Source organism: Scyliorhinus torazame, chromosome 11 (assembly GCF_047496885.1).
Source record: "Scyliorhinus torazame isolate Kashiwa2021f chromosome 11, sScyTor2.1, whole genome shotgun sequence".
Taxonomy (NCBI): domain Eukaryota; kingdom Metazoa; phylum Chordata; class Chondrichthyes; order Carcharhiniformes; family Scyliorhinidae; genus Scyliorhinus; species Scyliorhinus torazame.
The window spans coordinates 107,150,744-107,222,832 of record NC_092717.1 but is presented as its reverse complement, the minus strand read 5'-3'; the positions used below and the strand labels follow the sequence as shown (position 1 = coordinate 107,222,832).

The following is a 72,089-nucleotide window of genomic DNA, read 5'->3' as shown; positions in this document are numbered from 1 at the left end:
GCCCTATCTGCAATGGTGTTAAAGATACCACGCTGTCCTGGTCAATTTTTTGCCCTCAACTATACATTACTAAAACAAACAATCTGTTTTTAACCTCAATGCTGTTTGTGGCACCCTATGTGTAAATTGGCTGCCATTTATATTACATAGCAACAGTGACTACACTACAAAAGTACGCCATTGGCTGAAAGTACTTTGAGATGCCTTAAACTTGTGAAGGATGCTGTATAATTGTCACAAGTTTGAAGTTATTGTCACAAGTTTGAAGTTACTGTGAAAAGCCCCTAGTTGCCACATTCTGGCGCCTGTTCGAGTAAGCTGGTACGGGAATTGAACCCGCGCTGCTGGCCTTGTGCTGCATCACAAACCAGCTGTCTAGCCCACTGAGCTAAACCAGCCCTAAGTCTTTATTTTGAGACCAAGAAACAGAAATAGGTCAGGATTCTGGCTACAGGAAGTGCCTTTAAATGCTTTTGTTTCAGTGTACTCACTGTATATATTTTCATGGTTGATTTTATGCCTATGACAGCAAGTTGGAGACAAGAGCAGGATGTTAGTGGCTCTGAGCTTTACTGGGCCTATGGCTTCACCCTCCCCCAATCCTCTGATATTTTCATGCCTAATCACTTCCAGGACAGCCTTCTTAAATAAACTCAAAGATTTGTGGTGTCTGTAATTTTCTCAAGTTCTGGTCTGTTCCCTGTTATTATATGACATCTTCTTCTGCAAATAGAGGTTTTAGGCACTGCAAGTTTTGGGAGTGCATAGAGCGACATACACATGTCACAAGTATAGGCTGCTTTTCCTGACAGTGAATAAACACACATAATGCTGCTAGCTAGGTTTACAAGGATTTCCCACTTCAAACCTGTGTATTCTTCAATCTCACGACATTTCTGGTTCAAAGTTGATTATTTTATTTGTGCTGTGCAGAGAAAGCATTCAGCGGGCTGCTCATCTCCTGCCAGGGTCACATCGGATAAGTTGGTACAAATGTTTATGATAAGGTAGCTCAAAACAACTAGGAGACTATGAATGTATTCTTGGTGTTACACTTGGCATACAAAGCTTTCTTCAGATCGCCCATCTTCTTTCTCATCTGTATCCATGGCATTGGGTTGTGTGAACAACTTTAACTCCTTCTGCTGCGTGTTTCTTTTGGGACAGATGTATGTAAGGCAGTAGTACTTTCTCATATTCTTTGTGTCAACAACTCCAGTGCTATCTCATCAAAACAAGAAACTGCCATTTTTTTTTCTTTTTAAAGAGTAGCCAATTATTTTTCTTTTCCAATTAAGGGGCAATTTAGCATGGTCAATCCACCTAACCAGCGCATCTTTGGGTTGTGGGGGTGAAACCCACGCAGACACGGGGAGAATGTGCAAACTCCGCACAGACAGTGACCCAGGGCCAGGATTCGAACCCGGGTCCTCAGTGCCGCAGTCCCAGTGCTAACCACTGCACACATGTCGCCCCCGAAACTGCCATTTTTGAATAAGATTAAAACTTAACCCCTGTATTGCTTTATCTTGAGCAAATGCAGCAGCATAAATGACTGTGTGAGCTACTGAAATAGCACACAGCTGCTTAATGACACAGTGCAAGTATTCCACTGACATCCCACTGTGGGCAGGAGAGGCATAATTTAACCAATCTGCTTGAAAGAAACAGCAGTAATGGGGGTGGGTTAATTGTTAGCATTTTATAAGCTTCTTCCTTGTAGACAATCCCTCAGGATCATGGAAATGGCTTGCTTCCACTCTGATTCAATGGGTTTTGATATGCCTGATCAGTCCAATGAGCAATCTACAGACTGCCATATGTCTGCATGTGATGTATGAAGAGTTGGGTAGATGTTGGACTGTTTAGAGGGTCTTTTACACTCACTCCAATGGCCTCAACCTAGTCTCTGCATATTCCCGAAAAAGACTCTCGATGTGTCCAGACCTTTTCTGAATGAACCTTCTCTATTTTGGCTAGTCACAAGCCAGGGTCTCCCATGAGTCAACAGCCAATTTGACCTCTTCAGGGCTGCTTTGAGGACTTCCCTAAAAGATTTCTGCTGTCCTCCTGGGAATCTCCTGCTACGATTGAGTTCCGAGTAGAGCCATTGCTTTGGGAATCTGGTGTCAGGTATACAAGAGGCATGTTCTGTCCAGTGGCTGTAGCTTTGAGTGGTCAGCACCTCAATGCTGGACAAGTTGGTTTGGGAGAGGAAGCTGATGTTGGACCGCCTTTCTTACCACTGGATTTGGAGGTGTAATAATGCACGATTAGCCTCAAATTATCACAGCTACAGAGTTACCCAGACTCCAAAAGGAGGAAATTAAATGGAATAGTGACTTGATAAAAATAAGGAATATGAAATGGTTTCACGTTTAGAAGCCAGACTATTAATCTTGGTGTTTTCTTTCTAATTTAACAGCAAAGTGAGTTAATTCAATTCAATTTAATTTCACTTCCACCAACTCTGATCAGTGAGGATTCACCTACAATAATTAAGCGTAACAACCACTTATATATCTGGTCCAGTAAGATTCCAAGACATTTACAAAGTGTGGAATTGTAAGAAATTAACTGCAGCAGTGCAATTGTTCAAACCAATTGATTGGATTTTGGAAGAGTTACTTAAAGATTTGTCGACGCAAGTGTAAAAATATTTGCTTTAACTATGTGACCAAATTAAAAATAAAATTAAATTGAAATTCAATTTGAAGAATTGTATGTGCTGGCCTAGCGTGCAGATTTAATAGCAAATATTAAAATGTTCTGGTTTGTTTTAGAATTCTTTAGGCTCACAATGTGTTACCTTTCGGCCAAAACGTCAACTTGAATTGCCTTTTGCAATGGTTATTGTTGCCATCTGGTGGTGATTTTGATAATTTCCAAACTGGTGCTAATTTGAAAAGCCTGACATGCTGTTAATTAGGTGAGCAGCAGTGATTTCATCAATTATTCTGGCTATTCCACTGAAAAATATCAAGACAGTTACCCTGTCAGTCGTCAGAATTGAATGTTCAAAGATTACAAGGGTTGTGGTACAGTATTTCCAACAGGATCCCTGATGCCCGGCAAATGGAAGTTGTGTTACGGCACAGCAGACGGTAAGTGCTGAGCTGTCCAAATCCCAAGGGGAAACTTAAAACATTTTTGTAATTTGTGTATTATGTGGAGCTTTTCCCGACATCAGGAAGTAACTTCTCAGACCAATTGTGATGATTTTATATTCAAGTGAAACTTTAATTGGATTGGATTGGATTGGATTTGTTTATTGTCATGCGTACCGAGGTACAGTGAAAAGTATTTTTCTGCGAGCAGCTCAACAGATCATTAAGTACATGAGAAGAAAAGGGAATAAAAGAAAATACATAATAGGGCAACACAACATATACAATGTAACTACATCAGCACTGGCATCGGATGAAGCATACAGGGTGTAGTGTTAATGAAGTCAGTCCATAAGAGGGTCATTTAGGAGTCTGGTGACAGTGGGGAAGAAGCTATTTTTGAGTCTGGTCGTGTGTGTTCTCAGGCTTCTGTATCTCCTGCCCGATGGAAGAAGTTGGAAGAGTGAGTAAGCCGGGTGGGAGGGATCTTTGATTATACTGCCCGCTTTCCCCAGGCAGCGGGAGGTGTAGATGGAGTCAATGGATGGGAGGCAGGTTTGTGTGATGGACTGGGCGGTGGTCACGACTCTCTGAAGTTTCTTGCGGTCCTGGGCCGAGCAGTTGCCATACCAGGCTGTGATGCAGCCCGATAGGATGCTTTCTATGGTGCATCTGTAAAGGTTGGTAAGAGTCAATGTGGACATGCCGAATTTCCTTAGTTTCCTGAGGAAGTATAGGCGCAGTTGTGCTTTCTTGGTGGTAGCGTCGACGTGGGTGGACCAGGACAGATTTTTGGAGATGTGCACCCCTAGGAATTTGAAACTGCTAACCATCTCCACCTCGGCCCCGTTGATGCTGACAGGGGTGTGTACAGTACTTTGCTTCCTGAAGTCAATTACCAGCTCTTTAGTTTTGCTGGCATTGAGGGAGAGATTGTTGTTACTACACCACTCCACTAGGTTCTCTATCTCCCTCCTGTATTCGGACTCATCGTTATTCGAGATCTGGCCCACTATGGTCGTATCGTCAGCAAACTTGTAGATGGAGTTGGAACCACGTTTTGCCACACAGTCGTGTGTGTACAGGGAGTAGAGTAGGGGACTAAATACGCAGCCTTGCGGGGCCCCAGTATTGAGTTCTATTGTGGAGGAGGTGTTGTTGTTCATTCTTACTGATTGTGGTCTGTTGGTCAGAAAATCGAGGATCCAGTTGCAGAGTGGGGAGCCAAGTCCTAGGTTTTGGAGCTTTGATATGAGCTTGGCTGGGATTATGGTGTTGAAGGCGGAGCTGTAGTCAATAAATAGGAGTCTGATGTAGGAGTCCTTGTTTTCGAGATGCTCTAGGGATGAGTGTAGGGCCGGGGAAATGGTGTCTGATGTGGACCGGTTGCAGCGGTATGCGAATTGCAGTGGATCAAGGCGTTCTGGGAGTATGGAGGTGATGCGCTTCATGATCAACCTCTCGAAGCACTTCATTATGACTGAAGTCAGAGCCACTGGTCGGTAGTCATTGAGGCACGTTGCCTGGTTCTTCTTTGGTACCGGTATGATAGTGGTCTTCTTGAAGCAGGTGGGGACCTTGGAGTGGAGTAGGGACAGGTTAAAGATGTCCGTGAATACCTCTGCCAGCTGGTCCGCGCAGGCTCTGAGTGCCCGACCAGGGATCCCGTCTGGACCCTTCGCCTTCCGAGGGTTCACTTTCAGGAAGGCCAATCTGACTTCGGAAGCTGTGATGGTGGGTATGGGTGAATTATGGGCTGCTGGGGCACTCGCCAGCGGATTGTTGGTTACCTGCTCGAACTGAGCATAGAATGCATTGAGTTCATCGGGGAGGGGTGCGCTGCTGCCAGAGATACTGTTCGGCTTCGCTTTGTAGCCCGTTATGTTGTTTAGTCCTTGCCACAACCGCCGAGAGTCTGTCTGTGACTCTAGCTTGGTTTGATATTCTCTCTTGGCATTCCGGATGGCTTTGCGGAGGTCGTACCTGGATTTCTTGTATAGGTCAGGGTCGTCTGCCTTGAACGCCTCAGATCTGTCCTTCAGTAGGGAGTCAATCTCGCGATTGAGCCACGGTTTCCGGTTGGGGAACGTACGTACTGCTTTCTTTGGCACGCAGTCGTTCAATTCAAATAAATTCAAATAAAAAAGTCGTAATTCAAATAAAGAAATAAAAACAATTACACTTTAACACAAGAATACCTTGACACAGTCAACAATACTTTTTAAACCTTTCTGGACAGATTTTTGCTTAAATAATATAGAGCTAAACCACCCTTTTAAATGGCAACAGTCCTTATAGATGTTTTAATCCATAAAATTCCAGTAACTTTACACACAATGCCCTGCTGCTCTTAGGAAGTTCTTGGAGGGTGACAGTAAACTGGCTCTCCAGGTACTGCCTTGTCCACACTCTGTCCTTGTTGAGACCTTACCAGCCACCATAGACCGTCTTCAATGTTTCTTAAATATATTTTCTCCTTTGATTTTACCCTCTATTGACTCTTGCAATCCTTTACAAGTTCCTTTCCCCCTTTTTCTTACTTTGACTTCTATATTTTAAAAGTAGACCTGCACTATCTTTCCTCATCTATATGAAATCTTCCAATTATATGTTCCCTTTCAAAATAAAATCGCCATCTTGAACCTGTTTTTTCTTTGTTTAACATAAATCCTAATGCAAGTTCTCCTGGCAGTCTTGGTTCATCAACAGATCAAACCTCTTGCCTTCACCCCTTTCTTATTGAATGTTTGCTCTTTGCAGGTTTTCTGTCTCTAATCCCATTAAACCAGTTACAATCCCATAAGGTTGACTTCCAGTATATACAATGAGTGATAGTCCTAAAACAAGAAATAATAAAACTCCTCTTTCCTAATAGTTGTGAGAGTCAATTTAAAAAAAATATATTTTATTATTTTAATGAGATTTTTAATTTTTTTATTGCAAATATTAAAATGAACACAACAAGATGACTTTAGAACAACAGGCTTTACGAACTAGTGCCTCCAGTTTCAATACTGGATTAATCAGAAAACCTATTAGGAGGAGAAAAAGGATACAGCCATATAAATAAGATTGGACAACATTTCAAACTGCAGGCCTTTATGTATTGCGAGAACAAGGATTACAATACGGCTCAAGGGAAACCCAACAGGTGTACGTCAGTCGAGGCGGAGTCTATAAATTTAAGAGTGGGGTCCCAAACTTTGCGGAATGCATCAGACTTAGAATGAATCACGTACATCACAAATTCCATAGGGATAAATTCCATTTCTAATATATACCAGTTTTGAATCGAAGGATGCTTGTCGCTGATCCAGCAGAGAATATTTACACGAGCTGCAGAAGTTAAGGTGCTGTACAGCCTTTTTTCATTAACATCAGTAATTCTCTCATCTGAAAGACCCAGAATTAGGAACAAAGGATTAAGCTCTAAGTCTCTCAAATATCTTCTCAAGCTTCCCAACTACACTAGACCAATAAGAGTGAATCTTAACACAGGTCTATATGCAGTAAGACGTGCTTGTTAGGTGAATTGGACTTTCGGAATTCTCCCGAACAGGCACTGGAATGTGGCGACTCGGGGATTTTCACAGTAATTTCATTGCAGTCTACTTGTGACAATAATAAAGATTATTTCTTATTATTTCTTATAATCCTCAACTACAAGGCACGTAAGGCATATATATATAGCAGGATCAAGCTTGTGTCTTAGATTAGGCATGATATGCAAACGGTGCAGTATCTTAAAATTAGTCTTTTTCATTCTATTGCAAACCAAAGTTTTATTGACATAATCTCATATACTACCTCATGTCTCCTCATCAATATTAGTTGCCAAGTCTTGTTCCCAAGACTGCAAGGTACCCAATGTACTAACACGGGATCTAGAACAAAATATATAATGGAACTTGCTTATCACATGTTTAGGCTCCACAGAAATCAGGATTTTTTTCCACCGGGGAAATAGAGGAATTAAGACGCAGGGTTGTTTTGAGTCAATATCACTGTCTGCTTCCAGTCTTACATGTTAGTGGCTTGTCTCATTCTCTTACTCCCAGGCACAAATTTCCTCAGCAGAGCGATCACTCACCCTACTGCATTCTATACTCCCTAAAACCAGAATGGATCTTACCAGTTTATTTTTGTGATCATGCTCATAAACAAAACCTCAATTTCACAAATCTTGTCAAAGTGCCAGTGTATTAATGCAGTGGTCAAGGGACATACATGATTATACTACCTCGAAAAATTGAAAGCTTGTTGAGTCAATCCTACAGTCACGCAACTCTTCTTCACTGCTATAGTTGAGGGTGCAATCCTCTTTGGATGTCTCACCTGATACTGTAATATTGGGCAAGCAGACTGTGTAAGGATACAGAGATTATTGAACCACGTAGGGATATTTGATGAGATCTTTCTTGATGAAACCTGCTCTTGAAGTATTTTGACAAAAGTTACGAGCTTCACGAACATTGAGATTCACCACCTTGTTTCAATATTGCTGCTGGTTGCATTCAAAGAGCTACAATCCCTCAGATGCAGGGCTAGTCAGTTCCTGAACACATTTGTGCCCTTCCCGCTAAGAACATTGAACAGGAATATGATGAATGGATAAGGAAGAGCACTCAGGGCAGGACTCACAATCTTAATGCATTGAAATAGTTTTTAAAAATACATATTTAATTAACTTTAGATGTCTGTGATAGGCTAATTTTATTTATTTTATAGCTATTATTCATTTACATTGTTACAGATGGGGTCCTTCCCCAAAGTTGCCCCTGAGCAATGTATTTGTGTGGTGTGGGATGTGTATAACTTCTTACCTGTGGAATGAGAAATTCAATTTAAAATAAAGAGTGAAATATTTTTACTTAAAAGATAAAAGGTTTATTTCACTCCATTACTCTGGAAGTTACTTCAGAAAATATAAAGTTACTAACGCTTACACACAAAGATTAGTTACAAAGATAAAATGATACCGACCTACTCCTATACATTTCTGACCCATTAGGGGAGATGGGGGAGATTATGTGGATCTTAGGGGAATTTGGCCTGTTCTCGGGGTACAAATTGAACATGGGTAAAAGTGACAATTTTGTGATCCAGGCGAGGGGGCAGGAGAGGAGACTGGGGGAGCTGCCGTTTAAAGTGGTGGGAGGGAGCTTCCGTTATTTTGGAATTCAGGTAACACGGGGATGGGAGCAGTTACATAAATTAAATTTGACCCGGCTAGTTGAGCAAATGAAGGAGGACTTTCGGAGATGGGATATGCTCCCGCTGTCACTGGCAGGGAGGGTACAAACTATAAAAATGACGGTCCTCCTGAGGTTTCGGTTTGTTTTCCGGTGCCTCCCTATTTTCATACCAAAGGCCTTTTTTAAGCAGGTGAATAGGGTGATCTCTGGTTTTGTGAGGGTGGTTAAAACGCCACGTAAAGGAAGTGCTACTGGAGCGAAGCCGAGGGGAGGGTGGGCTGGCGCTGCCGAACTTCAGTAATTACTACTGGGTGACAAATATTTTTCTTTAATAAATTTATAGTACCCACTTCATTTTTTACAATTAAGGGGCAATTTAGCGAGGCCAATCCACCTAGCCTGCACATCTTTGGGTTGTGGGGGCGAAACCCACACAAACAGGGGGAGAATGTGCAAACTCCACACAGACAGTGACCCAGAGCCGGGATCGTACCTGGGACCTCGGCGCCGTGAGTCAACAGGGCTAACCCACTGCGCCACCATGCTGCTCCTGGGTGGCAAATATAGCCATGATCAGGAAGTGGGTAGTAGAAGGGGGAGGGGGGGGGGGGGGGGTCGGTATGGGAGTGAGTAGAGGCAGCATCGTGTAAGGGCAGAAGTCTGGGGGCGTTTGTAATGGCTCCTCTGCCGTTCTCGCCGGCCCAGTACTCCACCAGCCCAGTAGTGGTGGTGGACCTGAGAGTCTGGGGGCAGTGGCGGAAGGGATTGGAGGGAGCGTTGGTGTTCGCTCCAATTTGTGGCAATCACCGGTTTATCCCGGGAGACTGGATGGGGGGTTTCGGAGGTGGCAGAGGGCAGCGAATGAGAGGCTGGGATATCTATTTATTGATGGGAGCTTTCCATGTTTAGAGGAGTTGGAGGAGGAGTTTGAATTGCCGGGAGGTAATGAGTTTCGATATCTGTGTGATGTACGGTTACTGTACTACTGTACCCTTGTCATCATGTACGGTGATGTCACCTTTAAGACCGGGCTTGGAACCCTGGGAGACTCCGTCTCCGCCCACCTGGGAGCCGTATATAAGGGGCCACCTTGTGGGCGGCACCCAGTTAGCACCCGTCTCAGCACCAGGCTAGTTCTTAGCTTATTAAAGCCTTCTTTACCGTTTTACTCTCTAAGCGTCATTATTGAGGGTACAACAATCTGCTCCTGCCGCCACAGGGGATACAGGATAAGGTAGTTTCTAAAATGGGGTTGGGGGAGGGGGAAGGTTTCAGATATCTATAAAGAACTCATGGAGTGGGAGGAAACTCAGATAGGTGAGCTAAAGCGTAACTGGGAAGATGAGCTGGGAGAAGAGGTAGAGGCGAGTCTGTGGGAGAATGCTCTGAGCAGAGTCAACATGTCCTCATCCTGTGCCAGGCTCAGCCTGATACAATTCAAGGTGGTTCACTGGGCACACATGACGGTAGCCCGGATGAGCAAGTTTTGTGGGATAGAGGACAAGTGTGTGAGGTGTGCGGGAGGGCCAGTAAATCATGTCCATGTGTTTTGGGTATGGTTTGCGGATGCCATGTCCACGGTACTAAAAATATGGGTGGCGCCGAGTCCAGACGTGGCGATTTTCGGAGTGTCGGAAGATCCAGGAGTCCAGGGGGTGAGAGAGGCTGACATTTTGGCCTTTGCCTCCTTGGTAGCCCGGAGACGGATCTTATTAGCGTGGAGGGACTCGAAGCCCCCCAAAAGCAGGGGTATGGGTGAGTGACATGGTCGGGTTTCTCAGACTTGAGAAAATTAAGTTCGCCCCGAGAGGATCATAGTTAGGGTTCGTCCGGAGGTGGCAGCCATTTATCGACTTCTTCGGAGAAAATTTAACTGTCAGCAGATTCGATAAGAGGGAGAGTTAGGGGGTAGGGGGGAGCTAGGCTATTTTGTGTTTGAAGTAGGCTGGAACAAGGGGAGATGGAGGGATGTGTTACGCACTGAACTATGTGTACATTTGTATTGTTTATGGTTATAAAATCATAAATGCCTTAATAAAATGTTTTAAAAAAAAGATAAAATGATACTTATAAAAATTAGATCAGTTCAGTCCATATTTTTTGTATGGCCTGATACTTTTGCAGTCGAGATGTAGCTGTGTCTGAAGTGAAGATTATAAAGTTGTATGACTGTCTGTGCAGCTATGATGGCTCTCACTGTCGAATTGCTGGAGGTTGCTTTAACAGGTGATCTTAGAAGGTGAAATCAAGTTTACAGGGAGGCAAGAAGATTAATTTATTTGGTCCTGCAGGCTTGGCACTTTCAAACTGCCTACTTACAGCAGGAGTCGTGGATCTGTTCACTTTCTGCCCTTTCAGGTAACGCAAGATGCTTACAGGGGTTCTAGCACTGACCGGAAGATTTTAAGCCAATATATTGTTCTTCACTTACACAGGTAAATATGTAGGGCAGTCATCATACAGCAGAAAATATCATTGTACTACCTTTGAGAATCAGGGTGCATTCTTCATGGATTTTCTCTCAGAATAGCCCACAACAGTAAATTTGTAGAAAATAAATTTAGGGTATCAATTCTTTTTTCCAATTAAGGGGCAATTTAGAGTGGCCAATTTACCTACCCTGCACATCTTTGGGTTGTGGGGGGTGAGACCCACGCAGATACGGGGAGAATGTGCAAACTCCACACGGAAGTGACCCAGGGCCGGGATCAAACCCGGGTCCTCATCGCCGTGAGGCAGCAGTGCTAACCACTGTGCCGCCACAGTTCTATTTGGCTTGTTACTTTACACTAGAGATTCAATTAATGGCCAACGGACAAAATCATTTCTCAATTTCTCAGGTAAAATACACAATTTGGCCAGAATTGGTCATGAGAAGACCATCCTAATTCCTTTGGTGTACTGTCTCATTGAGCAGCTACCATCTATGTGAGGGAGTTCCAACATTTTGACCCAGTGACAGTGAAATCATTCTATGTCAGGATGGTGTGTTACTCAGGGCAGCATGGTGGTGCAGTGGTTAGTACTGTTGCCGACGGCGCGGAGGACCCAGGTTTGACCCTGGCCCTGGGTCACTGACCATGTGGAGTTTGCACATTTTCCCATCTGTGTGGGTGGACCCCGACATCCCAAAGATGTGCAGGTTAGGTGGATTGGCTCGGCTAAATTGCATCGCCCACAGTCCATACCAATCCTCTACCCCCACAAAGAACCGACTCACTTGCCACGGCATGAGCCCTCTGCACCACCTTAAACTAGATGAGGCTTAACCTTGCACACAAGGATGCGTTCACCGTCCGCAAGGCCTCTATCCACATCTCAGCCCCCACCTCCGCCCCCAGCCCCTCCTCCCATTTCCTCTTAATATCCCCCACCAGGGTTCCCTCCCACACCATCAACTCCTTATAAAAATCCACCACCTTCCCTTCCCCTATTTCATGCTTCGACAACATCTTGTCCTGCAACCCCAGGAACGGCAGCCTAGGAAAGGACGGCACCTCTCTCTTTACAAAGTCCCGAACCTGCAAGCACCTAAAGCCATTCCCCTGGCAATTCATACACTTCCTCCAGGTCCTCCAACCCTGCACCCTATGAATGGCAAGGTGGGACATTGGTTAGCACTGCTGCCTCGGGTGACTGTCTGTGTGGAGTTTGTACTTTCTCCCCGGCTGCTCTGGTTTCCTCCCACAGTCCAAAGATGTGCAGGTTGGGTGGATTGGCTATGCTAAATTGCCCCTTAGAGTCTAAAAGGTTAGGCTGGGTTACTGGGATAGCATGGACCTAAGTACAGTGCTCTTTCCAAAGGCTGGTGCACACTCGATGGGCCGAATGACATCCTTCTGCACTGTAAATGCTATGATTCCAAGTCGCCAAAGCACTCAATCTCTGCCTGCCACCACCCCCAAAACCTCGCATCCAGCCCCACCGGCGCAAAACTATGGCTATTACAGATCGGCACCCACACCAAGGCACCACCCAGCCCTAGATGCTGCCTCCACTGCCCCCACACCCTCAAAGCCAACACTAGCATTAGCTTCACGGAGTACCTGGCCGGCGAAAACAGTAAACGCAGCAACAACAAAGCTCTCAAACACGTACCCCTGCACGGTGCAACCGCCACCCACTCCCACGGCCCATTTCCTTACCAGAGCAATGTTTGCTGCCCAATAATAGTGAATCATGTTCGGCAGTGCCAACCAACCACCCCCCTCCAAGAAAGCTCGCCACACCAGCAGAGTCTTCCCCACCCACACAAACCCAGAAATCAACCCAATTACATTCCTAAAAAATGACTTGGGGAAAAGAGTGGGAGGTTCTGAAATACAAAGAGAAACCTAGGCAGCACCGTCATTTTCGCTGTCTGCACCCGCCCTGCCAGCGACAGCACATCCCATCTCTTAAAATCTGCCTTCATCTGTTTCACCAGCCAGGCCAAGTTCAATTTATGCAACTGAGCCCAGCCCCGCACCACCTGGATACTCAAATACCTGAACTCACCTCCACCACCCTAAACGGCAATGGCCCTAATCGCCTTTCCTGCCCTCAATCGGGAACCACCCACTTTTCTCCATGTTCAATCTGTATCCCGAAAACCAGCCAAATTACACCAGGATCTCCATGATGCCTCCGATACTGCCCGGTCATTTGCATACACCGAGACCCTGTGCTCGCCCGCCTGTGGCCTCCTCCTCAGCGCCGTGCACTCGGTCCACCTCCAGAGGCCGATCAAAGGTCCCACCCCTACCAATTTCTCCAGCATCGTTTCCACGTACACCACGGCTTCTGCACCGTCACTGCCTTCAGGCTTCCCGACAATCTAAGTTTTGCCTTCTGGATGCGATTCTCCAAATCCTCCACCTTCTCGCACCGCTTTTTCTGGCTCTGCCACATCACTCCCACCAAGGCCAACTGCTCCTCGTGCTCCCCCACTGCCTCCACTTTCTGAACCGCCCGGCCCTGGGACTCCAGCTTCTGTTCCACTCGCTCAATCCCAGTTCTCAGTGGATCCACCACCTTGGCTCGGTCTTCTAGGGCCTCTTTCCTGTGTTGACAAAACTTACTTAATCAGAAACTCTACCAACTGCTCTGTCGACCACTAGGCAGGCAGCGCGCCCTCCTTGTCCAGTGCCATCTTTTCCTGTGACACACCGTGAAGGCTCTCCAGCTCCTTTCTTCCTTGCACCACTCGTTGTCCGTAAATCCATCCACCAGCCACAAGGAGTAATACCTTCACCAGGCACGCCTGTACCTTTTGCCTTCAAATACCTTGCCCTTTGGGCGGGGAAAAGACCGAAAATGCCACCTTGAGCAGGAGCCACAAATGTGCGAGCACTCACTCCATTAGAAAGGCTGAAAGTCTTTAATTCCAGATTTTTTACTGGATTTAATTCCACCACCTGCTATAGTGGCATTTGAATCTGGTACCCTAGTCCAGCAACAATACCACAATGCCACCACCTCCCCTGAAATTGGGTGCAGAATAGTCAACACTGAGGAACACTACAATAAATTGCAGGAGGACATTAATAGACTTGCAGAATAGGTAAATATTTGACAACTGAAGGTCAACACTATATATGTGAGGAAGGACAATTTGGTAGAAAGGATAAAGGGGTCACTTATTACTTGGAAGGTGAACTTTAGGGTTGGTAGGGGCCCATTGGAATCTTGCAGGATAAATGCACCGATCGCTAAAAGATGTGCAAACCAAGCTGGTGGCTTTATTTCTAGGGGTCTAGAATTGAGAAGTAGGGAAGTTATAGTAAACTTGTATTGAAGCTCAGTGACAACGCACTTGGAATACTGTCACCATATTATAAAAAGGAGACAGTGGAGATGGCAGAGGTTTACAAAAGATGATCACAGAAATGTGTTTCTTATATTTGTGAGTTGATGCATGGTCACTTTGAGAGTTTAGTCCCTGACATTGGCTACTTCATGGGCTTTGAGACAGTCCAGGCCGAACCTTTGTATAGTTCACAACCATCCAATAAACCTCTTTTGATTACTGCATTCAAGCAATGTGCTTCAGCATTTCCATCCTTTCACTTTGCAAGTTCAATACACCACAATTTATACATTTCAGGAAAGGATGAATGTGTCTCCTTTTTCTTGAAAAAAGATGGAGGAATGACCTAATAGAAGTCTTTAAAATTCAGAAAAGTTTCCTCTTATTGGGGAGAGCATATCTATATGTCTTCAACCTAAGGAATCCAATCGGGAACCCCGGCTCTGGGTCACGGTCCGTGTGGAGTTTTCACATTCTCCCTGTGTTTGCATGGGTTTCGCCCCCACAATCCAAAGTTTGCAGGGCAGGCAGATTGGCCACGCTAAGTTGCCCCATAATTGGAAAAAATGAATCGGGTACTCTAAATTTATTTTTTTTAAATGGAGGGAAAATCAGTGATGAAGCAGCTAAAGATAGTTGAGCCAAGGACACCGCAACAACTATGAGCATCTTCCTTTGTTGTAGGTACGAGAATCCTCCCCCCACACACATTGCTGCCATTGATCTTTTTGCACTTGCTGCCATTGATCTTTTTGCACTTATCAGGAGAAACACAAGAACAAATTTCAAATGATCACAATTTATACCACAGGGAAAAAAAGTGTGTGATTGGTTGACGTGTCGATTCAGATTGGTCGAGGAGCTACATTGAGAAAGCACCAGAGAACTATCAGCTCCCCAAGCTCCTGAGTAATTAAAAAAAAAAAAGGCACAGGGCTGGAACATATTCCTTTTGTTTGCAGAGAATGGGTCCGTATGGATGTCACTTCTAAAAGCGCAAATGAGCCAACTGATCGGACATTGGCTGTTGCTGAACAATCTTGGAATTTGTGAATAGCTATGGTAAGTGCTGCCCAATTGTGGAATCATATTTAACAGATGTTTTGTTTTGGGCTTTAAATAAGGCAGCTATTTAAGCAGTCTGCCTATTACAAACATCCGAGAGTACAATAATGGGGCGGTAATTGGCTGGATTGGATTTGCCCTGCTTGTGCACAGGACATATCTGGGCCAATTTCCACACTGGATAGATGCCAGTGTTGTAATTGTACTGGAAATGCTTGGCGAAGGGCACAGGTGGTTTTGAAGCACAAGTCTTCAGTATTAAAGCCATACGCTGTCAGGGTTCATCACCTTTGCGGTATCCATTGTGTTCAGCCATTACTTGATACCATGTGACGTAAATCAAAATGGCCGAAGACTGTCAGTTGTAACAGTGGGGACCTCAGGAAGAGTTCAAGATGGATCAGCCACTCGTGCCATTGATTATCATCAAAATATTTACAACAAAAGCCAACTATTTCCAAGTTCTCTTTTTCTCCCCATTGTGTTTGCCTCCAAATACCTCACTAAGATCTAACTCTGTGTATTTTTGACAACACTCCACAGCAAGCGGAGTGTGATCAGAATGTAAGCAAAGTTGCACAGGTCATTATAATTCTCAGGTCAAAATATACAATATAATTTCTCTGGTTGTATAATATGACTGAAATTAGATTTTAACAAATCTAATAAATGATTAGATGTGCTGCAAGAAGTAAACAAATTCAGTCAAAGTAGGATAGACAGTTTTACTTCACATTTTCTCTGCAATGAATGCAGTTACAGTAAACCAGGCTGTTCATTCAGAACTGAAATGACAAGTTTTAGACATGTCTCCTGTATTATAATCAGAAACTTGATCTTAGTTCCACAAGACATAATGCATCTTAATGCAGTACTCAACAACAGATGCCAGTCAAAAAAATTACAATATTCCAGCAATTTTGACTGTCTAAATTAATCGGTACCAAGCAAACTTGAAGCTAAAGAAATAATTCCTGGATATTCCATTCAAAAATACAGCGCTGGACTTCTCATTTACTAGTTTATTTTGGCAGCAAGATGAACTTGTGTGCTCACTGATGTGAGGAAGGATAGTAGTTGTGACAAAAATACTTTGAACACCCAGCAATCAATCTCAGGTTTAGCAGTCAGGCACAATATAAAAGCTGCTCTTATTCGTTTTTTACTCTTGACCATGTGCCTCATCCCAACTCCCAGCCATTCCTTTAAAAAAAAATTGTACCCAATTACCTTTTTCAATTAAGGGCAATTTAGCGTGGCCAATCCACCTACTCTGCACATCTTTGGGTTGTGAGGGTGAGAGGCACGCAGTCACAGGGACTCCAGCCACTCTTGTGATTAGCCGGAGACTGTCACTTTAATGCAAATTATGGTTGATTTTGTGCTTTGGGCCATTAGCTGGGTACAACTACCCAAATTCACATTACATAGGAACCACAGCCAGAGAGGGAGCTTTGGCTCATTAGTCAAGTGTTCAGTTCAGAAGTGGAGAGACAGACCCCTTTGTATCACCCGGTCCCAGTGACCTTTGCAGCAGAGAGTGGTCATCTTATTGGGTCCAAGGATACATTGCAGATTATTCTCTACTTCCGGCCCCTCATTTGCACACAAAAATATATTCAGGATTGTATTTTCAAACACTCCAGAAGTATTTGAAGTGCCTCATCCAGGAACATTCCTCAATTTACAAAAAGAAAATGTATCGTAACAAGGCTCCACCAATCATTACCGAGGAATGACTTGAAGCTTAATGGTAACAAAGATCTTATTATGAAATTTTCATTTATATCTAAATTGTTTTATAAAATTAATAAACCTCTTTTGAAATCAGCAATTCTCAGGCAAAGAATGGTGTACAATAATTGTCCCCTTAATAACAGTCACATATTTATCTATCATTATGTCAGCCGTTCTGCCATACTAAGGCCTAGCATAAGTTTTATAAAACTGCTATTAAAATTTGGCAGCCCTTTTTGTGTCTTTTATTTAGAGTAAAAAAATAAAAAGCGTATTTCTTTTCTCTTATATGAAGCTCTACTGCAATTTCATTGTTGCATTGTTTTTTTAAAAAAAAACTTTATTGCAGTGGTCTCTTCACAGGCTGCCCCTGTTCAAAATCAACCTGAGAACATAAGAGTTTGGCTTTAAAGTTATAAAACTGAATAGTCTTGGCTTTCAAGTTATAAGACTGAATAGTCAAGAAGTTAAATGGAGAATACTGCAGTTCCAATTACAACAAATTAAGGCATAGAAAATTAATCTGCTATTATCAGCCAGTCATAAGAACTTGCATTTATTTTAACCCAGTAGCCTGGAAAATCTATTTAGCTTTCAAAATACACATACCTCCTAATTGATAACCTCCTAATTGATAATATCACTTTCAAAATTATTTCTCTTAAGTATCAATACCAACTTTGAACAATATTTAGATTCTTGGAGAATGCTTCTCAATTTATAGCATTTAAAATTTGAATTTAGGTGACGTGGAATTGTAATATAATTTGTAATTGGAAAAATAACACTTCCTTTGGGTTGGAATGGTTTCCAAAATATAGCCCAGCACACACCACAGGTGAAAACAAGTGGAATATTAAAAATAATAATTTGATTTTTCATATGGTGTCCTTGCCTGATTTCTACATCTGCAGTCCATCAGTTTAGCGTGATGTTTGCAAAATATTTCTTATTATTTTATTGGTAAGTGGCACCTGTCACTTGCTACTGTGGAACAGCTTCTGGCACTCTCAAATGGGCAGATCACAGCAACTTAGGGTCCTTTGCAATGTCTGTAGATGTGCCCCTCCTCATGGGGAGAGCCAGATTGCTGATCACCCATGTTAAGTTGATCAAAGTCTCAGAAGAGTTTTTTGTTTCAACACATTAGCACAATCATGTTGCTTACTAGCACAGAGATCCTTAGTTCTGCAAGCAGTCCTCCATGCTCAAAGCCATCAATCACACGGTCTCCTGAAGTTCAGTAGAAAAATAAATCAGGGAGTGTGGCTCTCCAATGAGTCACAATAGAGCTGTCCAAACATGAGAAACAATACAATAGGTTAGGAAAACTGAACCCTAGCTATCATGTGGTTTCTCAAGGATAGCAGCTCTGTGCCAGATCTCAGATCAGTTTTGAGTTGCTTCCCCTCCATATGTTCTATGGTGCTGCTCTAAGGCAAGATCTTACTAAAATGTCAAAAATAAAAGGATCTGTTCAAGCTACTATTTCTTTCTATAAAACAGGGGAATTATTTGAATAATGAGCTCCCAACCTCAGCTCTCTTTCCCTTCAGCCTTATTGGATTTTGAATGCACAGCATTATACAAGTACTTAGAAGTAAATGTTGCTTGCTGCAGCGAATTAAATAACAATTAAGGGGAATTGTTAAAGAAGAAACAAATGATGAAACTGGCAATTTATGCACCGATGTAGTCTAACTTTCAAGAAGATTTGACTTTTCTTGCACGTGGAGAGTCTCTGTCTTCAGAAGTGACGATCCCGTTTACTCCATTAGCTGTAAAACAAGAAGACCAGTTACAATTGTTTTTTTCCTGTGGTGATCAGCGATTGAAAAATGATATTTGCAATTTCAAACAATTACAGTTCTGGACTGCATCAGCTTGTACAATGGGGAATACAAATAGAAATCTGATCCAGTAGATAAAGTGGTAATGAAATACAGGCTAAACAACGCAGGGCAGGACTTTCGACTTCAATGGGAACAAATTGGCGGTATCAGATGGAATCAACATTAAGGTGTATAATGGGCAGCCGATCAGACATCGCTAGCTTACTCTTCAACTGAAGTTCTGCTACAAATTAGAATGGCTCAAATAAGAAACTGCAAGATGCAAGGGGAAAAAGAGATCTTAGAACACATTTCAGAAATAGCATGGTATCATTGGATAAGCAATTGGCTGAGTGACAGGAAACAGGAGTCGTGATAAATGGTTGATTTTCAGATTGGAGGAAGGTTTGCAGTGGAGTTCCCCAGGGGTCAGTGTGGGGACCCTAGCTCTTCCTGATATGTATTAATAACCTGGACTGTGTTGTTCAGGGCATGATTTCAATATTTGCAGATGATACGAAGTTTGGAAATGTTGTCAACTGTGGTGAAGAAAGTCTTGAACTTCAGAAGGATATAGACATGTTGATGGATTGGGCGGACAAAGTTCAATGCAGAGAAGTGTGAGGTGCTTCATTTTGGCAAGAAGAATATGGAGAGACAGTAGGAAACAAAGGAAGAAACTCTAGAGGTGGTGCAGGAACAAAGGGACCTAGATGTATATGCACACAAGTCATTGAAGATGGTGGGGCAGGTTGAGAGAGCAGTTAATAAGTATCTTAGGCTTATGGGGGCAGGTTCTTTCAAGGGAATTGGATTGCTACCTGGAAAAAAAGAATGTTCTAGATTACGGAAATAAAGCAGGATGAGGTAGAATGCTCTTTCAGAGAGCCAGTGCAGACTCAATGACCTCCTTCTGCACTGTAAAGATGTGGTGATTATTCTTAATAAAGTTGCAGTCAGAGTCAAGATGAGAATACAGTTGCCCAAAATAGAAGTACATATGGTGCCTAACTAGGAATAGACGAAAGAAAAGATAGGGCAGGACAGAGGCTAAAAAAAAACCTCAAAAGTGGTGCAGATCTGATATGAAAACATATAATTCTATAAATCTGCTGACCAGTCAGTGTCTGTAAGAGAAATAATAGATAAAGGAGCTCAAACCAAAACATACATCTATCTTTTCCCTTGCATATGCCAATTGATCGGCTATGAATTTCTATTTTCACCACAGTGAGAGAACCATTGTAACATGTTAGAGAGAACAAAATTCAACAGGTTGAACATTACATCATTTGCATTACTGCAGTGTGGTATCAAATGTAATATTTGCATTGTTTTAAATGAATGGACTAACCTTTATTTTCACCTTTTTTAGCTGCTTTGCTCTTTGTATTGGTAGCTTTCTTTTTTAGAGCCTGAATTTGTGCATGCTCTTTCCACCTCTTAAGCTGGAAATTAATGAACTTCCACATCATATATGCTTGTGTCAGGCAAATGGTAGCCAGGGCACTAATTCTGTAATCAATGGTAAAATTATATTTGTGGTTAAATTTCTTCAGCTTTAATTTTATGAGTTTCATAGAGTGGGCAGAACTCTCCCAAAAAAGTGACTAAGTGTTATTTTGGATGAGAAAAATCGGCGTGAATCGCACAGGCTGTTCTGATGAGATCTTCCTGCACTTAATTACTTTTGGGAGGGGGCGTGATTTGCATTAGCACTGAGGGGCGGGGCCTAAACACACCAGCAAGCCAAGCTTCAAAAGGCACCCTGATCTCAAAGTGACAGTAAAGCCCCCACCCACCTCCAACCTCAGATCACTGGCATCAGGTCCCTCCCAACCAGTCTTCATTCAGACCATCCACTCCTACCCCTGGCATCAGGCCACCCTCCCAAATGTCAGTACCAGTGGCCCCACCCCTCCAGGTGAGCAATGTGCTATGGGTTCGCCAATTTGCTTCCCCTTCATACCACACCCTCTTTCACACCCAGAGAGGGTGTGAAACAGGTTATATCAGCAGCAGTGGGCCGGTGAAAATCTCATTTAGGGGCATGTGCAGGGTCAGTGAATTGGCCACACTAAATTGCCTCTTAATTGGAAAAAAAATAATTGGGTACTCTTAAAATTTATTTTTAAAAAAAAAAAAATCCATTTAGGGTCTCTCCTGCTGTTCGCCCTACATTGTGGGATATGTGCTGGGCACAACATAATTAAAAAAAAATATAAATTTAGAGTACCCAATTATTTTTTCCAATTAAGGGCAATTTAGCGTGGCCAACACAACCCTGCACATCTTTGGGTTGTGGGGGTGAAACCCATGCAAACACGGGAGAATGTGCAAACTCCACAGAGACAGTGACCTGGAGCCTCAGCGCCATAAAGCAGCAGTGCTAACCACTGCACCACTGTGTTGCCCAGCTGCCCATGCGCAAGATAATAATCTTTTATTATTGGATTAAGTAGGCTTACATTAAACACTGCAATGAAGTTACTGTGCAATGAAGTTACTGTGAAAAGCCCCTAGTCGCCACATTCTGGTGCCTGCTCAGGTACAGGGGGAGAATTCAGAATATCCAATTCACCTAACAACACATCTTTTGGGACTTGTGGGAATAAACTGGAGCACCTGGAGGAAACCTACGCAGACACGGTGAGCAATGTGCAGACTCTGCATAGACAGGGACCCAAGCAGGAATAAAACCTGGGACCGTGATGCTGTGAAGTGAAAGTGCTAACTGTGCCATACCGAGATTCGCCCCCATTGTTTACTAAAAACAAGTCTAACTGACATACATGCGCATCAGTATATTCATTTACTGGTATACAATCTGTGACTCAAACAACTTTAGAAGTCACTAATTTTCTTCCCTCCTGCTCATAAAATCTGCTGTTCCTGCTGGAGCACAGTTCCATCGGTAAGCCAGTACTTATCTCTTCATGCCCGAGCTTGTTCTTCATGCCTGAGCCTGTTGAACTACAGAAGGCATCACAGTTGGTCCTATTTTGACGTGGTATACATACAAATCCACAGCCAAGGATGTGAACTCGGGTTGTTTTTTTTTTATAAAGAGAGCTGTGTCCAATTTTACAAGAGCAGCTCATCTAAAAATATATTGGCATAAGCTCCTAACATAGCTCTGGCTTTGGATTAGCAGGTAACTCAAAGAGAATTCAACACTTGGTTAGCAGTTAGAATGCATTCATAGGCAAGTGTTGTTTCAGCATTTGTAAAGGCTTAAAATGGACTTGAAATATGTCACTCTTTGCCAAGGCTCAAAAGTCGGTGTGTGGAAGCAGTATTGGGCACAAAAGGATTTGTTTATTGTCACGTGTACAGAGGTACAGTGAAAAGTATTTTTCTGCGAGCAGCTCAACAGATCATTAAGTACATGAAAATAAAATAAAATACATAATAGGAAAACACAAGGTACACAATGTAACTACATAGCAACGGAATTGGGTGAAGCATACAGGGGTGTAGTGTTAATCAGGTCAGTCCATAAGAGAGTTATTTAGGAGTCTGGTAACAGCAGGGTAGAAGCTGTTTTTGAGTCTGTTTGTGAGTGTTCTCAGACTTTTGTATCTCCTGCCCGATGGAAGAAGTTTGACAAAATGAAGTGACAAAAAGTTCTGTTTAAGTACAACACCGAATATGTTTTTAGATGAGCTGCTCTTGTAAAATTGGGACACAGCTCTCGTTAAAAAAAAACAACCAGAGTTCACGTCCTTGGCTGTGGATTTGTATGTATACCACATCAAAATAGGACCAACTGTGATGCCTTCTGTAGTTCACCGAGTCTATGGGTAAGTGACCATGTGGGGAAGCATCCTACCAAGTCTGATAGCTGGCAATGGAACTTGCTACACGAGGTGGATCAGAGGGGCCCAACCCCGTTTGGCAGTTCAAGACACACTCCTCAGTGCATACTGCCCGTTAGACAGCGAGCCAGATAGAAAGATCTGTACGATGTGTGTGTCAGCAATATGTACTCCCGGAATCCCAGCACTCGGGGAAATGTTCTGTAACTGTTGAAACGGATGCCTATTTTTCGAAGAGAAGGGGTAAATTGTATTGCCTCTTGAAAGGAGGCTTCCTTCACTTGCTTGATGCACCAGAGACAAAGACTGATTGATTGGAATAAGTCATCAGTTATAATTTGGAAGCTTCAGCTTGGAAGGATCTGCTGAATTAGAAATGTAATTCATTGTCCGATAGCACGCTCTTCCGGTGTTGGCTGCAGGTGGCTTCCAAGAGTCAGCATAATAGTACATCAAGTAAAGGCACTAAAAAAAGTCTCTCTCTTGTCCAGACTAGTAAACGTAGGTTATATATAAAACTAATGAAGCACTACCAACATTTCCTGTGTTCACCAATTAAGTATTATTTACTGTGAACATTTTCTGTAGGTTTCTCCCTACTTCAACGGGTACAAAACATTTCCAGAGTGCTGGGATTCCGGGAGTACACATTGTTGACCCACATATCGTTCCATCTGGCTCGCTGTCTTAACTTCTTTAAGAGGTACCAGTACTGGCTATAATAGTTATAATCACAGACCGAACTCCAGTACCCTGTGCAACTAGTAGTTTTTCTTGTACATGCTTACAAAGGGAGAGTTGGTTGGTTATTAATGCTGTACCAATTCCTGATTGGTGGACATCAGAATTGTAGTCTGATTCAATCCTCATCCAACATCCACACTTACATTTTGCAGTAGGGATCTGGATCATGATCAGGAGTCTCTTGCAGTAGGGATCTGGATCATGATCAGGAGTCTCTTGCAGTAGGGATCTGGATCATAATCAGGAGTCTCCTTCTTAGAGAAGGGATGGTGCAAGTGTCCAAGCACACTGACCAGGATCAGCTGGCTCAACACAGACCAATTGGACCGAGGATCCCTTTGACCACATGGCGTTTTGACACAGTTGTTGCTTCAGAGCGCCAGGGACCCAGGTTTGATTCCGGGCTTAGGTCACTGTCTGTGCAGAGTCTGCACGTTCTCCCAGCATCTGCATGGATTTCCTCCGGGTGCTCCGGTTTTCTCCCACAAGTCCCGAAAGTCGTGCTTGTTAGGTGAATTGGACATTCTGAATTCTCCCTCATGTCCCCAAAGAGGCACCGGAGTGTGGTGACTAGGGGCTTTTAACTTCATTGCACAGTAACTTCATTGCAGTGTAAATGTAAGCCTACTTGTGACACTAATAAAGATGAAGTCGTGAGGGAGCTATGGAGGAAGATAGCATTTCTGGCACAGTAGCACCAGCTTAACACTGAAACATTCTTCCATGTTAAATGACACCATCTAAATCTCTCTCACTGCCATTAACTGCATTGTTGAATTTGATACAAATGCCCACCACAGGCCCTTAACAGTGCCAGATACCAGAGACACACACACACACAAAAGTACCGTTGATTGTGGCACATAATCGACTTTTGAAGAATTGGAAAATCCTTGCAAAAACAGGGGTTGACTTATATGGCAAGTAGAAAATGTGAACCACAGGTGTTGGTGTCGGCAGTTTCCATTAAAAGAAATTTTAAAACAATTTTGAGGTATTTTAGGCATATAGAGAAAGTGACATTGTACAGTACAAAAAAAAAGTCAAGACACAAATTAAACGTAGAGCAAACCACGGCTCTGTTCACGCAAGGACCTGCCTCAATATCCCCCTACTCTACCCTAGCACCCCCCGCTGACACTCCTCTGCGAAGAAGTCAATAAATGGCTGCCACCTTTGGGCGAATCTCTCAAGGCGAACTTGACTTTCTCTAGGCCAAGAAAGCTCGCCATGTCCGATGGCCATACCTCAGCCCTCAGGGGCTTTGAGTCCCTCCATGCTAACAGCATTCGTCGCTGGGCTACCAAGGAAGCAAAAGCCAGAACGTTGACCTCTTTCTCTTGCTGGACACCCGGGTCCTCCGAAACCCCAAAGATTGTCACCTCAGGGCTCCCACCCCAGTTTTCAATACCCGGGGTATGACATCTGCGAATCCCTGCCAATACCCAGAGTTTAGGGCACGACCAGAACATGTGTACATGGTTAGCCGGCCCTCCGGCACACTTGTCCTCCAGCCCGAAGAATTTGCTCATCCAGGCCACCAGCCCGAAGAATTTGCTCATCCAGGCCACCAGCCCGAAGAATTTGCTCATCCGGGCCACCGTCATGTGGGACCGGTGCACAACCTTAAACGGGATCAGGGTGAGCCTGGCGCATGTTGACTCTGCTCAGGGCTTCTGCCCAGACACCGTCCTCCATCCCCCCCCCCCCCCCCCGAGCTCCTCTTCCCACTTAAGCTTCAGGTCCTCTGTCTGCGCACCCTCAGCTCCCATTAGTTCCTTGTAGATGTCTGAGACTCTACCCTCTCCCACCTCTCCCCTAGAAACTACCCTGTCCTGCCTCCCCTTCGGCGGGAGACGCAAGAAGGACGGCACCAGTCTGCGTGCAAAATCCCGCACCTGTAAGTATCGAAAGTCGTTCCCTCTCGCCAGCCCAAACTTCTCCTCCAGCGACCTCATGCTCAGAAAGCTCCATTCCAGGAACAGATCCCCCATCCTCACAATCCCCGCCCTCCTCCACAGTCGATACCCCCCGTCCATGTTCCCCGGGGCAAATCGGTGGTTGCCGCAGATTGGGGTCCACACCGATGCTCTTACCTCCCCCACATGCCTCCTGCACTGGCCCCAGATCCGAAGAGCCACCACCACTATCGGGCTGGTGGAGTACCGTGCCGGCGGAAGCGGCAGAGGTGCCGTGACTAGGGCTGCTAAGCTAGTGCCCCTGCACGAAACAGCCTCCATCGGCAGTTGCCATTTTAAAATGAAACAAAATGTAATGCTGGTAATTCAAATTAAATCAATGTGACATGGTTTTATTGAATTAATTAATTCAACAAGATACATTTATCCACAAAGAAAAATATTTATTGCATGGGATGCACCAGGGGAGCATTTGTTGCCCATCTCTAATTGCCCGTGAACGGAGTCGTTTGCTCGGGCATTTCAGAGAGCAATTAAAAGTCAATCACATTACTGTGGATCTGAAGACACATGTAGGCCAGACCAGTGAAGGACAGATTTCCTTTCCTGAAGGGCACGAGATGGGTTATTATTTATTTTATTTTTTAAATTTTATTAAAGGTTTTCATAAAATATCAATAACAAAATAAGAAAAAAAGAACCCAACAGGGTTAAGTACAAAACACAATCTAAAAAAGCAACCCCTCAAACCCCTCCCCCTCTGTACCTAAATAATAAATTAACATTAACACCCCGACTTAGGACAACAGGTGTATACACACCCTCAGACCCTTCAGTGTGAATAACATAAACAAAAATAAAGTAAACCCCCCCCTCCAGCTGCTGCTGCTATTGACCAATGTCTATCGTTCTGCCAGAAAGTCGAAGAACGGTTGCCACCGCCTAAAGAACCCTTGTACCGACCCTCTCAAGGCGAATTTCACCCTCTCCAATTTAATGAACCCTGCCACATCGCTGATCCAGGATTCAACGCTTGGGGGCCTCGCATCTTTCCACTGAAGGAGAATCCTTCGCCGGGCTACCAGGGACGCAAAGGTCAGAATTCCGGCCTCTTTCGCCTCCTGCACTCCCGGCTCCTCTGCCACCCCAAATATTGCGAGTCCCCAGCCCGGTCTGACCCTGGATCCTACCATCCTCGACACCGTCCTCGCTACGCCCTTCCAAAATTCCTCCAGCGCTGGGCATGCCCAGAACATATGGATGTGATTTGCTGGGCTCCCTGAGCACCTAACACACCTGTCCTCACCCCCAAAGAACCTGCTCATCCTTGTCCCGGTCATGTGTGCCCTGTGCAGCACCTTAAACTGTATGAGGCTGAGCCTCGCGCACGAAGAGGAAGAGTTCACCCTCCCTAGGGCATCTGCCCACGTCCCCTCTTCGATCTCCTCTCCCAACTCCTCCTCCCACTTACCTTTCAACTCCACCACCGAGGCCTCCTCCTCCTCCTGCATCATCTGGTAAGTTTCCGAGATCTTCCCCACTCCCCCCCCCCCCCCACCCCCGAGAGCACCCTGTCCTGTACTGTGTGTGGCAGTAGCCGTGGGAATATCACCACCTGCCGTCTGGCAAACGCCCTTACCTGTAAGTACCTGAAGGTGTTACCCGGGGGGAGCCCGTACTTCTCCTCCAGCTCACCCAAGCTCGCGAACTTCCCGTCCACAAACAGGTCCCCCAACTTTCGTATGCCTGCCCTGTGCCACCCCGAAAACCCTCCACCTGTTCTTCCTGGGGCGAACCGGTGGTTCCCCCGTAATGGGGTCCACGCCGAGGCCCTAACTGTGGAGGCTATGCCGTCTCCACTGCCCCCAAATTTTGAGGGCCGCCACCACCACCGGGCTCGTGGTATACCTCCTTGGAGGGAGCGGCAGCGGCGCCGTTGCCAGCGCCCCCAGGCTCGTACCCACATAGGACGCCGTCTCCAGCCTCTTCCATGCAGCCCCCTCCCCCTCCATCACCCACTTGTGCATCATTGTCGCATTGGCGGCCCAGTAGTACCCACAGAGGTTGGGCAGCGCCAGCCCCCCCCTATCTCTACTCCGCTCCAGGAACACACTTCTCACCCTTGGAGTCCCTTGCACCCACACAAACCCCATTATACTCCTGTTAACCGGCCTGAAAAAAAGCCTTCGGGATAAACACGGGGAGGCACTGGAACAGGAACAAAAACCTTGGGAGCACCGTCATTTTGATAGACTGCACCCTACCCGCCAGGGACAGCGGCAACGCGTCCCACCTCTTCAACTGCGAGATGGGTTTTTATGACAATTGATGATAGCAACACGAAACTGAGACTAGATTTATATTCTGGATGCGATTAACCAGCTGCCGTGGTGGAATTGGAACTAATGTCGCCAGAGCAATAGCCGGGGCCTCTGGATTACTGGTCCAGTGACATTACCAGCACGCCATGCCCCCAAAACTATCAAATTTATAATCTTTGACATGCAAAGAGTTCATCAAATGTATTCTGAGTCACTTTGGTTCTGGCAACATTATGAGAATTCCACTCTGCATCAGATTTGCCATTTTCAGTTTCAAAGTCACACAACTTGGTCATGGGAGGGGACTTTAATACGATCATTGAACCGGAATTGGATCGCTCAAAATCCAGGACATGGAAGAGGCCGGCGGCGGCAAGGGAGCTGAAGGGCTTTATGGAACAGATGGGGGGCGCAGACCCCTGGTGTTTACACGGCCGAGAGTAAAGGAGTTTTCCTTCTTCTCCCACATCCAGAATGGTCTTGGAACTTCCCACTGCACTTGGGCGTGGGCATTTTGACATTTTATCCATGCTGTCGATGTGGCACAATGGGAACCCATGTTTTTGATGCTGTCTGATGAAGAATCACTGGAAATGGTAATTTTGACATCAAATCTTTTGGTAGCCTCAGAGTTCTTGGTTTTCTACCAGAACACTAGATATTTATTTCCACGAAGAGGCCACACCAACTAGCTGTGGTTTTGAAATCTTGGCTGGTCTCAGAGTTTGATTTGGCCCTCTATGTGCGCATTGCATTTCTGGTGACAATGACATTTCTAGGAACATTTTGACAATTAGAGGACCCATTCCAATGCCAGCTTCTCAAGATCAGGTCAGTGGCTGGTCCCTGTTCTCATGATGCATTTGGTCTTGGGCTTCTTCTTCAGGGCAAATTCCTTCTTCCATTGCCCATAGTTTTTCACCAACACCAAACTCTCTCACCGCAGCAGCTACTTGACTTGTTAGCAAATGTTACTATTTTTAAGCTCAAAAGCAGCTTCATACTTAATCATTCCGAGGATTCATTTCTGTTCATCATTTGCCATGTGCAGTCTGTTGTGTGGATATTTTAAACCCCTATGCATCTTCTTGGCAACACAGCACACATCACCTGTTTGATCTCATACTCTGACTTATATGAGTGAAACATGCATTTTTAAGATGGAAAGTGGAGGTTGACTCCTTATGAGAGCCTAGCATGTCCTGGCAGGAAAGAAAGGGTGGGGGGGGGCAACTTTCGCACCAAGCATGGGCTAAGCTAAGCATGACTCTTTTGGCGCTGAAAAAAAAAAAGGGGGGCATTTTGAGCTTTGGGTCAACTTATACACTGCGAACAATGCTATTATATGGTGTATTTATTTCCCTCATTCAAAAAGTATTGTTTCCCCATGAAATTCAGACTGAGTGTTTGAAATATATAATAATAATGGAGGTGAATTGTGTGCATCTGGAAAGAACCCCACGGTAATGTTATAGACATACAACATATGGCCTCCTGCACTTCGGCCCATCGAGTTTGCACCGACCCACTTAAACCCTCACTTCCACTCTATCCCCGTAATCCAAAGCCCTTTGTAACCTTTTTGGACACAAAGGGCAATTTATCATGGCCAATACACCTAACCTGCACATCTTTGGACTGTGGGAGGAAACCAGAGCACCCGGGGTAAACCAATGAAGACATGGGGCGAACGTGCAGACTCCACACAGACAGTGACCTCGCGGGGAATCAAACCTGGGACCCTGGTGCTGTGAAGCCACAATGCTAGCCACTGTGCTATCATGCTGCCCTTAAAAAGAATATTAAGGCAACTTTCTTCTAAAAGATGTCAGTTTTATTTTCCATGTTCTATCTCTGATGGATCATGATTGTCTTTTCTTATTTATCTCCCTTGTTTGAAAAAATTCAGGTAAAAGGTTGAACAGTCAGTGAAATCAAACTAACACGCAAAGATCAGTTTTGGTGCATCTGTACTTAAAAATTATCCAAAAATGCCATGTCATTAATGACCTTAAAACCTATTCTTCTATTTAAAAAAAAATAATGTTTTATTAAAGTTGTTCCAAAGAGCGTTTTTACATAACAAAAATAGAAATACAGATAATAAAAAATATCAACACATCCCAAAGCTTACAGTGAAACTACTTACACAACAGAAAAGTTTTTCCTTTTTAAAAAAAAAACAGAACAAGGTGGGTTTTGTCTCCATGCTCAACACACATATCAACAGTACCCCCACCTGAATCCCCCCCCCCCTCCCCCCCCCCCCCCCCCCCGCCCCCTGAATCCCCCCCCAGGATGCTGCTGCTGACACTTACTGCTCCCCTAGACAGTCAAGGAAAGGTTGCCACCGCCAGGAGAACCCCATCAAGGACCCTCTCAAGGCGAACTTTATTCGCTCCAGGCTGAGGAACCCCACCATATCGCTAACCCAGGGGTTTTGAGTCCCTCCACATTAGCAAGATCCGTCTCTGGGCTACCAGGGAGGCACAGGCCAGTACCTCAGACTCTTTCGCTTCCTGCACTCCCGGATCCTCCGACACCCCAAATATCACTACTGCTGGACTCGCCTTCACTCGAGTGTCCAAAATCCTAGACATCACTCTCGCAAACCTTTGCCAGAATTCTTTAAGTGCCGGACATGCCCAAAACATATGGTCATGGTTCACCGGACTCCCTGCACATCTCGGGCACCTGTCCTCCACCCCAAAAAACTTACTAATTCTTGCTGTCGTTATATGCGCCCGATGCACCATTTTAAACTGAATTAAACTGAGCCTGGCACATGATGAGGAGGAGTTCACCCTGCCCAGGGCGTCAGCCCACAGGCCCTCATCCAGCTCCTCCTCCCACTTGCCCTTCAACTCCTCCACCTCCTGATATATGTCCGACACCTTCCCCTCCCCAGATGCCAGACACCATCCTGTCCTGGATCCTACGCGGGGGCAGCAGCGGAAATGTCCCCACCTATTTTCTAAGAAAGTCCCGAACCTGGAGGTACCTGAACGCATTCCCCGGGGCTAGGCCGAACCTCTCCTCCAGCGCCTGCATGCTAGGGAAAGTCCAGTCTATAAACAGGTCCCCCATCCTCCTAATACCTGCCCTATACCAGCCTTGGTATCCCCCATCCAACCTACCCGGAGCAAATCGGTGGTTATTCCGTATCAGGGTCCACACTGAGGCCCCCTCCTCTCCCGTGTCTCCTCCACTGCCCCGAGATCCTCAGTGTCGCCGTCACCACCAGACTAGTGGTGTATCGCGCCAGCGAGAACGGCAGCGGAGCCGTAACAAGTGCCCCGAGACTGGTGCCTCTACACGCCGCCGCCTCCAACCGCCCCACCCACCATCATCCATTTCCTGATCATGGCCACATTGGCCGCCCAGTAATAACCGCAGAGGTTCGGCTGAGCCAGTTTCCCCCTCCCCCCCACCCCACCCCTGGCTACGCTCCAAGAATACCCTTTTGACTCGCGGGGTTTTATTCGCCTACACAAATCCCGTAACAATCCTATTCACCCGCTTGAAAAAGGACTTGGGGATGAAAATGGGGAGGCACTGAAACACCAAGAGGAACGTGGGGAGAACCGTCATCTTCACAGTCTTGCACCCGTCCTGCCAAGGAAAGCGGGAGCATATCCCACCTTTTAAACTCTCCCTCCATCTGCTCCACTAGCCGGGTTAAGTTGAGCCTGTGCAGGGCATCCCAGTTCCTGGCCACTTGTATCCCCAAGTACCGAAAGCTCCTCTCCACTGTCCTGAGCGGGAGCTCCCTCAGTCTCTCCTCTTGGCCCCTACCGTGAACCACGAACAGCTCACTCTTCCCCACGTTCAACTTGTACCCCGAGAACCTCCCAAAGTCCCCCAGGATCCGCATGACCTCCCCCATCCCCTCCAACGGATCCGAAATATACAACAGCAGGTCATCCGCGTAGAGGGAGACCCGGTGCTCCTACCCTCCGCCCACCAGTCCCCCCCAATCCCCCGAAGTCCTGAGCGCAATGGCCAATGGCTCGACTGCCAGGGCAAACAGCAACGGAGACAGGGGACACCCCTGTCTCGTCCCCTGATGCAGCCTGAAATATTTCGACCTTAGCCGGTTTGTGGACACACTCGCTACAGGGGCCTGATACAGCAGCTTGACACACCCTATAAATCCCTTCCCAAATCCAAACCTGCCTAGCACCTCCCACAGATACTCCCACTCCACCCTGTCAAAGGCCTTCTCCGCGTCAATCACAGCCACCCCCCCCCCCCCCCCCCCCCCCCCCACACCGAGGGCATCATGATAATATTCAGGAGCCTCCTCACATTCGTGTTCAGCTGCCTGCCCTCAACAAAACCAGTCTGGTCCTCCCCAATCACTCCCGGGACACAGTCCTCTATTCTGGTGGCCAGAATTTTTGCCAACAGCTTGGCATCCACATTCAGGAGCGACATCGGCCTGTAGGACCCAAATTAAGAAGCAGATCCTTCTCCTTCTTCAGGATAAGAGACATCAATGCCTGCAACATTGTCAGAGGGAGGTTCCCTTTCTCCTTTACCTCATTGAAGGTTCTTATCAGGAGCGGGCTCAACAGCTCTGAGAATTTCTTATAGAATTCTACGGGGAAGCCGTCCAGGCCCGAGGCCCTGCCCGTCTGCATGCCTGCCAGCCCCCTGACGACCTCCTCCAACCCAATCGGGGCCCCCAGTCCCTGCACCCGCTCTGCCTATACCCTTGGGAACCTCAACCGGTCCATGAACCGCCTCATCCCTTCCCCCTCCCCGGGGGGGTACCGACTTGTATAACCTTCCGTAGAACTCCCTGAAGACTTCATTGACCCTCTCTGGGCTCAGCACCATGTTGCCTTCCCTATCCCGCACTCCCCCAATCTCTCTGGCCGCCTCCCTCCTGCGCAGCTGGAGCGCCAGTTTCCTACTCGTCTTCTCCCCATACTTAAACTGCCCCCTTCGCTTTCCTCAGTTGCGCCTCCGCCTTCCCAGTGGACAGAAGGTCAAACTCCGCCTGTAATTTCCAGCGCTCGTTCAACAGTCCACCCCTCTGGGGCCTCCGCGTACCTATCTACCCTGAGTATCTCTCCCACCAGTCTCTCCCTCTCCTTATTCTCTCTATGGGGCCTAATGGAGATTAACTCTCCCCAAATAACCGCCTTCAGAGCCTCCCAAACCACTGCCACCGTCACCTCTCCTGTGTCATTCGCTCCCACATAATTCTCTATACTCCTCCTTATCCGCCCGCACACCTCTTTGTCCGCCAGCAGCCCCACATTCAGTCGCCGGAGAGGGCGCTGACCCCGTTCCAGCCCCAGTCGCAGGTCCACCCAGTGGGGGCATGGTCCGAGACTGCAATGGCCGAGTATTATACCCCCTCCACCCTCGGGATTAACACCCTACTCAACACAAAGAAGTCTACTCGCGAATAGACTCTATGGACGTGGGAGAAAAAGGAAAACTCTCTAGTCCTCGGCCGCGTAAACCTCCAGGGGTCCACTCTCTCTTCTCCCCCCCCTCCCTCAAATCTGGCCCATGAACTCCCACAAGGCCCTGGCTGCCGCCGGCCTCTTTCCCGTTCTGGACTTGGAACGATTCAAACTTGGATCCAAGACCGTATTAAAGTCCCCTCCCATAATCAGGTGACTTATCTCCAAGTCCGGGATCCTACCCAACACGAGCCTCAAAGTGCACATCATCTCAGTTTGGGGCATATACATTCACTAACACCACCCGAGCCCCCTGCCGCTTGCCACTCACCATTATATACCTGGCCCCTTATCCACCACCATGCTCCTCACCTCAAACGTTTACGGACCAAAATAGCCACTCTGATCTTTGAGTCTAACCCCGAGTGAAACACCCGTCCCACCCATCCGTTTCCTTAGCCTTGTCTGGTCCGCAAGCTTTAAGTGCGTCTCTTGCAACATGGCCATGTCTGCCTTCAACCCCTTTAAACGCGAGAACACGCGGGACCGCTTGACCGGCCCATTCAGGCCCTTCACGTTCCACGTGATCAGCCTGGTTTGGGGGGGGGCACCTAGCCACCCCCCATCCCGCTGACTAGCCATCTCCCTTTTTCGGCCAACCGCGTGCCCCCGCCCCCCTTCTTCAGCTATCCCCCCGGCAGCCCCCTCACCCGAGTCTCCATCCATACCCCTCACCTGGCTCCCCTTCAGTCAGCAAAGCAGCAACCCCCCCCCAACCCCAGCCAAGCATCCACTTAGCTCTGGTTTCCCCCCCATTGTGCTTCCATGAGTCAGCTCACCCATGCTGACCCCAGACGCTCCCGCCTCTATATACCAACCCTTAACTTGTTGCCTTCTTCGGGCTGCCCTCCCCTGCAGGGTAGAGGGGCAAGTGCCATCTGTGACCTCCCCGCGTGCCGGACAGCCCGTCCTGGTATAGTGGTGCCTGTCCTGGTATGTTACCCATAGTCTCGCCAGGCGCAGGAGCCCAAACTTCACCCCTTTACCGTGGAGGACCGCCTTCGCCCTGTTAAAACCTGCACGCCTCCTCGCCAGCTCAGCTCCCAGGTCTTGGTAAATTCGGATCTCGACATTCTCCCACTTACTGTTCCGCTCTTTCTTCGCCCACCGCAGGACTCGCTCCCAGTCTGCCAAGCGCCGCAACCGTATCACCATCGCCCTCGGGGGCTCGTTTACCCTCGGCTTTCTGGCAAGAACCCGGTGCGCCTCATCCAGCTCCAAGGGCCGCGGGAAAGTCCCCGCGCCCATCAGCGTCCCCAACCTTGTGGCTACGTACGTGCTTGCGTCCGCCCCCTCTGCTCCTTCAGGAAGGCCCAGGAGCCGCAGATTGTGGCTCAGAGACCTGCACTCACCGTCATCCAGCCTCTCCTTCCATCTCTTATGAAGCGCCTCATGCGCCTCCACTTTCACCGCCAGGCCCAGGACCTCGTCCTCGGCCACCTTCCTCCTCACCTCCTTCATCTCCTTCTCCTGCGCCTTCTGGGTCACCACAATTCTCTCCATGGAGGCCAGTATCTCCGTTTTCAGCTCCATGAAGCAGTTTTTCAGGAGCTCCTGCTGTTCTCTGGCCCACAACTCCCGATCCTCTCCGGCCGCCATTTTGTCCTCCCGGACCTTCTTCCCCAGGGTCGTGCGTCTGCCGGCTCCGTTCCTGATCCTCTCCATCCACCAGCAGGGGGGGCGGTCTCCCACGTCTGTTCCCATGCTGGTCCCTCCTGTTAACTGCCGCCGCCGCTCCTTTCAGCAGCCCGAAACACCGATCCCGGCGGGAGCTGCCGTTCACGTGACCTAGCAGGTCATGGCCGCTACCGGAAGTCCTATTCTTCTATCTTGACCAACAAAAGTTCAAGGGAATAATATATTTTTCAATACAAATAGATGCAAAATGTTTACCTGACAGCCAGTATGTTAAAATTTCCTGAAGCTAAATCCAGACTTTGATTTTGAGCTCCGGCAAGGCCAAATCCAAAGGTGAGGACAGACAGGGAGAGCGTAAGCAGTCGTGCCACTACAAACAAGAAGGCCCAAAGGGTAAATCTAGAATTTAAAAAATAGATTAGTGTAAGATATTGAATTCAATATGCAGAACTGAGAAAAAAAAAGAGTAATGTCAGATGGCTGTAAAATTAATTTAAAAAGTCGTGAATTTTAACATGATCTTTAGAAAGAGTCTTCAACATCATTTTTTTTTGGCTCTTTTGCATTAAGTTTCCACCTCCCGCTCAGAGTTTAGAAATAATTTCTATTTATATGGCATCTTTAGTGATCTCAGGACATCCCAATGCATTTTACAATTAACAGTTTTTAAAAACGTTTATTCAAATTCACTCATAATAATAAACATAAACCAGAACAAAAGAGAATACAAATAAACACAAGCCAATATAAAAGAACACCAAAACCCACAATACAAACTCAATTTTTGATTAACTCAAAAACTAAAGTTAAACTCAACCCGCACAAAACTGATGGTGATTAACCCTTTAAAAAAGGAAATAAATGCCTGCCATCTCAGGTAGAATCTCTCCACCGACCCCCCTGATGGTGAATTTGACTTTCGTCAAGTGTAGGAATGACATTAAGTCACCCAACCAAGCAGAGGCACTGGGCGGAGTTGGTACTTCCAACCAAGCAATATTCATATCCAGGTACTTCCAACCAAGCAATATTCATATCCAGGCTATCAACGAGGCAAAGGCGACAACATCCACAGACTGACCACTGGAGAATCCAACACCCCAAATATGGCCAACAACGGACACTGGTCTAAATCCACATGGAGTTTCGCAGACATGGTGCTAAAGAATGAAGTCCAGAAGCCTACAGGTTTGGGGCTGGACCAGAACATATGCATGTGGTTAGCCGGGCCAAGAAAACAGCAATCAGACCTATCCTCAACATTTGGGAAAAACCCATTCATTCTTGGCCTAGTTAAGTGCATCCTGTGTAAGACCCTAAACTGAGGCTCATCTCAGCACATGAGGACATGGAGTTGACCCAGTGAAAGGCCACACTCCGGACCTCGCCAGTAAGAATGGGACCCAAACTCACTTTCCCACCTCGCCTTCACACCTCTTAACAGAGCAGAGTCCGATGAAAGAATATGGTCATATAGGTCCGAAATAGACCCCTCACAGGGACAGAATCCTACTCATCAAAGGAGGAAGTGCCAAACAAACGAAGGAAAAGCCTTTTGCGAGAACTTGAAAGTACCGGAATGAAAAATCTGCCAGCCCACACCTTGCACAACCCGTCTGATCCCTGACAAGCAAAAGGGTCTCCTGCAAAAATACATTGGAATTTAAGCTGGAGATGGCCAAATGCCCTCGACCTCTTCAGTGGGCCATTCAAACCCCTATCGTTCCAGGTGACCAAACAAATTGTAGGTCTTCCACCACCTCTTAATCTGGAGTCAGCCATTCCCACAAAGAGATCAACCAACCGACACTGAAAAGGTAAAGCAAAATGATCCACCTGTGGTGATCTTTGGGAGGTGACTTCAGCATGGAAAGCGTAGTGTTCACAAACTTGAAGCTATGTTCATTAACAAAGCTAAATTTATTTACACTTTAAGTTCAACACTTATTCCTATAGTAAACAAATAGATTATATTAAACTAACTTTATCTCTATAGTCTAACTATATTCAACCTCAAGCTCTACTATGCACTTCATTCCAGTCTCTCTATCTACGCTCTCCCCTAGAAGCCCAAGAGTCAATGCCTAAATTTTTAAAAAAATTCAGAGTATCCAATTCATTTCTACCAATTAAGGGGCAATTTAGCGTGGCCAATCCACCTACTCTGCACATCTTTGGGTTGTGGGGGCGAAACCCACGCAAACACGGGGAGAATGCGCAAACTCCCCCCGGACAGTGACCCAGAGCCGGGATCGAACCTGGGACCTCGGCGTGGAGGCAACAGGGCTAACCCACTGCGCCACCGTGCTGCCTCGGCTAATTGTAACATGACATTAACTCTTCACATGCTGTACATTTCTAGAATGTCACACCACCCAAGGTGGCCACCAAGCCAAATCAAAAGACTAGTCAAAGAAAAACCAAAAGATACCATCAGCAAACTACCTCCAACCCCCACCAAAAAATGCCAACACATTGAATGTGACCACACCTCAAAACAAATAAAAGCGAGTCAAACAAAGATTTATCCGAAAAGTAAAACCTGCCTTTAACAAAACAAAAACTCTCAAGCTCATTGTGTAAAAAACTATTATATTGAGCTGCAGCAAACTCTCCAAATCCACTCCCTTTAACGGACTCCTGAGTTAGCAGGGACACTCCTAACTAGAGAAAGAGAAAAATAAAGTTAAAAAAAAAAAAACCATTTAACTTGTGCACCCCACTAACGACTAAATGTTGCTCCGAACAACCAAGGTTGAAAAAAAGAAAGGAAACTATGTATTAATATAAAAGAACAAAACCCCATATAGTAGGGAACCTCAAATCAAATCCAAAGCAGTAAGAACACAATCCCAACAAGAACAACAAAAAATAAGAAATACGAACAATACAACATGCCCATCGACAGAGCCATTAACCAAATTACACTGCACACAACTTGTGCCTTTTAACAAAAGAGTCTGTATCTTCCAACATGTCGCATAAGTAGTCCTTTTCCTCAAAGGTGACCAAGACGAGCTGGATAGACCATCCCGAACCTGACTCGACTCAACAATGATTCAGACACCAAAAAGTGGTGGTTAGTCGGTCAAATGAAAACACTCTCCATTTAAAATCATTTTTCTGTAACTCAGATAATTGACTGTACAGCGAGTTTGTATCAGCACAGATTAAGGCTATCCCAAATGCAGAACCATCCAAATATAGTTTCCTTAATTTCCCCTTCACAGGAATGTTATGAACACTTTAATCACAGAAAATGTTTTGGTGTTGCATATTAGGTGGATTCTGGAATAAAAGACGACGCAACTGCAAGAAGGGTTGAAGTGTCATGAAACTAATCTCAAATTGTTTTGTGTTTTATGTAGATGAGGGAAATATCTGATTGGATTGATGTTGATGCTGCAAATGGGTCTCATTGCTCTACGTCAGATTCCTATTTATTGACTACTGCTCCCCCTTCAACACTAATTGAAACCAAGCTCATATCAAAACTCCAAAACCTAGGACTTGGCTCCTCCCTCTGCAACTGGATCCTCGACTTCTTGACCCATAGACCACAATCAGTAAGGGTAAACAACAGCACCTCCTCGATAGTTCTCAATACCCAGGCCCCGCAAGGCTGCTTACTTAGCCCCCTACTATACGCCCTATACACATACAACTGTGGGGCAACGTTTGCTGATGACATGGTGTAGTGGGTCGGATCTTGAACAATGATGAGTCAGAGTACAAGAAGGAAATAAAGAACCTAGTGGCGTGGTGCAACAACAATAATCTCTCCCTCAAATTCAGCAAAACTAAAGAGCTGCTCATTGACTTCAGGAAGCAAGGTATCGTACACACCCGACTGCTTCAATGGTGTTGAGGTGGAGATGGTTGGCAGCTTCAAATTCCTAGTTGTGCACATCACCAACAATTTGTCCTGGTCCGCCCACGTTGACGCTACGGCCAAGAAAGCACAACAGCACCTACACTTACTCAGGAAACTAAGGAAATGTAACATGCCCACATTGACTCTTACCAATTTTTACAGCATCTTATTTGGCTACATTACAGCCTGGTTAGCAACTGCTCGGCTCAAGACCAGAAGAAAGTACTGAGAGTTGTGAACACAGCCCAGTACATCACGTGAACCCGCCTCCCATTCATTGATTCCATCTACATCTCCCGCTGCCTTGGGAAAGTGGGCAGCATTTTCAAAGACCCCTCCCACCCGGGTTATTCTCTCTTCCAACTTCTTCCATCGGGCAGGAGATACAAAAGTTCGAGAACACGCACTAATAGTTTCAAAAACAGCTTCCTCCCTGCTGTTACCATACCTATAATGAGCCTCTTATGGACTGAAATGATCTCTCCACACATCTTCCCTACCGAGCAGTACTACACTCCGTATGCTTCACCCGATGCCTGTTCACATGTATTTACTCTGTGTATTTACGCATGTCCTGTGTTTTTTCGTGTATGGTACGATCGGTCTGGACTGTACGCAGAACAATACTTTTCACAGTACCTCAGTACACATGACAATAAATCAAATCAATCAATCATTGTCTCTGTGTCAAGAGTAAAAATAAGATCATCCAGGCCTCTCATTCTGGAGCAGTCCGGTCAACCCTGAAACAAAACTCATGTGTACAGCCAATTAGGTTTTGACACATATGGATTAGGGTAAGCTGTGATGCTCCCAAAATGCACTATTTTTGCTACCACCCGAGAGTGGTCATTCTGATAAAGTACTGGGGACCTGGAACCATAGTCCAATATAAATTACCTTATTAAAGGAGGGAATCGGGAGCAAAGGAAGACCCACAAATATTGTTCAGGGGTATGTGAAGATTCCAGAGATTTGTGACAACCAAACACTTTTTCTAACAATAAAGCTTCAGCAAGTACTAGTTAACTTGTATATGAACTTTTAATCCAAGACACAGAACTTTATGATGTTTTATTTTGAGTATTTGGATAACATTGGATAATTAGGATTTTAGTGTCAAAACTCGTGGTTGCTGAACCTATCCATTAACCATTGAGCAATTGAAAATACTAGATGTACTTACCCCCTTTCATTCTTTTCATCGTTGAAATAAAACAGACGAGAAATGTGAAACAAAAGCTCCACAAAATAATGCAGCACCAGAAGAACTAGGCCAAAACGGTTCAGGCTAGAAATAAACAAGGAAAAGTCATTCACTTAAAAAAAATAAAAAAAAAAATTTAGAGCACCCAATTAATCTTTTCCAATTAAGGGGCAATTTAGCATGGTCAATCCACCTACCCTGCACATCTTTGGGTTGTGGGGCCGAAACCTACGCAAATACAGGGAGAATGTGCAAACTCCACACAGAGTGGCCCAGAGCCAGGATCGAACCTGGGACCGTGGCGCCGTGAGGCAGCAGTGGTAACCACTGCGCCAGCGTGCTGGCCCAGGTAAAGTCAATTCACAGAAATGTTGGTTATGTTAGCAGGCAATGATGTTATCCTATTCACAGCAAAGGCTAAAAGATCAGCTTTGATGAGCCTGATTCTCAATAGTTAATCATAATATGTACAAGTGAAAACAGTCCAAAAGCATAAATATTGGTGTAGCAGTGCTCTCGCTCCAGATTAGGAAAACATTCAAACACAAATTTACAGTGCTATAAATTCCTAGTCTCAGCATCTGAAGCTCCTTTAAAAAGTATATGGATGGATAAAAATTTGACTGCTGTAAATAACATTCACGGAAGGATGCGAGAAATGAAAAAAAAAAAAAAAAACTAGATTTTTAAAAAGCACTTACTTTAGCAGATAAGCTCCAGCAATGTGAAAAACATACAAACTGGTATACACAAGCTGTCGAGGAATATCCTCCTGAAAACAGAAAAGTTTGCAAGTGATTAGAAACCAGGAACAGCACAATACAGTTCAAATGGTCATTTTACAATTCTTTGAATTCAAACGATCTTGCTGGAATGCATATAATCACTCCAAGGCACTGTTTAGCAATGTGTCTAATCAACAAACTGCAATAATTTAAACAGCCGGCTTATTATCAGGCCATATTACAGCATTCGTACACCAGCCATTTAGTTCTTTTAAATATCAATGACAACCTTGCAAACAGTCAGTAAGGGACCCGTGAGAAGCCAATCCCCCACAAAACTTTTACGAGCCCCTTCCCCAACTTCAACTAAGCCTCCGAGTGGCCTTGTTTTAGAGTTCCAATCCAACTCATCTTTACCTAGGGTGGCTCCAACAATAAAATTAATCTTCAGGCCTCCTGGAGTAGGCTAGAAATCCTGGTGGTGCTGCTGGCACTGGAGCGGTCAGCCTCTGGCTGGCCAGCACGAGTTGGGACACCCACCCAGCATCAAGAACTGCAGTAGAAAATTGCCCCCAAGGGAGCCAGGAACCGACGGAGGCCAACAGACAACCTAATTGGGAAACAATTCCGACAGGAACCAGAATTGGCTGCGTTGTTCCAGCTGCGTTGTTCCAGCTGGTGGACAGGCCCAGCGCCACAACCACTAAATTCCACCCCTTGCCTGAGAGAGCCATGGCATTGTAATTCAGGCTATTCTACAACTGGAGGAACTGGAGGTAGGGGAGAAATGTGGAAAGGTGGTATGAGAGCCAAGTGTGGCAATGTCCTCACCCAATGATCACACGCGCACCATTTTATTGAAATCAGAAGTCAAAACTCTGACAGCTTTTGTTCTCCTCCCTAGCCCAGAGGCTTTAAGACAAACTTCAGCTGCATGCTTGTTGCTGAGCTGCGAAAAGTGCAGAATCACAAAATAGTACTTAAACCAGAGGCTTCTTGTCTATATAACTTTGCCAAACAGTGACTTTGCTCTTTCAGCCACAAGGGAAACGCAACTGATATCACATAGGCGTAACTACTGGAGGTAATTTTGCAAAAGTCCATCATGGTGCTTTTTGTTAGTCATTAGTGTGGGTTGGAAAATCAGATCTACAACTGTTCTGTCACCAAGTTTCTGATCGCGACCCTCCACTGGGAGTGTCTTAATAATTTTATTAATTTTCCTTGTTAAAACATTCGTCCCTCCCACCTGATATTGCAAAGATATGCACAACCATCTTTCTGAAAACAGAGCATTCATGCTCACCTTCCGGGTTTTCTGAAAATAAAGTTCTGGCAAGGCATGAAGCCAATAAGCCAACTGTGCAATATAGAAAAACTTCACCTGAAATCTAAAAGGATAACAAAAACTATTAGAAAAAGTATACAAGAGAATGTGACAATTTAGAACAAAATAATGTGCTGTATAGTCCCAAACCAAAATCAAAAAATGCACACAAAACAATTAAAATATACACTGCTAAATCAGATATACATTGCTAAAATCAGCAGTACAATATTTTGAGAATCTCAACATTATTATAAGACATGGAACTCCAGGCATCCTGGTGATTCTACATTATTACCATCAAATAAAACCTCTGCTCCAGCTCTGAACTAAGTTATTGCTGACAGCAAATAGAGCAATTTTGTTCTCTTTGAGACGATCGCTTCTCTTTCCTACATTCATTCTGACAGGACAATTGTGATTGATAGTACCTTTTACCTGGGATAGCCGCAAGGTGCTCTATAATGGCAAACTAAGTAACTAAGAGTGATTAAATAGCATCATAGTTCACTTCTTGCAAAAATGTTACTACTGATCAGCATATGCAATGCTTTGGAAATTAACCTTCATTTTAATAATTGTTCTGAGCTTGTGAAATAGGATATTATAATTCTGACTCAAGATTCTGTAAATATAATGGAGCAAAAAGTGTAAAAATTTAAATTGGGATTACAGACATAATCTCACAGCACATGGAAAACTTGACATCATGTCCAGTATGTTTATCATTGATGCCCAGGTTGGAAGCTGGTTTGGCCCCTCTGTTTCCTCAAATCCTTTTCTGAAGGCATTCCACTCTAGTGCATCACACAAATTACATTTTTTTAAAAATGCAGTAGTCTGGATAAAGAGTGTCAGTGTGATATTAGATTATAGGATCAGTAATACCATGGTGTGGGGTATTAACTGGAAAAGGTTGAGGGCGTGGTTGGAGTGGAGAAAGACAATGCCCTCAATTGATAACTGCTTAAGTAAACTTAGTTATCAAGATAAGCTGGGAGAGCTCAGAAATGTTTACTTTGGAAAAGCATAGACTTTGAAGTAATTTCTTTTTAAACATTTAGAGTATCCAATTATTTTTTTTTTCCAATTAAGGGGCAATTTAGCATGGCCAATCCACCTAGCCTGCACATCTTTGGGGTTGTGGGGACGAAACCCACGCAGACACGGGGAGAACGTGCAAACTGCACACGGACAGTGACCCAGGGCCGGGATTCGAACCCGGGTCCTCAGCACCTTAATCCTTTGAAGAAATAATTATAGATAGCCTGGATGAGACAGGCTAAATGCACCAGTTGATTTTAAAAAAGTGTCCATGGGATGTGCATGTCACTGGCTAGGCTGATATTTACTGCCCATTCCTAATTGCCCATGAAGGTGGTGGTGAGCTGCCTTCTTGAACTGTTGCAGTCCATGTGGTGGAGATGCACTCAAGTGCTGCTAGGGATGAAATTCCAGGATTTTGACCCAGCAACAGTGAAGGAATGGCAATATATTTCGGAGTCAGGATGGTGAGTGGCTTGGAGGGCAAACTTCCAGGCGGTGATGTTTCCATGCATTTTATGCCCTTGCAGATGGTAGTGGTCGTGGATTTGGAAGGTGCTGACTAAGGAACCTTGGTGAGTTCCTGCAGTGTATCTTATGGATGGTACACACTGTTGCCACGGTGGTAGAGGGAGTGAATGTTGTGGAAGGGGTGCCAAGGGCAGCTTTGTCCCAGGTGGTATTGAGCTTCTGGATTGTTGTTGGAGCTGCAGTCATCCAGGCAAGTGGACTGTTCCATCACACTCCTGATTTGTGCCTGGGGGGGGGGGCAACGAACATCACCATGGTTAGGAAATGGGTAGTGGGGAAGGGGCCGGTGTGGGTGCGTATGGAGGTGGCTTCTTGTAGTGGAACGAGCTTAAGAACGTTGTTAACAGTGCCTCTGCAGTTTTCACTGGCCAGACACCGATGGGTGGCCACCGATTTGTGACTGTGATAACCATAGATTTGCATTGGGAGGGCTGGCTGCGAGGCTTCGGGGATTGCGGCAGGCAGGGACCAAATGATTTAGAGACCGGTTTATAGGGGCCGTTTCGTGAAATTGGAGGACCCGGAGGATGAGTAGCCCAGGGGAAACGGTTTCAGGTGCCCGCTGGTTCTGGATTTTGAGAATGGAGAGGTGCAGTCTTTTCCTGGTTTACCACCCTTGGGATTGCAGGATAAGGTACTATCGAAGGAGGAGTTAGGGGCAGGGAAGGTCTCCGAAGTCTGCAAGGAGCTAATGGATTGAGAGGGGGCCCCAGTGGTGGATACAAACGTAAGAGGAGGAGGAGCTGGGAGGGGAGGTGGATGCCGGCACATGGGCTGAGGCGCTGCGGAGGGTGAAAGAGTCACCTCGTGTCTAAGGTAATTCATAGAGCAAATATGACGGTAGCACGGATGAGTAGGTTTTTTTGAGGGGGTTCAGGACAGGTGTGGGTGGTCCCGCGGGGTGGCCCGCGAATCACGTCCACGTGTTTTGGGCATGTCAGAAGCTAGAGTGGTTCAGGCAGGATTTGTTGACGCAATGTCCCAGGTGCTGGGGATGAAGGTGGCTCAGAGTCCAGAGTTAGCGATATTCGGGGCATCGGAAGACTCGGGTGTCCGGGGGTGGGGAGGGCAGGAGGCGCCGATGCCTGGGCCTTTGCCTCCCTGATAGCATGGGAGACGGATCTTGCTTGGTGGAGGGTCTTGGAACCGCAGAAAGTGGGGGTGTGGGTGAGTGACCTGGCGGAATTCCGGAAGCTGGAGAAGGTCAAATTCGTCCTGAGGAGGTTGGTTGCTGGGTTCGTTCAGAGGTGGAAGCCGTTAATTGACTTCTTTAAGCAGAATGGAGGGGTCAGCAAAAAAAAAAAAAAAAGGGGGGGGGGTAAGGGGAAAGGCAGGATGTGAAAAGGGAATGATGATGGGGAGTGGGGGAGAAAGTGTGTGTTGGTTATTTATAATGTTGTACAATTTTGCTTCTGCTTCAGTTTGTTTTTCTGAAAATGCCCGAATAAAATATTTTAAAAATACTATAAACTATTCTTTTGGTTTACAACATAAAGAAAGATAGAATTATTTTACAACTGAACTTTTGTGTGGGAGCAATAGGTGTAGCATTTAAATTTTTGGGTTTAATGCATTAATAAATGATCCTCTTTATTTAAACCCAAATGCTGTTATTTTTAAATCGACCACACTTCTGGAGTCTAGAGCTACACCCATCTTCACCTCCAAAACCACACGATTACAGACAGTAAGGGAAGGGAATAAGGCATTTCAGTTTATTGCTTCTTCTTTGTAACACTGCAAAATGATCAGTTGATGAAAAAGAATAGCAGTCTCACCTCCCTTACTTGCCATCCAGTAATTCGTATTGAAAAGTGTTCATGCTAGGAAATGAGATAAATAGGAATCCAGCATGGCTGTAACACTTCTGGTGTTTAATAGACTGAAATGGTCACTGTGTAAACTCATATGTAAATAACTAGGCACTGGAATACAATTGGTCCCCATGAAACTACAGGGTTGATTCTATAGTCCTGAACACACAGCAAGGAGCTGCGCTGTACAGGGATTACAGGATAAAACGAAACATATAACATTGTAGTTCCAATTCTCTGAGCCATACTCCCTGCAAGCACACCTTTGTGAATGAACAATCACACCATATATGCCAGTATATCTGTCAGTGCTTCAGATAAGGATGAGAACAGTTAAAAAACCCCGAAAGGAAACTATCTTTCAAAAGACTTAATTTGGCACACTATGTGCTACTTTTACTTGCAGGAATTTTAAGAAGGACTCACGGCATCAGTGTGTGGGGATAGCTCTCCCATAAATTTGTTGGATTTGTTGCATAATTTTCCTATAAAATAAAGTAGTGTTTATTTAGGTCATGTGGTAACACACTATATTTAATGCAAATAATAACCATATAAAATAAATGTTATACTTACAGAGGATAGAATGCACATTCCCCAGATAAAAGACACCAGGTAAAAGACGCCGAGTTGTCCAGATTCATTGAATTTGCTGTGCTTTGTTTTTGAAAAGTGCATTCGCCTGTTGATTTTCTGAAATGAAAGTTCATGGTCATTTTATAGCTGGAGAAATGCATCACTTTAGAGATTCAAAAAATGTCACTATACTCACATCAAGCACGTACTCTTGCAAGATGGCATGGAGAATAATAGCAACCAACGTGTAAAAGAAAACTGTGGCCAAGTCTTCCCAACCATAATGGTAAAGAATAAATTGTTCAGTCTTTTCATCTAAGAAAATAAACAAATAATTCATCACTTATTGATACTCAAGGCTCAAATTTAATATATTAAATAAAAGCACAAACAGGTCTAATATAGGTGATTGTTTCTGGGAATAAACACCTGTAAATTGTGGAAGAAAATGGAAAAGGAAATTTACAGGCATCATAAGAGGTGTGATCCAACATTATATTTGGGGAGGTTTTTAAAATGATCATTTTAACAACTATATATAGCACTTTTCATGACGGCCAGATGTCTCAAAAAGCACTTTACAACAAATGAAGTAGTTTGAAATGTAGTCACTGTTGTAATGTAGGAAACATAACAGCCAATTTGCACACAGCAAGGTCCCACAAGCAGCATTGTGATAGTGACCAGATAATCTTTTTTGTAATGTTGCTTGCGGGATTAATATTGGTCAGGACATCAAGGATAACTCCCCGGCTCTTCTTTGAAATGATGTAATTGAATTGTCTGCAGATTGGGGTTTGGGGTGGGGGGGACGAAAGAGAGAGAGAGAGATAGAGAGAAGCAGAGTTAATCGGGCTTTAAGAGGGCTAGACCTCGTGGAATAATGAAATAGATCAGCTACACAAGTCAAATGTGAGTATCTTGAGAATAATGGCCACAATATGGTATGGTCTAAGATTCAACCATTAGGGGAAGATATCAGTACAAAAGCTGGAACACTAGATTGGATTAGAACAGAGTTCAGAAAGATCAGTTTCAAGCTGGCTGAGACCAGGTAGCACAGGAAATTGGCACACAATTGGTATATTCAATTAAATGGAAACAACAAAGAGGTTTAAGATGCCATGGATATGGTTAGAGATTAGAAACCAATTAAAATTGAAGAAAGCCTAGAAGAATTGTAAGAATAATAAACAAAAAACAAGAGCAAGACAAGGAAAGCTAAATACAATTTATATTTATGCAGCATAGTTAATGTAATAAAACGTCCCAAGGCATTAACATATATCGTAAACAGTTGCGGTCCCAGCTTTGAGGCCTGTGGAATCCCGCTGGTTACAGATCGCCAATTTGAAAAAGAACTCCTTATACTCGCTCGCTGGTTCCTTCCTATTAGCCAATTCACTATCCATGCCAATATACTATCTCCAACACCATGGACTCTATCTTATGACTTAACCTTTTGTGAGGTGCCTTGTTGAACACTTTCTGGAAGTCCAAATATAACACATCTACTGGTTCCCCTCTATCCACTCTCATTGAGGCTTCGTCAAAAAACTCTAATAAATTAGTCAGGCACGAGTTCCCTTTCATTAAAGCCATGCTGACTCTGCTTGATTAGATTATGATTTTCCAAATGTGCTGCTATTACTCCCTTGAAAATGGGTTCCAACATTTTTATCAACAATAAATGCTAGGCTAATCGGCTTATAGTTACCTGCCTTTTGCCTTCCCCTCTTTTTGAATAGATGTGTCACAACGGCAGTTTTCAACTCCTCCGGTACTTCTCCAGAATCCAAAGATTTTTGGAAAATTACAACCAATGCATCCACCATCTCTGTAGCTACTTCTTTTAGGGTCTTAGGATGCAAGCCATCAGGACCAGGGGACTTAGCTGCCTTTAGCCTCATTAGTTTGTCTAATATTATTTCTCCAGGTGATGGTGTTGTTATTTAATTCCTCCCCCGTATTCTTTATTATTAATGGGTTGTTCAAGTATCTTCCACCTTAAAGACGGATTCAAAATAACTGTTTAGCTCTTCTGCCATATTCTTGTACCCCATAACAATGGTTAGCACTGCTGCTTCAGTGCCAGGGACCGGGGTTCAATTCCGGCCATGGGTCCCTGCCTGTGTGGTGTTTGAACGTTCTCCTCTTGTCTGTATAGGTCTCCTCTGGGTGCTCCAGTTTCCTCCCACAGCCAAAAGATGTGCAAGTTAGGTGGATTGACCATGCTAAATTGCTCCTTAGTGTCCAGGGATGTGCAGGTTAGGTTATGGGGTTACGGGTAGGGGAATGGGGGAAGTGGGCATGGGTAGAGTGCTCATTTGAAGGGTCGACGCAGACTCGGTGGGCTGAATGGCCTCCTTATGCATTGCAGGGATTCTACAATTCTATAACTATCTCCCCAGATTAATTTTCTAAGGGGCCTACGTTCACTTTGACATCGCTCTTTCATTTTATGCATTTAAAGAAGCTCTTAATTTTTTATATTCCTTGCTAATTTGCCCTCAGATTATTTTCTCCCTCTTTATTACCTTTTTAGTCCTCTTTTGCGGGATTCTGAATTTATCTCAATCTTTGGGGTTATCAATCATTTTTGCCTCCTTATATGCTTTTTCTTTCAACTTAATGCTAGCCTTAACTTCTTGGATTAGCCATGGCTGGTTTATCCTTTTAGAATCTTCCATCCTTACTGGGATACATTTTTGCAGAGAGTTACAAATGACCTTCTGGAATGTCCATCACTGCTTGGTCTACTGTCTTTCCTGCTAATCTATCCACCCAGTTCATTTTAGCTAACTCTACCCTTATTTCATTGTAAGTCCCTTTATTTAAGTTAAACACAGTTGTTTCCGACCCAAGTTTCTCATTCTGAAACGGAATAATAAATTCTATCATGTTATGATCACTACTACCTGGGGGATCTTTTACTCTGAGGTCACTTATTAAACTTGCCTCATTACCCATTACCAGATTCAAGATAGCCTGTTCCCTGGTTGGCTCCATGACATATTGCTCGAGGAAACTATCACTAATGCACGCTATGGATTTGTTGTTGTAGCTACCCGTACCAACTTGATTAACCCAAACAACATGAAAATTAAATTCAGCCACAATTATTTCTCTATTAATTTTACATACACCTATTATTTGTTGATTTATACCTTTTCCGACAATGTGGCTACTGTTGGAGGGTCTATGCACTACTCCTATCAATGTCTTCTTTCCCTCGCTGCTTTTTACCTCCACCCAAATGAACTCTACATCATCTGAGACAAGATCCTGTCTCACAACTGTCCTCATTTCTTATTAAGATTGTTACCCCACCAACTTTTCCTCCCCCCTCCGGTCCTTCCGAAAAGGACAAATATCCCTTAAGTTCCCAGTTTTGATCTCCTTGATCACAACCATTTATCTCGATTTGTGTCAGTTCGGCTTATTCAGAATAATTCGTGCATTACAATGGCAAGCCTATTTTTTTACCATTTTTAATTATCTTAACTTCTCTTTGTACTGTGGCCCTATTTGCCTCTTGCCCTTGATTACCCTGCTACTGTTTTTGCATCTTATTGTTCTTTAGTTTATTACTGTCCTAGTTTCTTGTTCCCTTGTCACCCTGCTTAGGTTCCTATCCCCCTGCCATTCTAGAAACCACACAAGCAAACATTCCCTTCGGACATCAGTCCCAATCCTGCCATGGTGTAACCCGTCCAGTTTGTACTGGTCCCACCTCCTCCAGAATCTGTCCCAAGAATGTGAAACCCTCCCACTTGCACAATCTTTCCAGCCACATATTTATTCGATATATCCTATTTCCACTCTGACCAGCATGTGGCACTGGTAGTAATCCGGATATCACTACCTTGGGGTTCCTACTTTTCAACTTAACTCCCTATATTTGGCAGGAGCACTTCCCCCGGCCTTTCAAGGAAACCTGCCACAATTGCTCTCCTCCCTCATTTGCTGAACTTGTTCCCACTTCATATTTATCTTTCCGATGCCAAGCTTGCAATTTCCCCCCTCTCCCCCCCCACCTCTACACCCTGCATTCTGAGTCCCACAAGCCCCACTGATTGGCGTTCTTGATTGCTAGGGACTGTCCTGCTGCCCTTTCTCCATCCCTCAAAATGATTAAATCTGCTGTCACCAGCATATCATGCAGTGCATTCCAGATCATCATCATAACTCGCTGTGTACATACAAAAAGTAATCTTCATGTCACCTCTGGTTCTTTTGTCAATTATGTCAAATCAGTGTCTCTGCCCCTGGAAACAAATTTGTCCTTATTCACCCTCCATGATTTTGAACACTTCTATTAAATCGCCTCTGAAAGCTTCTTGGCGTCAAGGAGAACAATTGCTTTCTCTAATCTCTCCACATCAACTTGTCCTGCAACACTCAGACCATTCTAATAAACCTGCTTTGTTCCCCTCCAAGGCCTTGACAGGCTTTCTAAAATGTGGCACCCAGAATTGGGCCATCTCCATCTGGGGCCTAATCATTGACGTTTAAAATATCTTCCCTGCTCCTGTACTCTACATGTCTATCTGTAAAGCCCACTATCTTACCCAATTTACCCTGCATCCTTCAAGGCCCACATACATACACTCCCATGTCTCTCAGTTCTCCCAAGGTGTTAGACAGGGAGCAGCAGAACCTTTTCTGAAAAGGAGTTTATACAAAACATATATCATTCCCTTTATCCAATTTGTCACTTCTTCAAAACAAAACTATTACACGGTCAAATATCCCTGCCTTGAACTAATCTCTGCTGCCACGTTTAGGGTAAGAGAGGAGACAGTCAGCAAGGACACATGTTCTTGTTTACCATAAAGTGTCTTCTGCTCAATATCAAGTAACCAGTAGATATATCACTGGTAGATACCAGTAAGGACAGGATCGGTTTGGGTGTGCTACTTGCCACAATCAGTCAAGGCTCTCACAGGAAGAAATGTCACTCAAATGAAGCACTGGCAGTGTCTCAGAAAGCCAATGCCTTTGAGAGAGAAAAGCAATAGGAAGGGAGAACCAGACCTTCCAAATGATTGCTTTGCGATTAAAATTAAATACTACTGAACAATGATTTTGCAATTCTCCATTGGGAAGCCTCTATTAATATTAAAACTCTTAATAAATAATCACTAATCTACAACAAATGAACCATGGTATGGTGAAGACACAAACCTATACATCAATACTGTGCAATAATCAATCACATCCTTTTCTCTTCTTGCTAGGATCAGAAGGAAGAGGGATGGAAAATGCATTAAATGAAAAAGATAAACATTGGAACTTTGTTTCAATAGAAAATACCCTCAAAGTAAGTTTATTTAATTCTTAAAGTCGAGAGACATTTTGAAATAGTACTTGCCTCACTTTTGGGTAACTTAGCACCTTTGAGAAAAGTCAGAAAACGTTTTGTGTTGCATCCATAATATTTAAAAAGTAACCCAATGAACTGGTCAATATTAAAGCAATACTAAAGTTAGTCCAAGGTCTCTTAGGAAGAGGGGCAAATCAACCAACTCTCCAGTTCCTGATTGCTATCAATCCCTGCTGAAAATGTACATGGGGTTGACAAGATGAAGCTCAGCTGACTTACATCACTGCCTCTGTCCAGTCAAATAACATCGCCACCCACATTCATAAGCACAAAATACATGTAGGCAGTCAATGCCCACATTCAACCAAGGAAGCAATAGATTTAGAAGAGGATGCAAAAGGGAGAAAACTGGCAAGGAAATGCAACCATCATTAAAATGTACAACCCTGATATGAAGGCCAGTGGCCCACAGTAGCAATTCTTCTCATCAATGTCTTCTTTGCTTCTCAACGCACCTATTTCAAAGCTCTCAAAACCTTGCACCCTCCATAAATTTGAGGTCATCCAAAACTTTGCTGCATTATAAATTGATCCGAGATCCGAGCAGTTTTCATCCCTGTGCTCACCTGAGCCACACTGGCTCCCGGTCCGGCAATGCATCAACTTTAAAATGCTTGTTCATCGTTTCAAATCCCTCCTTAACACTGCCCCTCCCAGATGATGGTCCTCCCGAGGTTCTTATTTGTATTTCAATGTCTCCCTATACTAATCACCAAGACCTTTTTTAATAAAATAGACAGGAGCATCACGAGCTTCGTGTGGGCAGGGAAAGTTCCGAGAGTAAGGAGGGGGTTCCTTCAGCGTAGTAGGGACAGAGGAGGATTGGCACTACCGAACTTGGGCGATTACTATTGGGCCGCCAATGTGGCAATGATACGTAAATGGATGATGGAGGGTGAGGGAGCGGCGTGGAAAAGACTGGAGAGAAAGTCCTGTAAAGGGACGAGTTTAGAGGCGCTGGTGACGGCGCCGCTACCGATCTCACCTAAAATGTTTACCACGAACCCGGTGGTGGCGGCAACATTGAATATCTGGGGACAGTGGAGGCGACAGAGAGGGGTGCGGGGAGCCCTGGTGGGGTCCCCAATCAGGAACAACCATAGGTTCGCCCCAGGAAGAATGGATGGAGGATTTCAGAGCTGGTACCAGTTGGGAATTAGGAGGGTGGGAGATTTATTTATAGATGGGACTTTTGCGAGCTTGGGAGCATTGGAGGAAAAGTATAAGTTGCCCCGGGGAAATTTCTTGAGATATATGCAGGTGAGGGCGTTTACTAGACACAGGTGAGGGAATTTCCGTTGCTCCCGACACAGGGGGTACAGGACAGGGTGCTTTCAGGGGTGTGGGTCGGAGAGGGCAAGGTGTCAGAGATTTACCGAGAGATGAGGGAAGAGGGGGAGGAGTCGGTGGGCGAACTAAAAGGAAAGTGGGAAGAAGAACTAGGGGAGGAGGTAGAGGAGGGTATGTGGGCTGATGCCCTAAGCAGGGTAAATTCCTCTTCCTCATGCGCCAGGCTTAGCCTGATTCAATTTAAGGTGCTACATAGAGCACACATAACGGGAGCAAGATTGAGCAGGTTCTTTGGAGTGGAGGACAAATGTGGGAGGTGTGGCGGGAGCCCGGCAAACCACGCACATATGTTTTGGGCGTGCCCGGCACTGGAAGGGTATTGGAAGGGAGTGACGGGAGTGATTTCGCGGGTGGTGAAGGCCCGGGTCAAACCAGGCTGGGGGTTAGCTCTATTTGGAGTTGCGGAAGAGCCGGGAGTGCAGGAGGCGAAAGAGGCAGACGTTGTGGCCTTTGCGTCCCTAGTAGCCCGGCGCAGGATCCTACTCATGTGGAAGGAGGCGAAACCCCCCGGACTGGAGGCCTGGGTAAATGATATGGCGGTGTTCATTAAACTGGAGCAGATAAAGTTTGCACTGAGAGGATCGGCTCAAGGGTTCACCAGGCGGTGGCACCCATTTCTCGACTACCTAGGGGAACGTTAGAGGGAAGACAGATGACCAGCAGCAGCAACCCAGGGGGAAGGGGGTTTAGTTTAGTTTAGGTCAAAGATAAAGGGGTTTTGTTACTTGTGTATTGTTAAAAATTTCTGTATTATTGTTGCGTTTGCTTTGTAAGAGGGGAAAAATTGTTGTTTGGGAAAAAAATTTCAATAAAACATATTTAAAAAAAAAAAAACACTGCCCCTCCCAAACATTATAAACTCCCCCTCCCAAACATTATAAACTCCTCCAATTCTCCGAGATCTCTGCACAGCTTCAATTCTAGCCTTTTCTGCATTCTTCGTCTTAAGCGCTCCACCACTGACGGTCATACCTGCTCTTCCCTAATGCTCTGAAATTCCTTCCTAAACCTTTCCACCTCTTTATCTCGATTTCCTCCTTTAAGATGCTCTTTATAACCTACCTCCGCCTAATATCTCCTTATGCAACTCTGCCAAATTTTTCTTGCCAGCGTTTCTGTGAAACGCCTTGGGACATTTGATTCTGTTAAAGGCAGTATATAAATGCAAGTTATTTTTGTAAGAAATAATAAAAAAAGGTGAGAAAACATACCCGCTGCATGGAATGTAACGTTATATTGAAGAGTGACAAAAGAAACAGCCATCTTAGCGGTCATCTGCAAAACAGGAAAGTTGAGCATCAGCTCAGCTACTAGAAATAAGAAACAAGAACTTAACAATTAGAAAATGTACCCAATCTGCAAGCACCAAATAGAACATAAAATGCAACACCCGACCTCCACCTCCTTTGCAATGGCTATGAAGCAAGTCCAAGAAGATGAAAACAAAGCAGGTCTTGGGGTTCAGCTGCTATTCTGCTTTAACCTCTCCCTCCAGACTTTCCAATCAACAGTGCAGTAATTAAATTATTATGGATTACATGCACTACAATGGTTGCAAAACAATATTATTATTTTACATAAATGTGCTTGTGTATGAACAAAACTGTGTTTTGATCAGTAAGCCAGAATTGGGAGAAAGTACTTGTTATCATCTCAATCTGATCAGAGCAGCGCTTGAGGTACAATAATTCACCTAGGCCGCAAAAGAGCATTCACAGTCCACACTCTGATCACTATCTGCTCATGTGCATGTTTTGGCGAGGGGTGAAATGAGAATTAGACTCTGTAGTCAAATGTTGATTAGAACAGTTTGGACTTCCATGTGAATTAATGGGAACCATGGTGAACTAACAGGGCTGAAAGGGCATGTGGAATCATATGCAACACCTTCAAATTAATAGGGGAAAGGATTTTCAGGGACAAAACTTCAACTCTTTCAAACCCTCAAATGTATGCAGAGAAAAAAACCTCTTAAAAATCTAAGTTGGTACAACTTACATTACTACTGGAGTTATTAATAATCTTAATTGTCACAAGTAGGCTTACATTGCAATGAAGTTACTGTGAAAAGCTACTAGTCGCCACATTCCGGCACCTGTTCGGGTACACAGAGGGAGAATTCAGAATGTCCAAATCACCTAACAACTCGCCTTTGTCTTTCGGGACTAGTGGGAGGAAACCCACACAGACACGGGGAGAATGTGCAGACTCCGCAAAGACAGTGACCCAGCCGGGAATCGAACCCTTCAGCTGTGCTGGCATGCTGAAGGAACAACGACAATTTGTACCTATACAGCACCGTGAGCATTGGAAGATATCTCAAGGTAATTCATAGTGGCATAATCCCTTTAATGCGGGTTATGACCAACAGCTTGGTCAAAGAAGAGATCTGAATGAGAGGTGGAGAGGCACTGAAATTTAAGGACATAATGCCCTTATTAACCGAGAGACAGCTATGAACACTGGGGCAAAGGATGCACAAAACGTGGCAGAGACAGTGGAGCTTAGTGGAATTTGGGTTGTAGGATTGGAAAATGTGACTGAGACAGGAGGGGAAAGGGCATGAAGGGATTAAAATGTGCAGATGAGACTTTAAAAAAAAAAACATTTATTAAAGTTTTTAACACAATTTTTCTCCCTTACAAACAATAACCGCCCCCCCCCACCCCGTAACAAAAAAGAAACGAGAAATCGCGCGGAGCAAGAGATATACATGGCAAAATAGTATATTTACATAGCTTTGTACACTGGCTCTCTCCCGTACGTGCCAGTTTCCCCGATTCTTCATGTTATCTCTTGACCGACCGACCGACCCCCCCCCCCCCCCCCCCCGCCCAAAGGTTGCTGCTGCTGCTGACCGGCCTTCCTCTAGCGCTCCGCGAGATAGTCTAGGAACAGTTGCCACCGCCTGGAGAACCCCTGCGCAGACCCTCTCAAGGCTAACTTCATCCTATCCAACTTTATGAACCCAGCCACATCGTTTATCCAGGCCTCCACGCTGGGGGGCTTCGCCTCCTTCCACATTAGCAAGATCCTTCGCCGGGTGACTAGGGACAAAGGCCACAATACCGGCCTCTTTCGCCTCCTGCACTCCCGGTTCATCCACTACTCCGAATATTGCTAGCCCCCAGCTTGGCTTGACCCGGACTTTCACTCAGGTGAGATATTGCTCCCGCCACTCCTCTCCAGAACCCTTCCAGTGCCGGGCATGACCAAAACATATGGACATAGTTCGCCGGGCTCCCTGAGCACCTTCCACATCTGTCCTCTACCGCAAAGAACCTGCTCAACCTCGCCCCCGTCAAGTGAGCTCAGTGAACCACCTTAAGTTGTATCAGGCTGAGCCTGGCACACGAGGAGGAGGAATTAACCCTACCCAGGGCATCAGCCCACAGACCTTCCTCGATCTCCTCCCCCAGCTCCTCCTCCCATTTAGCCTTCAACTCTTCCACCAGCACTTATCCCTCTTCTTTCATCTCCTGGTGTATTGCCGACACCTTGCCCTCCCCGACCCATGCACCCGAGATCACCCTGTCTTGAATTTCTTGTGCCGGGAGCAACGGGAATTCCCTCACCTGTCGCCTCAAAAAAGCCCTCACCTGCACATATCTAAAGGCATTTCCCGGGGGTAGCTCAAACTTCTCCTCCAGTGCCCCTAGGCTCGCAAACGTCCCGTCAATGAACAGGTCCCCCATTCTTCTGATCCCCGCCCGATGCCAGCTCTGCAACCCCCCGTCCATCTTCCCCGGGACAAACCGATGGTTACCCCTGATCGGGGACCACACCGATGCTCCCATTGCACCCCGGTGCCGTCTCCACTGGCCCCAGACGCTTAGCGTTGCCGCCACCACCGGGCTAGCGGTGTACCTTGTCGGCGAGAGCGGCAGCGGTGCCGTCACCAACGCCCCAGGCTCGTTCCTTTGCAGGACGCCATCTCCATCCTCTTCCATGCTGCCCCCTCTCCCTCCATAACCCACTTGCGGATCATCAACACATTTGCTGCCCAGTAGTAGCTCCCCAGGTTTGGCAGCGCCAACCCTCCTTGGTCCCTACTGCGTTCCAGGAACCCTCTCCTTACCCTCGGGGTCTTATTCGCCCACACAAACCCCATAATACTCCTGCCTACTCTCTTAAAAAAGGCTTTAGTGATCACGATGGGAAGGCACTGAAACACAAACAAAAACCTCGGAAGGACCACCATTTTGACCGATTGCACTCTACCCGCCAGCGAGAGCGGTAGCATGTCCCATCTTTTAAAATCCTCCTCCATTTGGTCCACCAACCTCGTCAGCTTCAATTTATGGAGGGCCCCCCAACTCCTGGCTATCTGGGTCCCCAGATACCGAAAGCTCCCCTCCGCCCTCCTCAGCGGTAGGTCCCCTATCCCTCTTTCTTGGTCCCCCGCCTGTAATACAAAGAGTTCACTCTTCCCTACATTGAGCTTATAGCCCGAAAACTCCCCAAACTCCCGAAGAGTCTGCATGACCTCCACCATCCCCTCCATTGGATCCGCCACGTACAGCAACAGGTCATCCGCATATAGCGACACCCGATGCTCTTCTCCCCCTCGGACCACCCCCCTCCATTTATTAGACTCCCTCAATGACATGGCCAATGGTTCGATCGCCAAAGGGAACGGGGGGACGGGGACAGGGGGCACCCCTGCCTCGTCCCTCGGTACAGCCGAAAGTACTCCGACCTCCGCCGGTTCGTCACTACACTCGCCACCGGGGCTCTGTAAAGGAGCTTAACCCAACTGATAAATCATCCCCCGAACCCAAACCTATGCAGCACCTCCCAGAGATACTCCCACTCTACTCGGTCAAAGGCCTTCACCGCGTCCATAGCTGCCACTATCTCCGCTTCTCCCTCCACCGATGGCATCATTATCACGTTTAAGAGCCGCCGCACGTTGGTGTTTAGCTGCCTACCCTTTACAAATCCTGTCTGGTCCTCGTGAATCACCCCCGGGACACAGTCCTCGAGGCCAGCACTTTTGCCAGCAACTTTGCCTCCACATTGAGGAGCGTGATCGGCCTCTACGATCGGAGGTAGGGTCCCCTCCTCTCTTGCCTCATTAAAGGTCCTCACTAATAGCGGGGCCAACAGGTCTACGTACTTCCTGTAGAAGGTCTACGTACTTCCTGTAGAACTCCACCAGGAACCTGTCCGGTCCCGGGGCCTTCCCCGCCTGCATGCTCCCCAAACCCATTCTCAGCTCCTCCAACCCAATTGGTGCCCCCAGACCAGCCACCTCTTGCTCCTCCACCCTCGGGAATCTCAGCTGGTCTAGGAATCGTCTCATACGCTCTTCCCCCGTTGGGGGCTGGGATCTGTACAGCTCTTCATAGAAGGCCTTAAATACCTCGTTTATTTTCGTCGCACTCCGAACTGTGGCTCCCCTTTCATCTTCGACTCCCCCTATTTCCCTCGCTGCCATCCTTTTACGGAGCTGGTGTGCCAGCATCCGACTAGCCTTTTCCCCATACTCATAGGTCGCCCCCTGCGCTTTCCTCCACTGTGTCTCCGCCTTCCCTGTGGTCAACAGGTCAAACTCCGGACTTCCGGATGCGGCGATGACCAGCTAAGTCGCACGTTTCGGCAGCTCCCGGTGGAACGGACTTTTGGGCTCTTAATAAGAGCCCCAACGGCAATTTTAACGGCTAGAAGCACTGTGCCGTAAACCAGAAGGGAATCCCCCCTGGAAACGGATGGAAAAAGGAGAGGGAAGTGGCCCGATTGCAGTGGATCCTTTGGAGCAGCGGCAAGGAAGGCAAGCAAGAACCAAGATGGCGACGGAAGGTGGCAGTTTAACATGGGGCCCTGAACAACAAGAGTTTTTGAAATGTTGCGTGGAAGAACTTAAAAAGGAAATGAAGAAGGAGCTGTTGGCCCCAATATTACAGGCGATCGAAGGGCTAAAGGATGAGCAAAAGACCCAGGAGCGGGAGCTTCGGGTCGTGAAGGCAAAGGCTGCCGAGAACGAGGACGATATACAGGGCCTGGTGGTGAAGACGGAGATGCACGAGGCACACCATAAACGATGTGTGGAAAGACTGGAGGTGCTGGAGAATAACACGAGGAGGAATAATTTAAGGATTCTTGGTCTTCCTGAAGGTGCAGAAGGAGCAGACGTCGGGGCATATGTGAGCACGATGCTGCACTCGTTAATGGGAGCGGAGGCCCCGGCGGATCCGCTGGAGGGAGCATACAGAGTGATGGCGCGAGGACCGAGAGCAGGAGAAATTCCTAGAGCCATAGTGGTGAGATTCCTCCGTTTTAAGGACAGAGAGATGGTCCTTAGATGGGCAAAGAAAACTCGGAGCAGTAGGTGGGAGAACGCGGTGATCCGCGTATATCAAGACTGGAGTGCAGAGGTGGCGAGAAGGAGGGCGAGCTTTAATCGGGCCAAGGCGGTGCTTCACAAAAAGATGATAAAATTTGGAATGCTGCAACCGGCAAGACTGTGGGTCACATATCAAGGGAGGCACCACTACTTTGAGTCGGCGGATGAGGCGTGGACTTTTATTGTGGAAGAAAAACTGGAATAAGTGGGTTATTAAAAAAGAACGTTTGAAACAAAGTGGTGGGGCGAGTGTGGGGGGCAAAGAGGGGGGAAAAAATGAGTTTAATGTTATTAATCCTGCGATGCGGCAACTTTTCTCTCTTCCACAGGTGGTGGTGGAGGGAGGAAGGGAGGTGGAGGAGATGGGGCGTTGGCCATTGGGGGCGGGGCCAAAAGGGAAGCGCGGGCTTTGTTCCCGCGCTATGATAATCATGGCGGGAATAGGGAAGCAAGAAGGAGGGGGCGTCGCACGGTGCGAGCCGAGGTCACGGGGGGAAGCCAAGGTCGGCCAGAGTTTGCTGACTTCTGGGAGCAACATGGGGGGTGTAACTACGCTAGTGGGGGATCTAGCGGGGGGGGGGGGGGGGTGGGAGGGGGGAGTTACTGGGTTGCTGCTGCTGGGGAGAGGGGGGAGCCGGAATGGGGTGGGGTGGGCGGGGGGGGGGCACCGCCTGGGGGGGGACACAGCTGCGTGGGAACCGGGTGAGGAGCTGGAAAAAGGGGATGGCTAATCGACAAGGGGGGGGGGGGTAAAAAGCCCCCCAACCCGGTTGATCACGTGGAATGTGAGAGGGCTGAACAGGCCGATAAAGAGGGCATGAGTACTCGCACACCTTAAGAAACTTAAGGCAGACGTGGTTATGTTACAAGAGACGCACTTGAAACTTATAGACCAGGTTAGACTACGCAAAGGATGGGTGGGGCAGGTGTTTCATTCGGGGCTAGATGCGAAAAACAGGGGGGTGGCTATACTAGTGGGGAAGCGGGTTATGTTTGAGGCAAAGACCATAGTGGCGGATAGCGGGGGCAGATACGTGATGGTGAGTGGCAAATTACAGGGGGAGGCGGTGGTCTTGGTAAACGTATATGCCCCGAACTGGGATGATGCCAATTTTATGAGGCGCATGCTAGGACGCATCCCGGACCTAGAGGTGGGAAAGTTGGTAATGGGGGGAGATTTTAATACGGTGCTGGAGCCAGGGCTGGACAGGTCGAGATCCAGGACTGGAAGGAGGCCGGCTGCAGCCAAGGTGCTTAAAGGTTTTATGGAGCAGATGGGAGGAGTAGACCCGTGGAGATTTAGTAGACCTAGGAGTAAGGAGTTTTCGTTTTTCTCCTATGTCCACAAAGTTTATTCGCGAATAGACTTTTTTGTTTTGGGAAGGGCGTTGATCCCGAAGGTGAGGGGGACGGAGTATACGGCTATAGCCATTTCGGATCACGCTCCACATTGGGTAGACTTGGAGATAGGGGAGGAAACAGAAGGGCGTCCACCCTGGAGAATGGACATGGGACTAATGGCAGATGAAGGGGTGTGTCTAAGGGTGAGGGGGTGCATTGAAAAATACTTGGAACTCAATGATAACGGGGAGGTCCAGGTGGGAGTGGTCTGGGAGGCGCTGAAGGCAGTGGTTAGAGGGGAGCTGATATCAATAAGGGCACATAAAGGAAAGCAGGAGAGTAGGGAACGGGAGCGGTTGCTTCAAGAACTTCTGAGGGCGGACAGGCAATATGCGGAGGCATATATATGCGGGCTGTACAGGGAAAGGCAAAGGTTACACGTAGAATTTGACTCGCTGACAACGGGTACTGCAGAAGCACAGTGGAGGAAGGCACAGGGTGTACAGTATGAGTATGGGGAGAAGGCGAGCAGGTTGCTGGCCCATCAATTGAGGAAAAGGGGAGCAGCGAGGGAAATAGGGGGAGTGAGGGATGAGGAAGGAGAGATAGAGCGGGGAGCGGAGAGAGTGAATGGAGTGTTCAAGGCATTCTATAAAAGATTATACGAAGCTCAGCCCCCGGATGGGAAGGAGAGAATGATGTGCTTCCTGGACCGGCTGGAATTTCCTAAGGTGGAGGAGCAGGAGAGGGTGGGACTGGGATCACAGATTGAGATAGAGGAAGTAGTGAAAGAATTAGGAGTATGCAGGCGGGGAAGGCTCCGGGACCGGATAGATTTCCAGTCAAATTTTGTAGGAAATATGTGGATTTGCTTGCCCCGATACTGAAGAGAACCTTTAATGAGGCGAAGGAAAGGGGACAGCTGCCCCCGAATATGTCAGAGGCAACGATATCGCTTCTCCTAAAGAAGGAAAAAGACCCGCTGCAATGCGGGTCCTATAGAACTATTCTGGCCAAGGTAATGGCAATGAGGATAGAGGATTGTGTCCCGGGGGTAGTCCATGAGGACCAAACTGGGGTTGTGAAGGGGAGACAGCTGAATACGAATATACGGAGGCTGCTAGGGGTAATGATGATGCCCCCACCAGAGGGGGAAGCGGAGATAGTGGTGGCGATGGATGCCGAGAAAGCATTTGATAGAGTGGAGTGGGATTATTTGTGGGAGGTGTTGAGGAGATTTAGCTTTGGAGATGAGTATATTAGATGGGTACAGCTGCTGTATAGGGCCCCGATGGCGAGCGTGGTCACGAATGGACGCGGGTCTGCGTATTTTCGGCTCCATAGAGGGACGAGGCCCTCTGTCCCCATTATTGTTTGCACTGGCGATTGAGCCCCTGGCAATAGCATTGAGGGGTTCCAGGAAGTGGAGGGGAGTACTCAGGGGAGGAGAGGAACACCGGGTATCTCTTTACGCGGACGATTTATTGGTGTATGTGGCGGACCCGGCGGAGGGGATGCCAGAGATAATGCGAATACTTGGGGAGTTTGGAGAATATTCAGGATATAAGCTGATCATGGGGAAAAGTGAGCTGTTTGTGGTGCATCCAGGGGAGCAGAGCAGAGAAATAGAGGACTTACCGCTGAGGAAGGTAACAAGGGACTTTCGCTACTTGGGGATCCAGATAGCCAAGAATTGGGGTACATTGCATAGGTTAAACTTAACGCGGTTGGTGGAACAGAGGGAGGAGGTCTTCAAGAGATGGGACATGGTATCCCTGTCACTGGCAGGGAGGGTACAAGCGGTTAAAATGGTGGTCCTCCCGAGATTCCTCTTTGTGTTTCAGTGCCTCCCGGTGGTGATCACGAAGGCTTTTTTCAAAAGGATCGAGAAGAGTATTATGAGTTTTGTGTGGGCCGGGAAGACCCCGAGAGTGAGGAAGGGATTTTTGCAGCGTAGTAGGGATAGGGGGGGGAGCTGGCGCTACCGAACCTGAGTGAGTACTACTGGGCCGCCAACATCTCAATGGTATGTAAGTGGATGGGAGAAGAGGGAGCGGCGTGGAAGAGATTGGCGAAGGTGTCCTGTAGGGGGACTTGCCTACAAGCCATGGTGACGGCGCCGTTGCCGTTCTCACCGAAGAAATACACCACAAGCCCGGTGGTGGTGGCTGAAAATTTGGGGGCAATGGAGACGGCATAGGGGAAAGACGGGAGCCTTGGTGTGGTCCCCGATAAGAAATAATCATAGGTTTGCTCCGGGGAGAATGGATGGGGGATTTGGAACATGGCAAAGAGCAGGAGTAACACAATTGAGAGATCTGTTTGTAGATGGGACGTTTGCAAGTCTGGGAGCACTGACCGAAAAATATGGGTTGCCCCAAGGGAATGCATTCCGGTATATGCAACTGAGGGCTTTTACGAGGCAACAGGTGAGGGAATTCCCGCAGCTCCCGACACAAGAGGTGCAGGACAGAGTAATCTCAAAGACATGGGTGGGGGACGGTAAGGTGTCAGACATATATAGGGAGATGAGAGACGAGGGGGAGATTATGGTAGACGAGCTGAAAGGGAAATGGGAAGAAGAGCTGGGGGAGGAGATTGAGGAGGGGCTGTGGGCTGATGCCCTAAGTAGGGTAAACTCATAGTCCTCGTGTGCCAGGCTAAGCCGGATTCAGTTTAAGGTGTTACACAGGGCGCATATGACTGGAACACGGCTTAGCAAATTTTTTGGAGTAGAGGATAGGTGTGCGAGATGCTCGAAAAGCCCAGCGAATCACACCCACATGTTCTGGTCATGTCCGGCACTACAGGGGTTTCGGGTGGGGGTGACAAAGGTGCTTTCGAAGGTAGTCCAGGTCGAACCAAGCTGGGTGTTGGCTATATTTGGGGTTGCAGAAGAGCCGGGAGTGCAGGAGGCAAGAGAGGCCGATGTTTTGGCCTTTGCGTCCCTAGTAGCCCGGCGCAGGATACTGTTGATGTGGAAGGAAGCCAAGCCCCCGTGTGTGGAGACCCGGATAAATGACATGGCAGGGTTTATAAAGCTGGAACGGATTAAGTTCGTCCTAAGGGGATCGGCTGAAGGGTTCACCAGGCGGTGGCAATCGTTCGTCGAATACCTCACAGAGAGATAGAGGGAATGGAAAAGAAGAAGACAGCAGCAGCAGCCCGGGGGGGGGAAGGAACTAGAGGGATTCTCAGGGATGTTAATATACAAGTATAATATGTATAGGTTGTTGTTATAGATAATTGTATATTGGGCTGTTAAAACATATTTTTGGAGAATATTTATCTGGGACAAGACAGTTGCCATTTAGTTTTGTTTTTGTTTATATATTATTTATAAAACTGGCCATTGTTATTTATATTGTTATATTACTGTGTAAAGGATACACAATGTACTGTGATGGTTGGCCAAAAATTTCTCAATAAAATATTCAAAAAAAAAAAAACAGGTCAAACTCCGCCTGAAGCCGCCGTCTTTCCCCAAGTAATCTTTCCTCCGGGGCCTCTGCGTATCTCCTGTCCACTCAAAATCTCCCCCACTAACCTCCCCCTTTCCATGCCCTCTGTCGTCTCCCTATGAGCCCCAATGGAGATTAGCTGTCCATTTACCACCCCGTTCAACACCTCCCATACCACCCCTACCTGCACCACCCCGTTGTCGTTGGCCTCCAAGCACCTTTCGATACACCCCCTCACCTTCCCACACACCACCTCGTCTGCCAGCAGTCCCACATCCAGCCGCCACAGCGGGCGTTGGTCCCTCTCCTCTCCCAGCTCCAGTTCCACCCAGTGCGGAGCATGGTCCGAAACAGCTATGGCCGAATACTCCGTCCCCTCCACCCTCGGGATGAGCGCCCTGCCCAGAACAAAAAGAATCTAGGCTTTGTGTACATGGGAAAAGAAAGAAAATTCCCTGGCCTGCGGCCTTGCAAACCGCCATGGGTCCACTCCCCCCCCCATCTGATCCATAAACCCCCTAAGTACCTTGGCCGCCTCCGGCCTCTTTCCAGTCCTTGATTTGGAGCGGTCCAGTGCTGGGTGCAACACTGTATTGAAGTCCCCTCCCATGATCAGGCCTCCTTTCTCCAGGTCTGGAATGCGCCCCAACATGTGCTTCATGAATCTTGCATCATCCCAGTTCGGGGCGTATACGTTTACCAACACCACCCACGTCCCCTGCAGCCTACCGCTCACCATTACATATCGCCCTCCATTGTCCACCTCAATAGTCTTGGCCTCAAATGACACCCGCTTTCCCACTAATATTGCCACCCCTCTATTCTTCGCGTCGTCCAGAGTGGAATACCTGTCCTACCCATCCCTTTCTTAACCTGACCTGGTCCGCCACCTTCAGGTGAGTCTCTTGGAGCATGACCACGTCAGCCTTCAGTCCCTTTAAGTGCGCGAACACTCGAGCCCTCTTCACCGGCCCATTCAGCCCCCTCGCGTTCCACGTTATCAGCCGGACTGTAGGGGCTCTCACTCACACCCCCTCCCCTGCCGACTAGCCATCTCCTTTTCTGGGCCAGTCCCGTGTCCATGCCTCCCTCACCCTCCAGACGGGGGACCCCCGTCCCGACCACCTCTTCTATGTCCCATTCCCTTTCGGCCAGTGCAGCAACAACCCTTTTCTTCCCTCCTCCCCCCCCGCCCGCTAGACCCCGGTCTAACTTTTTTGCTCCCCCCATGTCACTCCCGTAAGTCAGCTGACACCGGCTACTCCCGCTATCCCATTGACCTCCCCGTGTGGGAGTTCCCCCTCCCACCTTTCTTCCCGTGGGAAAAACTAAACCCTGCACTTTCCAAAGCCCGCTCCGCCCCCTCTGGCGCAGCTCCCATCGCAGCATTGTCTCTCTCCCCCAGCCCTTGTAACATTTCCTGCGCGTGATTGTGATTGACCCCCTATATACAACAACCATCACACATCAAACCTCAAACATCCCCCCCACCCTCACAAACCCTCAGTTTGTACAAATGTCCACACCTCTTCAGGAGTTTCAAAATAGTAGTGTTGGCCCTTGTACGTGACCCACAGTCGCGCCGGCTGCAGCATTCCGAATTTCACTTCTTTCCGTTGCAACACCGCTTTGGCCCGGCTGAAACCCGCTCTCCGCTTTGCAACCTCCGTGCTCCAGTCCGGGTATATTCGGATCTCTGCATTGTCCCACTTGCTGCTCCACTCCTTCTTGGCCCATTTCAGGCCCCACTCTCTGTCCGTGAACCGGTGGAACCTCACCATCATCGCTCTTGGCGGCTCATTTGCCCGGGGCCTCCTCGTCAGCACCCGGTGTGCCCCGTCCAACTCCAGCGGCCTCGAAGGGGCCTCCTTGCCCATCATCGCCCGAGCATCATGCTCGCGTATGCCCCGGCATCAGCCACCTCCGCTCCTTCAGGGAGACCCAAGATCCGCAGATTCTTTCTCCTCGACCTGTTCTCCAGGCCTTCGAGTCTTCCCGCCCACCTCCAGTGTAGCGCCTCGTTCTGCTCCACTCTCACCACCAGGCCAGAGATCTCGTCCTCGTTCTGACCAACTCTTTTTTGTATCTCCTGGATCTGACCCTCGTGGGCCTTCTGGGTGATCCCTAGTCCTTCGATTGCCGAAAGCATAGGCGCCAGCATTTCCTTATGCATCGCCTCGCGATGCTCCTCGAAGCAGTGCTTAATAAACTCCTGCAGCTCCACTTTGTCTCTGGCCGCCGCCATTTTATCTTTTTTCCCGGTTTTTCCCGTTGCTCCAGCTCCTGCAGCTCCCCTTTGTCTCTGGCCGCCACCATTTTGTCCCTTTCCCCGTTGCTCCAATGCCACATTTGTGGCCGTTACGCTTCGAGTCCGTTTCATACAAGTTGGAGGGGGACCTCCCTCTTACCTTCCCCACGGGTTAGTTTCGAAAAAAGTTCCGTTGGGGCTCTTCTAGCGAGCCCGAAAGTCCGTGGTAGCGGGAGCTGCCGATTTGTGCGGCTCAGCTCCGCATTGCCGCACCCAGAAGTCGTGCAGATGAGACTTTAAGTCACTACAGGAGAGTGACCAGATCTAGATCAGCATGTATAGGGTGAATGGAATGGGACTTGGAATTGGATAGAGTGTGGACAGCAGAATTTTTAACGTTCTGTAGCCGTCGGAAAGTGGAAGGCAGCTAGGAGTGAATTCAATTTATTTATTTTTTTTTAAAAAAAGAGCACCCAATTCATTTTTTCCAATTAAGGGGTAATTTTAGCGTGGCCAATCCACCTATCCTGCACGTCTTTGGGTTGTGGGGACGAACCCCACGCAAACACGGGGAGAATGTGCAAACTCCACACGGACATTGATTGACCCAGAGCGGGATCGAACCTGGGACCTTGACGCCATGAAGCAGCAGTGCTAGCCACTGTGCTGCCCTGAGAATTTAAATAGTTGATTGTGGAATTTACAAAAAGCAAGGATGAGGATTTCAGTAAGAGAAAGGCTGAGGAAGGAGCTGAGTTTGGTGATGTTATGTAGCTGGATGTAGGAAGAATGCTTGATAGGTAAAATATAGAACTGGAATTTGAGCTCAAGGTTACAGAGGATGCTAGAATTGCATTATGCCTGATGAAACATGAGACAATGGAACAAAATTCCCAATGTTTAATCAGAGGAAATTGTAGCTTATTCAAGGCTGATTTGGTCAAGTAGGAAGACAATGGGCAGCACGATGGCGCAGTGGTTAACATTGCTACCTCACGGCGCCGAGGTCCCAGGTTCGACCCCGGCTCTGGGTCACTGTCCGTGTGGAGTTTGCACATTCGCCCCGTGTTTGCGTGGGTTTCGCCCCCACAAGCCAAAGATGTGCAGGTTAGGTGGATTGGTCACACTAAATTGCCCCTTAATTGAAAAAAATGAATTGGGTACTCTAAATTATTAAAAAAAGTAGGAAGGCAACACAGAGGCAGAGCAGAAGGTACGTGGAACCAGACTGAAGATATTGTACATTAGGAAGAGGAATGATCCTTAGGGGGCTCCAGAACAATAGTTTATGAGGCAGGAAGAGAAGTTATTATTAACTGGAGGTGCCCTTTCTATATTGGAGTGGTAAGATTAGAATTGGATGTGGTAGTTTCACTAAGCTGCACGTTGGAAGAGGTGTTGGATGGAGCAGGTTGTTATTGACAATTGTATGTGCTTCAGAGGTCAAGAAGGGATAATATACCATGATTATAGAGGATGGAATTTGTGACTGAAGGGAGACTTTCAATGTCAAGGAAGGGGCATGAAACCAAGTTAAGAGTTTCAAATGTATAGTTGAGGGAAAGAGGAGTATGGGAGGTGACAACATGTTGAAGAGTCAGCAATGGACAAATACAGCCCCACCCCACCCACACACCTGTCAACCATCTCAAGGCACAAGTCAGGAGTGTAATGGAATACTTGCCTGGATGAGTGCATCTCTAACAACACTCAAGAAGCTAGACATCGTCCAGGACAAAGCAACCTGCTTGATTGCTACCCCTTCCACAAACATTCAATTGCTCCACCACCGAGGAACAGTGGCAGCCACATGTACCATCTACAAGATGCACTGCAGGAACTCACAAAGATTCCTTAAGCAGCACCTTCCAAACCCACACCCATTTGTCCAAATCACACGAAAGGATCTCTGCATCCTCCCGACAATTCACCCTCCCACCATGCAATTACAAGAGTGAGGATTTGCATCGGAGAACAATAAAGTGGACCAGCAAAGGCTTTAGAAGTCTGTTCTGTTCCTATGCCAAATGTGGTAAACATACAGGGCCTGCCCCTGTGATTCTGTATCTGATTCTACATCAGCCAGGCCATTTAGGAAAAGTATACACAAATATCTGTCGGCTGTCTCCAAACTTCACAAATGGAACAAGGGGAAAGTGACACAAAGTTATTATAGTGTAAAGCTGCAGTTGGGTCTTTCTCTCTCTCTACAGATATTGAAGAACAGATTATTTCTAGCACGTTGCTTTTATTGTCCTTTTAATACCTTTTGCTTGTATTTAAATCAAGTGGAAGATATTTATGAATCCAGATAAATACATATTAATGTTGCAAACTCGGAGTAAACATAAAGCAGAAAGAAAGCTGGGGAAGGTCCTAGCTCACAATTGTACACGTCAACCCAACCAGCCCAGGAACGAAGCCCTCCGCGCACGGCACGCTGGGAATTGTAGTCCACAGAGTCACACCGCCAACGCCGTGACATCACTACGGCACTACAACTCCCAGAATGCCCCGCTGCAACGGCCCGAGTCTGGGTGATGGGGGGGTGGGTTGGAGGCCAGTGTGGACGTAGCTCCTGGTATGGAGGAAGCTCCGGCAACATTTACAACCTGGGAGTACTGTGTTCCGGGCAGGGGCGGCACTGCCGTAGACCGGCCCTGGTTAACCGGCCACACAGTGAAGAGAGCCGAATGCCACATAATGTCGGGCCCAGCCCACCGAGTACCCCCGAGCCAGCTCGGCTCATCCCCGCCCAAACCCTCATCCCATCCCCGCCGCTCACCTCGAACATGAGACCGAGCAGGAAGACCATGGCGACACACGATACGATGTCGGCGTGGTTCTGGATGATGAATTCGTGGCTGAGCACCGGCGGGTTCTTGCTTTTCTTGCGCAGACCCATGGCGGCAGCTTCCCAGCCCTCAGCAACACCAGCAAATAGCGCTGCAAGCCGCAGGCAGGACTGGTACCACGTCTACAGGAGCCGGCTTAGCCCCACCCCCCGGAACAGGGAGGCGGGCTGAGCCCTCCCACTGCAGCGCCCCTTCATACACCTCCAGGTCATGTAGAGTAAAGGGAGTGCACACGGGGTACAACTTGTCGGCACTCACTGTTCAGGCTCACTCACACCCGAAGAACAGCAATTAAACCTGGAGGGGTCGGATGTGGGGGCCTATGTGGTCACCATGTTAAACTCGCTGATGGGAGCGGGGTCCTTCCAGGGGACCCAAGGCGGAATCGAACCTGGGACCCTGGAGCTGTGAAGCAATTGCGCTATCCACAATGCTACCGTGCTGCCCTTGAGAACAAATAAATCTACACTATATCATTTTACCTTAATCCATGTACCTATCCAATAGCTGCTTGAAGGTCCGTAATGTTCCCGACTCAACTACTTCCACAGGCAGTGCATTCCATGCCCCCAATACTCTCTGGGTAAAGTACCTACCTCTGATATCCCTCCGATATCTTCCACCTTTCACCTTAAATTTATGTCCCCTTGTAATGGTTTGTTCCACCCGGGGAAAAAGTCTCTGACTGTCTACTCTATCTATTCCCCTGATCATCTTATAAACCTCTATCAAGTCGCCCCTTATCCTTCTCCGTTCTAATGAGAAAAGGCCTAGCACCCTCAACCTTTCCTCGTAAGACCTACTCTCCATTCCAGGCAACATCCTGGTAAATCTTCTTTGCACCTTTTCCAAAGCTTCCACATCCTTCCTAAAATGAGGCGACCAAAACTGTACACAATACTCCAAATGTGGCCTTACCAAAGTTTTGTACAGCTGCATCATCACCTCACGGCTCTTAAATTCAATCCCTCTGTTAATGAACGCAAGCACACCATAGGCCTTCTTCACAGCTCTATCCACTTGAGTGGCAACTTTCAAAGATGTATGAACATAGACCCCAAGATCTCTCTGCTCCTCCACATTGCCAAGAACTCTACCGTTAACCCTGTATTCCGCATTCATATTTGTCCTTCCAAAATGGACAACCTCACACCTTTCAGGGTTAAACTCCATCTGCCACTTCTCAGCCCAGCTCTGCATCCTATCTATGTCTCTTTGCAGCCGACAACAGCCCTCCTTACTATCCACAACTCCACCAACCTTCGTATCATCTGCAAATTTACTGACCCACCCTTCAACTCCCTCATCCAAGTCATTAATGAAAATCACAAACAGCAGAGGACCCAGAACTGATCCCTGCGGTACGCCACTGGTAACTGGGATCCAGGCTGAATATTTGCCATCCACCACCACTCTCTGACTTCTATCGGTTAGCCAGTTCGTTATCCAACTGGCCAAATTTCCCACTATCCCATGCCTCCTTACTTTCTGCATAAGCCTACCATGGGGAACTTTATCAAATGCCTTACTAAAATCCATGTACACTACATCCACTGCTTTACCTTCATCCACATGCTTGGTCACCTTCTCAAAGAATTCAATAAGATTTGTAAGGCAAGACCTACCCCTCACAAATCCGTGCTGACTATCCCTAATCAAGCAGTGTCTTTCCAGATGCTCAGAAATCCTATCCTTCAGTACCCTTTCCATTACTTTGCCTACCACCGAAGTAAGACTAACTGGCCTGTAATTCCCAGGGTTATCCCTAGTCCCTTTTTTGAACAGGGGCACGACATTCGCCACTCTCCAATCCCCTGGTACCACCCCTGTTGACAGTGAGGACGAAAAGATCATTGCCAACGGCTCTGCAATTTCATCTCTTGCTTCCCATAGAATCCTTGGATATATCCCGTCAGGCCCGGGGGACTTGTCTATCCTCAAGTTTTTCAAAATGCCCAACACATCTTCCTTCCTAACAAGTATTTCCTCGAGCTTACCAATCTGTTTCACACTGTCCTCTCCAACAATATCGCCCCTCTCATTTGTAAATACAGAAGAAAAGTACTCGTTCAAGACCTCTCCTATCTCTTCAGACTCAATACACAATCTCCCGCTACTGTCCTTGATCGGACCTACCCTCGCTCTAGTCATTCTCATATTTCTCACATATGTGTAAAAGGCCTTGGGGTTTTCCTTGATCCTACCCGCCAAAGATTGTTCATGCCCTCTCTTAGCTCTCCTAATCCCTTTCTTCAGTTCCCTCCTGGCTATCTTGTATCCCTCCAATGCCCTGTCTGAACCTTGTTTCCTCAGCCTTACATAAGTCACCTTTTTCCTCTTAACAAGACATTCAACCTCTCTTGTCAACCATGGTTCCCTCACTCGACCATCTCTTCCCTGCCTGACAGGGACATACATAATCAAGGACACTTAGCACCTGTTCCTTGAACAAGTTCCACATTTCACTTGTGTCCTTCCCTGACAGCCTATGTTCCCAACTTATGCACTTCAATTCTTGTCTGACAACATCGTATTTACCCTTCCCCCAATTGTAAACCTTGCCCTGTTGCACGTACCTATCCCTCTCCATTACTAAAGTGAAAGTCACAGAATTGTGGTCACTATCTCCAAAATGCTCCCCCACTAACAAATCTATCACTTGCCCTGGCTCATTACCCAGTACTAAATCCAATATTGCCCCTCCTCTGGTCGGACAATCTACATACTGTGTTAGAAAAGCTTCCTGGACACACTGCACAATCACCACCCCATCCAATCTATTTGATCTAAAGAGTTTCCACTCAATATTTGGGAAGTTAAAGTCGCCCATGACTACTACCCTATGACTTCTGCACCTTTCCAAAATCTGTTTCCCAATCTGTTCCTCCACATCTCTGCTACTATTGGGGGGCCTATAGAAAACTCCTAACAAGGTGACTGCTCCTTTCCTATTTCTGACTTCAACCCATACTACCTCAATAGGGTGATACTCCTCGAACTGCCTTTCTGCAGCTGTTATACTATCTCTAATTAATAATGCCCCCCCCCCCACCTCTTTTACCACCCTCCCTAATCTTATTGAAACATCTATAACCAGGGACCTCCAACAACCATTTCTGCCCCTCTTCTATCCAAGTTTCCGTGATGGCCACCACATCGTAGTCCCAAGTACCGATCCATGCCTTAAGTTCACCCACCTTATTCCTGATGCTTCTTGCGTTGAAGTATACACACTTCAACCCATCTCCGTGCCTGCAAGTACTCTCCTTTGTCAGTGTTCCCTTCCCCACTGCCTCATTACACGCTTTGGCGTCCTGAATATCGGCTACCTTAGTTGCTGGACTACAAATCCGGTTCCCA

The 72,089-nt window shown here is 46.5% G+C and overlaps 1 protein-coding gene across 2 annotated transcripts; it reads right to left on the bottom strand.

Annotated features, from left to right (window-relative positions):
• Positions 1 to 15,866: 15,866 nt before the first annotated feature.
• Positions 15,867 to 68,868, bottom strand: tram1 (translocation associated membrane protein 1). 2 transcript variants are annotated; one of them, XM_072467587.1, is made up of 11 exons: positions 68,660 to 68,868; positions 53,690 to 53,753; positions 45,939 to 46,057; positions 45,743 to 45,859; positions 45,593 to 45,651; positions 41,757 to 41,841; positions 40,427 to 40,497; positions 39,705 to 39,809; positions 34,900 to 35,043; positions 20,091 to 20,239; positions 15,867 to 18,670 (listed from the first exon to the last, which is right to left on the bottom strand). In XM_072467587.1, exons 1-11 carry the CDS (start codon positions 68,777 to 68,779, stop codon positions 18,597 to 18,599), a joined length of 1,107 nt encoding a protein of 368 aa, XP_072323688.1. In that variant the 5' UTR covers positions 68,780 to 68,868; the 3' UTR covers positions 15,867 to 18,596. The 2 variants fall into 2 exon arrangements, with proteins under 2 accessions (XP_072323688.1, XP_072323687.1); XM_072467586.1 differs by having other exon boundaries at positions 20,079 to 20,239; positions 68,660 to 68,866.
• Between the last annotated feature and the right edge of the window lie 3,221 nt (positions 68,869 to 72,089).

What these genes read in the sequence shown, in the direction of transcription:
- tram1 (XM_072467586.1), bottom strand. Translation starts at nt 68,779, where the DNA reads ATGGGTCTGCGCAAGAAAAGCAAGAACCCGCCGGTGCTCAGCCACGAA. An exon ending in TATCCCCACACACTGATGCC is followed by an intron (nt 41,842 to 45,592) that starts GTGAGTCCTTCT and finishes TTATCCTTTTAG; the next exon opens with ATTTCAGGTGAAGTTTTTCT. An exon ending in TTTAACATACTGGCTGTCAG is followed by an intron (nt 20,240 to 34,899) that starts GTAAACATTTTG and finishes CATTGATTACAG; the next exon opens with AATTAGTGCCCTGGCTACCA.